This window comes from Aegilops tauschii, chromosome 2 (genome assembly GCF_002575655.3).
Source record: "Aegilops tauschii subsp. strangulata cultivar AL8/78 chromosome 2, Aet v6.0, whole genome shotgun sequence".
Classification (NCBI taxonomy): domain Eukaryota; kingdom Viridiplantae; phylum Streptophyta; class Magnoliopsida; order Poales; family Poaceae; genus Aegilops; species Aegilops tauschii.
In genome coordinates this window covers 577,044,680-577,116,554 of record NC_053036.3, presented here as the reverse complement: position 1 = coordinate 577,116,554, position 71,875 = coordinate 577,044,680, and the positions used below count along the sequence as shown (strand labels likewise).

The window sequence follows — 71,875 nt, the reverse complement described above, 5'->3', positions numbered from 1 at the left end:
CCTTGGTCCCGGTTGGTGGCACCAACCGGGACTAATGCCTACCTTTAGTCCCGGTTGGTGCCACGAACCGGGACTAAAGGCTTTGCTATATAAGTTCACACTTAGGAAATTTTCAGAGTTACCTAGCAGTTGCCGCCCCGACGACGCCGACGCCGCCAGGCTGCCCCGACGCCGCCCGCCTGCCCCGACGCCGCCCGCCGCCCCGACGCCGCCAGGCTGCCCCGACGCCGCCCGCCGCCCCCGCCGTCGCCGTCGCCGTCGCCCGTGCCCGTCGTCGCCGTCGCTGTTGCCCGCGCCCTCGCCGTCAGCCGCGCCCCTGCCCCGACGCGCGCCGCCCCGGCCCGTCCCCGTCGTCGCCCTGCCCCGCCCTTCGCCGCCGACGCCTCTGCCCTGCCCTGACCACGCCGCCATCGCCTCTGCCCCTGCCCCGAAGCGCCGCCGTCGCCTTGGTCAGGGCCGGCACTGCCCCCTAATTCCTCCATTTTTTCTGCACATTTATATGCTTAATTATATGTATATGTATGAGTATATGTATGTGTGTATATCTGTTTATATGTCCTTTTTTTAGATTTGTTTTTGCATTTTCTCTGTGTATATGTATGTATATATGTTCTCTGTGTATATATATGTTCATGTATATATGCAAAAGATAGATTTTTAGAAAAGTTAGGATTTTTTTCTGTTCATAGATTTTTTTGGTGATATTAATTATTGTAGAATATGCAAATGTTTGTATATTCATATGAACAATGCATTAGGCAAAACCTTTACTTTTTTCGAAATTTTCTATTTGAACATTTTTTTATGAATGAGAGGAAAAAGGAAAATAAGAAGAGGAAGAAAGGAGAAGAAGAGGAGAGGAAGAAGAGGAGAAATAAATAAGAAGAGGAAAAAAGAAGAAAAAGAAGAGGAGAAGAAGAAAGGAATAGAAGAGAAGAAGAAAAAATAGAAAAAATTCTATTTTTTCTTCTTCTCTCCTCTATTCCTTTCTTCTTCTCCTCTTTTTTTTCTTCTTTTTTTCTTCGATCTTCTCCTCTATCCCTTTTCTTCTTCTCTTCTTTTTGTTTCTTCTTCGTTTTCTTATGTTTTATCGGGTCTGTCGTCGTCGATATACCCCTCTCCCGATAACTTCAACACGAGGGGGGGTCGATATACCCCCTCCCCGATAATATTATTTTCCCATGTACGTTCATTGTCGTTGTCGATATAACCCCCTACCGATAACTTCAACACGTGGGGGGGGGGTCGATATACCCCCTCCCCGATAACATTATTTTCCCATGTATGTATGTCGTCGTTGTCGATATATATAACTCCCTCCCAGATAACTTCGACATGATGGACGGTCGATATTTATACCCCCTCTCGACCGTGATAACTTATACCACGGGAGCACCCCCCGGCCCTCTCGCTCGACCAAAACTCTCGATCACACCCAAACCGTAGAAAAAAACGATGTCGGTCTCCTACCCCCTCCCGCCGCGCCCCTACCCTTGAAGCGTTGCTGAGGCCACCCCAAACCCGGAATAAGCTAGGTCTACGTTTGCACTAACCACCTGCTGTCATGTTTGTGTAATAATTGCCATGTTGTAATATTTGCAGAAACAATGGAGCACGGACGAGACGAGCAAGCAGAAGAGGTGTTGGGGGACATAATCTTAGCCGGAGGTGATATCTTGTCATATCTTAACGACAATGATGGTCTGGAAGAACAGGGTGAAGAAGCAGGCTACGGTGATCGAAGAGTGGAGGAGGAAAGACATGATTATGATGGCTCCGGTGACCCAATGCTGGTGCAAGAAGGAGCCCGTGGTGATGGCTCCGGTGACCGAACAGAGTCCGGCCAGGTAAATATATTAGTTAAGCCTTTGCTGACTAGCTAATTGATGCATTCATTGTTTTGGTATGTACACATATTAATTAACACTCGTCTTTCTTCTTTTTTCTAGCCCTCCGGATCGAGCACAACTTCGGTAAAGAGACGAGGCCCGAAGAGAAAGTTGCTCTCAGATGAAAGGTTTGAGATCACAGCAATCGCGCGCGACGGCCAACCGATTGAACCCATCCGGACAAATGATGCATTTGCTGCTCAGTGCGGGGTTCTAGTTAGGGACAAGATCCCGATCAGCATCCACCAATGGTATAAGCCTAAGAAGGAAGACCCTGAGGTGTATTATGTCAATGATATGCAGAAAGATGATCTTTGGACTGAGCTGAAGGCAAATTTCACCCTACCGCCAGAGGAGGATCCGGAGAAGCCAGTTAAAGAGCAATTAATCAAGTCTCATGCTCTTAAGAAGATGGCAGACCTATTCAGGAGGTGGAAGAATGAGCTGAAAACGTTTGTCGACAAAGAAGAGACACCCGAATTCATCGGCCGGTATGAGAAGATCAGAGATCACTGGCCCGCATTTGTGGCCCACAAGACATCGGAAAAGAGTAAGAAGATGTCAGCGACAAACAAGAAGATTGCTGCGAAGAAGAAGCTTCACCATCGCACGGGGTCAGGTGGCTACCTCAAAGCCCGGCCTAAGTGGGCCAAGGCTGAGAATGATCTGCTTGAAAAAGGGATCGAACCACAGACAATGAACTGGACAGACCGTTGCCGGACTTGGTTCTTCGGGGCTGGCGGAACCTTGGACCCTGTATCAGGGAGGTGCGTTTGGACGAACGAGCTTTTGAGAATACCAGTCAAGAAGATTCAGCAATATATCGATGCAGCGCAGGAAGGAACGTTCGTTCCAGACAGAGAGAACGACGAGCTCGCAATGGCCCTCGGGAATCCTGAGCACCCTGGACGGACACGAGGCACGCCAGGCTCCGTTCCGTGGAAGGCTGGTTTTCCGGACGCAGGCGGTTACAAAAGCCAGGAGAGGAGGAAAAAAATGGAGCAGACCCAAATTCAGAAGCTGCACGAAAGGGTTCAAGCGCTAGAGGAACGAGACAGCAATCGACATGCCGAAACTACCCCCGAAGCTACCCTGCCATCTCAGCGGAGAAGCAGCGTGGCTTCCACCGAGCTGCTTCAGCTGGAGCATGTCTTGACGGCTCCTGCTAGCTACCCCGTGGATGCTATCACGGAGTTTCAACATTGCCACCTTATGGCGCAATGGCAGAACTTCAAAGTCAAGGCGGCTGTTGGCTCTGTTTTACCTCCCGAACCCGGCGCAACCTACCATTGCCAGCCGATTCCAGAAGGATATGCTAGGGTGATGGTGGATGAAATAACGGAGGGATTTGAGGACCTCCAGCTTGACCACCCTACCGGTGAAGGGGAGACTCAGCTGGGTTTAGCTCTGAAGACTCCGTGCCTATGGCGGAAGGAGCTCATCAACCTTCCGAACTGGACGGCTCCGGCGAGTAAGGGCAGTCCGCCTCCTCCTCCGCCTCCTCCTCCGGCGAGTGATCAGGGCACTCAGCCTCCTTCTCCGGCGCGTGGCGGCACTCCGCCTCCTCCTCCGCCTCCTCCTCCGGCGAGTGATCAGGGCACTGAGCCTCCTTCTCCGGCGCGTGGCGGCAGTCCGCCTCCTTCTCCGCCTGCGCCGGCGCGCCAGAGCAGCCAGCCTCCTCCTTCTCCGCCTCGTCAGCAAGGGCGGAAGAGACCCGCCGTCGCTGCGGCTACTCCGGCGCGTCGTAGTCATTCTCCTCCGCCTCGTAAGCAAGGAAAGAAGATAGCCGCAGCCGCTCCGTCTGCTCTGCCGGCGTCTAGCAGTACAGCTGCCAGAGGCGGGAGGCAATACAGATTCGATCCTTCTCTGAAGACTCCAGAGAAGTTACCATACGAGAGGACCGAGGAGGAAACCAGGAAGATCGTGCGAGCCGAAGTAACAAACTTCTTTGAAGGGGTGAAAGCAAAGAAACATCCACCTCCGGAGGAGAAGGTAGATCCGGTGAAAGCAAAGCGCACTCTGGCTGCCCTGACAAAACCACCAAAGTCTCCGCCGAGAGGCAACTATGAGCGCATTCTTGCAAAGACATATGCCGAAGAGGAGCGGTCGGGAAGTACTGTCAGTGATCAAAGGTTAAATGAACGACGAGCTGGGAAAAATTGCCCAGCTCGGCGAACAAGCGAACCAATCGTGCCCCCCGCTCAAGGTGTCAAAAGACATCGTCGCTAATGATCCGAGGATGGTGCCCGGTTATAGCAATCTTGGAGATTACCTGCCCGACGATGTACATTATGAAATCATGGAGGTGGACGAACACAAATATCATTACGGGAAGCCTCTCGTCAAAGATGAAAGATCTCTAACAACGATGATGCGAAGATTACATGATTGGTACATGAAAACCTGCAGAGAGTCTGATGGGACGAGTACTTTGACGCTGAGAGTTAAACCGGACCATGACCTCTTTGGAATTGAACTGCTGAATGTTCCATTTGAGGATTTCTTCCAGTTTTACAATCAAAAGGCCCTCGATAAAACAACGATCACTTGCTACTGTCTGTAAGTAGTACTACTTCTGTCATTAAGTCTCTCTATATAGGTCAACTCTTTCATTGCATGTATTTATAATTATCCTCACTATATTATGCAGATTGAAGATCGCCGAATTGAAGAAAAGACAAATCGGTGATATTGGGTTCATTAACACAAATCTCATAGATGCATATACGGTTGAAAAACATCCCAAAGAAGCCGAGGCCAACTTGCTACAATCGTTGGTATTAAATCAAAACAAAGATATAATACTCTTTCCTTACAACTTCAAGTGAGTGTTACTATCTTGTGCATATTCGGTTTCCCTTATTAGTCTAGGTTATGGTAATGTAATTGATGACTTATGCATGCATGCGCAGCTTCCACTATATTCTCCTAGAGATTAAGCTTGAGCAGGGAGTACTAACCGTCTTAGACTCGAGACGAAAAGATCCCCAGGACTATGCGAACATGACTCAAATGCTCGAGAAGTAAGTTAAATCGATCATTATCCACCATATCAGCAACTTTGTTCATTTTCTGATATCAAGTAATTGTTTTCTTTGTCTGGCAGGGTTTGGAGAAAATTCACCACAAAAGCTCCGGGACTGCCGAAGAAGCTGCAATTTAAACACCCGAAAGTAAGTACTATAGTAGCATGTTTCGCGCATCTCCTAGTGATTCAAGCGCTAGTTTCATCAATACCATTTAGCATGCTTGCTTATCAGTTTGATTGACCTCTATTTCTTGTAAAGTGGTTGTGGCAGGAACCCGGGAATAATTACTGTGGATACTACGTTTGCGAGTCCATCCGCTACACGACCTGTGAGCGAGGCTACACTGAAGAACAATATGAAGTGCGTAAGCAATAATATTCACAATTTTATTTTATTACCATCATTTGTGTTGAGTTTCATTTATTCATATATATATGTATTGACCCCCTTCTTCAAATTAGATGTTTCGGAAGCGGGATGAACTCCTAGCACCAGATCGTATGCGAGGAATTCAAGAGGAATTGGCGGCATTCTTCCTTGACCACGTGATCGCTGAAAACGGAAAATACTATGTGGACCCTGTGTTCTTATAATTTAATTAGGAGATTGTATTGTAAGAGATAATTATTGTATATATGTAGCCGGTAGTGTTGGATAGATATACGAGAACTTGTTGTTCGACCAATCTCTCGGAGAAGGAGAGGTGGTCGATATCACTTCTCTCTGTATGCATATGTTCATGACGATCTTCTGTTTCCTTCATTTGATTACTAGCTAGCGTGTCTAGTCCTCTCCATACGTATATAGTACGTAGCGTCGACCAAGCACGGAGATAAGAGAGGACACTTCTCTCTATTAATTAGCTAGCTAACACAATATATGAAACACCTAAATTAACCCCCCAACCCCCCCCCCCTTTCAAAAAAAAACAAAAACCCCAGCCCCTGAAATGCTGACGCGTGGATGCCTATTGGTCCCGGTTGGTGACACCAACCGGGACAAAAGGCCCTGCCTATTGGTCCCGGTTGGTGGCACCAACCGGGACCAAAGGCCCCCCTGCCTGGGCTAGCAGCAGCGGCCACGTGGAGGACCTTCTGTCCCGGTTCGTGTAAGAACCGGGACTAAAGGGTTAGGGCTTTAGTAACGACCCTTTAGTCCCGGTTCAAAAACCGGGACAAAAGGCCCTTACAAACCGGGGTAAAAGCCCCTTTTCCTACTAGTGATCGCCGCCGCCGCCACCTGATCCGCTGCCTTCCACTCCCGCACGCGCCGGATCCACGCCGCGGCGGCGTCGCGGATCCTGGTCGCCCGCTCCACCCACCCCAAGCCCCGGTCGCCATGAGTATCCCCAGCGGAACTGGTGAGATCAGTCTCACCATCTCCGGAAGGTTTCGAGGATGTGGAGGGGCAGTCGAGGAGGGGAAGGGGGTGCGGCCGCGGTCGACGCTCGCGGACCTCGCCGGCGCAGAGTCATGCCGCGCGGCTGGAGCGGCTAGATCTGCGGTGCTGTTGGCAGGACTGGGTGTTGGCAATGGCGAGCGAGAGGCGTGGAGTCGCCGTGGTTGCGAGAGGCGTGAGAGCGAGAGGCGTGAGAGCGAGTGCCGTGTCCTTCCTGAAGGCACATCCTTGGAGCTTGCGGTTCGTCGTGCATGGCTTCTTAACTTCGTTGTGACTCGCTCACGGTGGAGGGCTCCGGAGACGTCAAGCGGCTTCCTTCCGTTAGTTTGCTTGGAGTTTTTTTTTTTGGGTCGTGAAGCTTTCGCAATCGTCCTTGTATCTTGCCTTAGGTGTGTGTGGTCTATCGAATTGTTGGATGTGTTGTATCGGTTGGTCCGATAATGGTTGCTTTATGTATAAAGCGGGAAAAACCCTTTTTTGAATAGATGCGACCGAAGATAAAACAAGGGAGTTGTCCGCATAATCACCACGTGCGCGCATGCTTGTGCTACTCTGCAACTGTACATGGGTACGGGCCTCCAAAACTGCCGTTTCTCTCGAAAAAAAAAATGCCGTCCCGCCGGCACGTCGAGCAAAACGCGGGCGTACGTGCGGCCGCGAACCGCCGTGGACGCTCCAACCGTCACGTCGCAACTCCTAGAACCGCCGCGGACGCTCCAACCGTCACGTCCCAACTCCTAGAACCGCCGCCCCTTCGCGCCGCATATACACCCCTCCGCGCACTGCGACGCACACTGCACTTACCCACGACACCACCATCCCGTCGGCGACTGCCGGCGACGCACGCACGCACGCACGTCTTCCTCCACCACTCCGGCGATCCGAGTTGCCATGGAGGGCGAGGGCTCCTGGCGCTTCCTCTACGACTCCGACAGCGATGACGAGCTCCTCCGCTTCGCCCGAGGGGACACGGCCGTGCCCGCTGAGCGCCAGCAGCAGCAACAGGTTCTGGCGGCTCACCACGACGGCCAGCCGGCCTATCCGGTTGCCACCGCGGCCGCGGACGCACAGCCCGTCGTCTCTGGTCAGCAAATGATGGCCGGCTTGCCATCGGCGTCGGCAATGCAACTCGATCACCATCAGGCGCCTCCCATGGTCCACGTGCAGCAGCCTCAACCGGCGCCGGCGATGGCATTCCAGCCCCGGCAGCCGCCTTCCATGATACACTCTCGGTACCCTCAACCAGCGCCGGCGATGCCACTCGAGCATCAACAGATGCCTGGCGAATCGCCGGCAACGGTGCTATTCCATGACCAGCACATGATGGGCGAGTCGTCGTCGGCGATGCCACTCCATCACCAGCAGATGCTAGTTCACTCGCCGGCCACGATGCAACCCCAACACCAGCAGATGCAAGGCCTAAGCGAGCCGTCGCTGGAGGTGATGTCGACACTCGAATACCAGCGGATAATGGCCGATTTGGGTCTCACTGACCTCTACGTAGAAGACGAAGAAGTACACCTCCCTGGCGATGGTGGCGCCGCCAGCATCCCGGACCCGGAGCCTCTGGTGTTGGAGTCTGGCCTCCACAACGACCAAATACCGAAGCCATCACAGAAAGGTGGCGAGGGCCAGTTCTTCGCCGCCGCGCCGCAGCCAGGCGACTATTTGGGTCCCAGTGGCGCCGCCAGCATCCTGGACCCGGAGCCGGCGGTGACGGCTCCGGTGGTGGCACCAGCGCAGCCAGAGCAAGGATCGTGCGAACACTGCTATGTCGTCAGAGAGGTCAGGAACCACAGCGGTAAGCAACTATATATAAGCATACATTAAAACTATATGCACTCGATCGATCGCCATGCATGATCGTCCTTGAGGAGTTTGTTCCTGTGATTTTTCTGCAGCATTAGGGCCGGTGACCTTGTCGGTGCACCGCGCGACGGACGGAACATACACGCACATTATCTTGGAACTCAAAGGCACGGCCGCCCAAGGTCCAAATTCCGGCACCCAACGAATTTACAGGTGGTAAGTGACTGGGGTACTTTTTTATGCGTGAGATATAGTATAATGTTGTGTGCGTCCCATATAATTTCCATGTATTGAAATGTTTGAACATCTACTGCCTCCTAATTTTCACTACATTTTCGTTCTGTTTCTTCTCTTTGATTCAGCCTGCGTGACCTCACGCCCGAGTCGGCGCCTGAGTATGTCGAGTCCTGCATCCACAAGATGAGGAACAAAGCCGGTCCGCTGGAGGACGTCATCGGCGGCGGCGCCGCCGCCGCTAGCTCTACCATGATCCGCGCTCGTCCGGGGGACCCGGGCTCGCCCTGGGCGCCAGAGAGGGGCATGCGGCGGCGTACATTCTCTGCCACCTCCGTGAATCTTCAGTAATTTCATTCATCTTCGTACATACAATTGCGTTAGTGACACTACACTACATTTCCTGCAGCTGCACCGCCTACGCCGCCCACCGAGCAAGAGGAAAAGGAGACGCGGAGGTACCTTCGTGAGGCCGCAGCCATGGCCGTGAGGGAGCTGGGATCGCTGGCCTCCGAGGTCAGGAGCGTCCGCAACCAAAGAGCTCCAGACAGTAATAGTCGCAAAGTTCTATTTAGCAGGGTAATTAAGTTAATTTGTCATTTGGGACTGCAGTTTCATGTGTCACTTGGGACTACAACTTCATTTGTCATTTGGGATTTGGTGCAGCTAAGGGAACTCAACCATAAGATCAAGAGATTCGAGAAGGACTCAGCCAAGCGTGTGGGGAGTGAACTGTCCAAGATCAGGAGGGAGGTGGATGGCTTTGTGATGGAGAAAAGACAACTGTACGATATGCTTAAGGAGCTGATGCAGAGGGTGACCAAGAACTGCCACCGTCCCCCTCCCTGCGGAAATGACGATCAGGCCGGTGGCAGCGGCGCCGCTGGTGCTGCCGTGTCGTAAGATGATAGTATCTGCGATAATCGTAGGAACACTTTCTACTTCTATGTATCCATGGTGTGTTCTATTTACATTTATGTAATGAACATGTATGTCGTTGTTGTGGACGTAATAATAAACATATGTGTATTCACGGTGTGCTATTTATTTATGTAATGGTCGTAGTAGCAATTTTTACTTGTATGTAATAAACATGCTTTATCAATTAACAATATGATAAACATATGTTGTGGTTGTAGTCTTTAACACACAAGTTGAAGTATCCTTGTAGAGTCGAACTGTTGTTGTCATATAGGCTATGCATTGACGTTGAAGATGTTCGATTCAACTCGTCTATTAGTTTTTTTTTTGAAATGGTCACCAGAGTGAAAACGCTCCCCACCTGAATATATTTCAACGGGGTGTTGCAACGTCCATATACATCGTCATAGCCTTGAGAGGAGAGATGATCAAGCCGCAACCCCGACGTGATAGCCGAGCTAAGAGGTTCTTAATCTATGCGACAAGGAGATGAGCTCATCAATTATTGAGCACAGTGTCAAAGTTAGTCGATTCTACCCTGCTGAACACCATTTAATTGTGTGCCCAAATATTGAAGAGTGTTGTAATTAAGTAGGGTGAATACATTGATTGTGAGAGGCATGTGGGAGGTGTTGTTGATGACCACATGTCGTTGGTCGGGTTTGACCTTGGTACGATTCCAATACCTTGTCAGACATGCCGTGCAACATGGCATGTAAAGAACAGGTGTTAACGATCTTTAGAGGGTGGAAGCATCATGGGGAAAATTGGTCTTGTTTAGTAGTCTTGTGGTGTAGGTTGCCCGAGTGTTTAACCGATCAAGGTGCACCATCCTGTTGGGAATCGTAGCATAATTTTAAAATTTTCCTACGCTCACCAAGATGCATCTATGGAGTCTACTAGCAACGAGGGAAGGGAGTGCATCTACATACCGTTGTAGATCGCGAGCGGAAGCATTCCAATGAACGTGGATGACGGAGTCGTACTCGCCGTGATCCAAATCACCGATGACCGAGTGCCGAACGTACGGCACCTCCGCGTTCAACACACGTACGGTGCAGCGACGTCTCCTCCTTTCTTGATCCAGCAAGGGGGGAGGAGAGGTTGATGGAGATCCAACAGCACGACGGCGTGGTGGTGGATGTAGCGGCTCTCCGGCAGGGCTTCGCCGAGCTTCTGCGAGAGAGAGAGAGGTGTTGCAGGGGAGGAGGGAGGCGCCAAAGGCTGTAGTGTGCTGCCCTCCCTCCCCCCCCTTTATATAGGCCCCCAAGGGGGGTGTGCAGCCCTTGGAGATGGGATCTCCAAGGGGGGGGGGGGGGGGGGGGGGGCGGCGGCCAAGGGGGGGAAGGGGTTGCCTTGCCCCCCAAGGCAAGGGGGAACTCCCCCCCCCCCTAGGGTTCCCAACCCTAGGCGCATGGGGGGGAGGCCCAAGGTGGCGCCCCAGCCCATTAGGGGCTGGTTCCCCTCCACTTTCAGCCCACGGGGCCCTCCGGGACAGGTGGCCCCACCCGGTGGACCCCCGGGACCCTTCCGGTGGTCCCGGTACAATACCGATAACCCCCGAAACTTTCCCGGTGGCCAAAACTGGACTTCCTATATATAATTCTTCACCTCCGGACCATTCCGGAACCTCTCGTGACGTCCGGGATCTCATCCGGGACTCCGAACAACTTTCGGGTTTCCGCATACATATATCTCTACAACCCTAGCGTCACCGGACCTTAAGTGTGTAGACCCTACGGGTTCGGGAGACATGCAGACATGACCGAGACGCCTCTCCGGTCAATAACCAACAGCGGGATCTGGATACTCATGTTGGCTCCCACATGTTCCACGATGATATCATCGGGTGAACCACGGTGTCGAGGATTCAATCAATCCGTATGCAATTCCCTTTGTCAATCGGTATGTTACTTACCCGAGATTCGATCGTCGGTATCCCAATACCTTGTTCAATCTCGTTACCGGCAAGTCTCTTTACTCGTACCGCAATGCATGATCCCGTGACTAACGCCTTAGTCACATTGAGCTCATTATGATGATGCATTACCGAGTGGGCCCAGAGATACCTCTCCGTTTACACGGAGTGACAAATCCCAGTCTCGATCCGTGCCAACCCAACAGACACTTCCGGAGATACCCGTAATGCACCTTTATAGTCACCCAGTTACGTTGTGACGTTTGGCACACCCAAAGCACTCCTACGGTATCCGGGAGTTGCACGATCTCATGGTCTAAGGAAAAGATACTTGACATTGGAAAAGCTCTAGCAAACGAAACTACACGATCTTTTATGCTATGCTTAAGTTGGGTCTTGTCCATCACATCATTCTCCTAATGATGTGATCCCGTTATCAGTGACATCCTATGTCCATAGTCAGGAAACCATGACTATCTGTTGATCAACGAGCTAGTCAACTAGAGGCTTACTAGGGACAGGTTGTGGTCTATGTATTCACACATGTATTACGATTTCCAAACAATACAATTATAGCATGAATAAGAGACTATTATCATGAACACAGAAATATAATAATAACCATTTATTATTGCCTCTAGGGCATATTTCCAACAGTCTCCCACTTGCACTAGAGTCAATAATCTAGTTACATTGTGATGAATCGAACACCCATTGCGTCCTGGTGTTGATCATGTTTTGCCCTAGGGAGAGGTTTAGTCAACGGATCTGCTACATTCAGGTCCGTGTGTACTTTACAAATATCTATGTCTCCATTTTGAACACTTTCACGAATGGAGTTGAAGCGACGCTTGATATGCCTGGTCTTCCTGTGAAACCTGGGCTCCTTCGCAAGGGCAATAGCTCCAGTGTTGTCACAGAAGAGAGTCATTGGGCCCGACGCATTGGGAATCACCCCTAGGTCGGTAATGAACTCCTTCATCCAGACTGCTTCCTGTGCTGCCTCCGAGGCTGCCATGTATTCCGCTTCACATGTAGATCCCGCCACGACGCTTTGCTTGCAACTGCACCAGCTTACTGCTCCTCTATTCAAAATATACACGTATCTGGTCTGTGACTTCGAGTCATCCGGATCTGTGTCGAAGCTAGCGTCGACGTAACCCTTTACGACGAGCTCTTCGTCACCTCCATAAACGAGAAACATATCCTTAGTCCTCTTCAGGTACTTCAGGATATTCTTGACCGCTGTCCAGTGTTCCTTGCCGGGATTACTTTGGTACCTTCCTACCAAACTTACGGCAAGGTTTACATCAGGTCTGGTACACAGCATGGCATACATAATAGACCCTATGGCCGAGGCATAGGGGATGACACTCATCTCTTCTATATCTTCTGCCGTGGTCGGGCATTGAGCCGTGCTCAATTGCACACCTTGCAATACAGGCAAGAACCCCTTCTTGGACTGATCCATACTGAACTTCTTCAATATCTTGTCAAGGTATGTACTCTGTGAAAGACCAATGAGGCGTCTTGATCTATCTCTATAGATCTTGATGCCTAATATGTAAGCAGCTTCTCCAAGGTCCTTCATTGAAAAACACTTATTCAAATAGGCCTTTATACTTTCCAAGAATTCTATATCATTTCCCATCAATAATATGTCATCCACATATAATATGAGAAATGCTACAGAGCTCCCACTCACTTTCTTGTAAACACAGGCTTCTCCATAAGTCTGTGTAAACCCAAACGCTTTGATCATCTCATCAAAGCGAATGTTCCAACTCCGAGATGCTTGCACCAGCCCATAGATTGAGCGCTGGAGCTTGCATACTTTGTTAGCATTCTTAGGATCGACAAAACCTTCCGGCTGCATCATATACAACTCTTCCTTAAGGAAGCCGTTAAGGAATGCCGTTTTGACGTCCATATGCCATATCTCATAATCATAGTATGCGGCAATTGCTAACATGATTCGGACGGACTTCAGCTTCGCTACGGGTGAGAAAGTCTCATCGTAGTCAACCCCTTGAACTTGTCGATAACCCTTAGCGACAAGTCGAGCTTTGTAGATGGTCACATTACCATCTGCGTCCGTCTTCTTCTTAAAGATCCATTTGTTTTCTATGGCTCGCCGCTCATCGGGCAAGTCAGTCAAAGTCCATACTTTGTTTTCATACATGGATTCTATCTCGGATTTCATGGCTTCTAGCCATTTGTCGGAATCCGGGCCCGCCATCGCTTCTTCATAGTTCGAAGGTTCACCGTTGTCTAACAACATGATTTCCAGGACAGGGTTGCCGTACCACTCTGGTGCGGAACGTGTCCTTGTGGACCTACGAAGTTCAGTAACTTGATCTGAAGCTTCATGATCATCATCATTAACTTCCTCCCCAGTCGGTGTAGGCACCACAGGAACATTTTCCCGCGCTGCGCTACTTTCCGGTTCGGAAGGGGTGACTATCATCTCATCAAGTTCCACTTTCCTCCCACTCAATTCTTTCGAGAGAAACTCCTTCTCTAGAAAGGACCCGTTCTTGGCAACGAAGATCTTGCCTTCGGATCTGAGGTAGAAGGTATACCCAATAGTTTCCTTAGGGTATCCTATGAAGACGCATTTTTCCGATTTGGGTTCGAGCTTTTCAGGTTGAAGTTTCTTGACATAAGCATCGCATCCCCAAACTTTTAGAAACGACAGCTTAGGTTTCTTCCCAAACCATAATTCATACGGTGTCGTCTCAACGGATTTAGACGGTGCCCTATTTAAAGTGAATGCGGCAGTCTCTAAAGCATAACCCCAAAATGAGAGCGGCAAATCGGTAAGAGACATCATAGATCGCACCATATCTAATAGAGTGCGATTACGACGTTCGGACACACCATTTCTCTGAGGTGTTCCAGGCGGCGTGAGTTGTGAAACTATTCCACATTTCCTTAAGTGTGTACCAAATTCGTGACTTAAATATTCTCCACCACGATCTGATCGTAAGAATTTTATTTTCCTGTCACGTTGATTCTCGACTTCACTCTGAAATTCCTTGAACTTTTTAAAGGTTTCAGACTTGTGTTTCATTAGGTAGACATACCCATATCTACTTAAATCATCAGTGAGAGTGAGAACATAACGATATCCTCCGCGAGCCTCAACACTCATTGGACCGCACACATCGGTATGTATGATTTCCAATAAGTTGGTTGCTCGCTCCATTGTTCCGGAGAACGGAGTCTTGGTCATCTTACCCATGAGGCATGGTTCGCACGTGTCAAATGATTCGTAATCAAGAGACTCCAAAAGTCCATCTGCATGGAGCTTCTTCATGCGCTTGACACCAATGTGACCAAGGCGGCAGTGCCACAAGTATGTGGGACTATCGTTATCAACTTTACATCTTTTGGTATTCACACTATGAACATGTGTAGCATCACGTTCGAGATTCATCAAAAATAAACCATTGACCAGCGGGGCATGACCATAAAACATATCTCTCAAATAAATAGAACAACCATTATTCTCAGATTTAAATGAGTAGCCATCTCGAATTAAACGAGATCCAGATACAATGTTCATGCTCAAAGCTGGCACTAAATAACAATTATTGAGGTTTATAACTAATCCCGTGGGTAGATGCAGAGGTAGCGTGCCGACGGCGATCACATCGACCTTGGAACCATTCCCGACGCGCATCGTCACCTCGTCTTTTGCCAGTCTCCGTTTATTCCGTAGTTCCTGATTTGAGTTACAAATATGAGCAACCGCACCGGTATCAAATACCCAGGAGCTACTACGAGTACTGGTAAGGTACACATCAATTACTTGTATATCACATATACCTTGGGTGTTGCCGGCCTTCTTCTTGTCCGCTAAATATTTGGGGCAGTTCCGCTTCCAGTGACCACTTCCCTTGCAATAAAAGCACTCAGTCTCGGGCTTGGGTCCATTCTTTGACTTCTTCCCGGTAACTGGCTTACCGGGCGCGGCAACTCCCTTGCCGTCCTTCTTGAAGTTCTTCTTACCCTTGCCCTTCTTGAACTTAGTGGTTTTATTCACCATCAACACTTGATGTTCTTTTCTGATCTCCCCTTCCGCTGATTTTAGCATTGAATATACCTCGGGAATGGTCTTTTCCATCCCCTGCATATTGTAGTTCATCACAAAGCTCTTGTAGCTTGGTGGAAGCGACTGGAGGATTCTGTCAATGACCGCGTCATCCGGGAGATTAACTCCCAGCTGAGACAAGCGGTTGTGCAACCCAGACATTCTGAGTATGTGCTCACTAACAGAACTGTTCTCCTCCATTTTACAGCTGAAGAACTTGTCGGAGACATCATATCTCTCGACCCGGGCATGAGCTTGAAAAACCAGTTTCAGCTCCTCGAACATCTCATATGCTCCATGTTTCTCAAAACGCTTTTGGAGACCCGGTTCTAAGCTGTAAAGCATGCCGCACTGAACGAGGGAGTAATCATCAGCACGCTGCTGCCAAGCGTTCATAACGTCTTGGTTCTCAGGGATTGGTGCTTCACCTAGCGGTGCTTCTAAGACATAATCTTTCTTGGCAACTATGAGGATGAGCCTCAGGTTCCGGACCCAGTCCGTATAGTTGCTGCCATCATCTTTCAGCTTGGTTTTCTCTAGGAACGCGTTGAAATTGAGGACAACGTGGGCCATTTGATTTACAATACATAATGTAAAGATTTTAGACTAAGTTCATGATAATTAAGTTCATATAATCAAATTATTTAATGAACTCCCACTCAGACAGACATCCCTCTAGTCATCTAAGTGAAACATGATCCGAGCTCAACTAGGCCGTGTCCGATCATCACGTGAGACGGACTAGTCAAGATCGGTGAACATCTCCATGTTGATCGTATCTTCTATACGACTCATGCTCGACCTTTCGGTCCTCCGTGTTCCGAAGCCATGTCTGTACATGCTAGGCTCGTCAAGTCAACCTAAGTGTATTGCGTGTGTTCCGAGGCCATGTCTGTACATGCTAGGCTCGTCAACACCCGTTGTATGCGAACGTAAGAATCTATCACACCCGATCATCACGTGGTGCTTCGAAACGACGAACCTTCGCAACGGTGCACAGTTAGGGTGAACACTTTCTTGAAATTATTATAAGGGATCATCCTATTTTCTACCGTCGTTCTAAGCAAATAAGATGCAAAAACATGATAAACATCACATGCAATCAAATAGTGACATGATATGGCCAATATCATCATGCTCCTTTGATCTCCATCTTCGGGGCACCATGATCATCTTCGTCACCGGCATGACACCATGATCTCCATCATCATGATCTCCATCATTGTGTCTTCATGAAGTTGTCACGCCAACGATTACTTCTACTTCTATGGCTAACCGTTTAGCAACAAAGTAAAGTAAATTACATGGCGTTATTCAATGACACGCAGGTCATGCAAAATAATAAAGACAACTCCTATGGCTCCTGCCGGTTGTCATACTCATCGACATGCAAGTCGTGATTCCTATTACAAGAATATGATCAATCTCATACATCACATATATCATTCATCACATCTTCTGGCCATATCATATCACATATATCACTTGCTGCAAAAACAAGTTAGACGTCCTCTAATTGTTGTTGCAAGTTTTTACGTGGTTTGTAGGTTTCTAGCAAGAACGATTTCTTACCTACGTATGACCACAACGTGATTTGCCAATTTCTATTTACCCTTCATAAGGACCCTTTTCATCGAATCCGTTCCGACTAAAGTAGGAGAGACAGACACCCGCTAGCCACCTTATGCAACTAGTGCATGTCAGTCGGTGGAACCTGTCTCACGTAAGCGTACGTGTAAGGTCGGTCCGGGCCGCTTCATCCTACAATGCCGCCGAAACAAGAAACGACTAGTAGCGGCAAGAAGAATTGGCAACATCAACGCCCACAACTTCTTTGTGTTCTACTCGTGCATAGTAACTACGCATAGGCCTGGCTCATGATGCCACTGTTGGGAATCGTAGCATAATTTTAAAATTTTCCTACGCTCACCAAGATGCATCTATGGAGTCTATTAGCAACGAGGGAAGGGAGTGCATCTACATACCGTTGTAGATCGCGAGCGGAAGCATTCCAATGAACGTGGATGACGGAGTCGTACTCGCCGTGATCCAAATCACCGATGACCGAGTGCCGAACGTACGGCACCTCCGCGTTCAACACACGTACGGTGCAGCGACGTCTCCTCCTTTCTTGATCCAGCAAGGGGAGAGGAGAGGTTGATGGAGATCCAACAGCACGACGGCGTGGTGGTGGATGTAGCGGCTCTCCGGCACATCCAACCAAAGACCTTGGGTTTGTTGGGTACCCGTGACTCCCAGATTGCAAGCAGCCCCGCGTCAGGTATGTCGGAAGAGAGAGAGAGCCGCATATGCCCATCTTGTTGTGACAACTTCCCCATTGAGTAGTTTTAAGGAATTCAACACCTCTGTAAGTGACACAACCCGCAACAACGAATTCAAACTAGCCAACCACGAGAAGCGGCTGGCAAGATGATTACGAAGCCTCAATTCCACACTTGCTTGCACTACATTGATGACCAATGCATTTGTTGTACTATGGTGGGAGTATAGAGAAGGAAATACTACTGCAAGTAGCTCTGGTTTGAGCCATCTGTCTTGATAGAAGAAAATGGCCTCACCGTTCCCAACAGAGCATAGGGAGATTTCTCTCGGGCTGTGAATGTGTTTGTAGATGGTTTTTGCTAGGAAAGAGCTATTCTGGCCTAGCCCAATGTGTAGGGGAGACTGGTGTAGTATCCAATATCTCTATGGTAGGTTTGTAGTATGAAGGAACTTATAAGAAAATTGCAACACGAGGCAAAAGTTTTGTGCTTGTATGTTTCTAACACCGAGACCACTAACAGCTCTTGGGGGTACACACAGATTTTGGTAATACTAGCAAAAAAGCCCGTGAATTGCAACGGGATAATAAAATCATGGTCTTCAAATCAAGTTCCAAATATTCACACTCCATGTGTGTGATTCTAACATGCTCACAATGGATCGATGTTGGATTTGTTCCTTGATGCGTGTATATTTTTTTAGTACATCCTTGATGCATGTACGAGAAGGAAAGAAAGGTCAGCCTCACGATGGATGAAAAACTGAAGTGCCCTATGACGTACGAATAATTCGGAGGAATGCTCGTTTTTTTTTCTTCACTTTTACGGGTGACAAGGTGAGTAATTTACTTTAACTTTAGTGGCAGTTTCGATGAGAGATGAAGAATTCAAAAATAATAATTAATGAAGAGTTTTTGCACTTATGGGGGTGGGGTGGGTAATTTCAAGGCGAAAAAACAGAGAAACAATTAACAAAGAGTTTTTTTTCACTTACGAGTGACATGGTGGATAATTTACTTCAACTTTATGGGCAGCTTAGGATTAGGATAGGTGGAGGGAACAAAAATCGGAGAAACGCAATGTCCTTTAGTATTAGGGGTATAGATATCCCAAATGACAACGCCCACACGTGTGGCATGTTTGCACTCCGCCCACACACGTTGATCCACGTTGATTCTGTTTTGTACGAATCCTAAAGGAATCTGTTGGAATTTCAGTGTCACGTAGGCATAGCATGTGGGTGACCTGCCTAGTCCGCCCGTGTGTGGGTGAACTGCTCTTCGCCCACACGACACTCGCATGTTGTTAGATGCAACTGCAGTTGCGCGTATGTGGCAACCAAGTAAACACACATTGCAACTATGATCAGAGGCGGTTCTAGGCCCCAGACAGCCATGGCCTTGGCATGGGGCGTGGTGGATTTTCTCTTTGTTAACTGTAGCATAATGTAGCCAAAATGTCACTGTAGCTTACTGTAGCTACACTGCTTGCCTGGGACCTAGGCCGAACCTACCTCTGCCACTGACTATGATTAACCATACATGACAACTATGGTTGGACCAGACGTGGCAACTGCAGTTGCGCGTACGTGGCAAACAGGTAAACACACATGACAACTATGATTAACCATACATGGGTTGCCTCCTGCTTACGCCACACACGGTGTGTGGGCGAATGTTTAATATGGCACACGTGTGGTGAATATCGCGACCCATAGATATAGTTTGATTTGATTTGAGTATGTGTAGGGAAACACAAAGAAAAGTCTGATTTAGCTGAGGTTTTGATAAGATTCAATTTGATTTCATTTGGATATAGGTAGGGAAGGACAAGTAAATTTTTGATTTTGATTTTGGTATGATTTGATTTGATTTTTTCGACAAAGGGTGAATTTTATTAGCTCAAAATGAAGCATCAAGAGAATACAAATACAATGAGCATACACCCGGCCTCTGCATAGTTAGGATGCACATAGCCAACACCAACAGACACACACAAAAAAATCACACTGGCAATTATCAAAGTCAAAGCAAGGACCGAAGCTATGCCTTGGTGGAGTAAAGAAAAAGAAAAAGAAAACTCCAAAGCTATCAAGATTTGATTTGAGTATAGATAGGGAAAGACAAAGAAAATTTTGATTTACTTGAGGTTTTGATAAGATTTGATTTGATTTGACTATGGCTAGAGAAGACAAGGGAAGTTTTGATTTAGTTAAAATTTTGATTTGGTTAAGTTTTTTCTTTGGTTAAGTTAATTAATGCAGGACATGTTTGGAAAGAGCGACGACCACATATGAACGTAGAAACATCAAATCAACCATCACGATCATAGGCTCGCTTCTTATAAAAAACATGTTTCTTTCCAGGTTGCAGGCCCGTTGGCGCCTCCGCGTTTTATACTGTTTCCCGTCACATGGCCGCACCACCATCTTCCTTGCCTTGGTGGCTTGGTCCGCTTCCTGCCATTAGACACCCCTCCACCAGTAAGCCTACCACTCTCCCAGCGCTGTGCAACGCATTGACCGCTTGACCCACTATCCCCCCGCTCTCCGTCAGTCCCTGTCCCTCGCTCGTTGCCCCTGCGCCTGCAGCTCCTTCCACTGTTGCCGCGCGCGTGCCGTCCGGCCCCGAGGTAACTTTCCCGTGCTCCGTGGCTTTCATGTGAGTGAGTGGTGACTGCGCACCATCTTAATTTGACTGTGCCGTGAGCTAGATTAGGCGTTTTGTCACATGCTTGGTGACGGCAGTGAGTTCCATTCGAATGGAATGGAACAGAGGATCTGGATCGTAGCGATTCCGGGGCTGGCTGTTCTTTTGGAAAGTTCAGTTCAGAATCAGATGGCCTGAATGTTAGTCTCAGAGATTTGCACATCTCATTTTCTCATTACTTTTGTGTTTGTTTTTACTGTTTATACAACAACAACTACTAATAGTATGTATATGCTCTATCCAGTAGTGTCTTGAGAAGAAAGTGACGGCACCTTCTTCAGTAGCCCAGGAACATTGGCAGTAAATTGTGTTCATCAGCTGCATTCCTCAGTAATTAATTACTGCGGCGTGCAACAATCGCTGGCATCGTTTGAGTAATGCTTATATCACAATCTTGCCAGGTAACGACAGTACAAAATGGAGAATCCTGGGAAGGACCACGAAGATGCGCTCAAGGATGTTGAATTCAGGGAGCAACCCGGTCGTGTGGATCTCAACCGGCTATTGGAAATAGCAAACACTGAGAAAGGCACTTTTCAAATGCAGTCCTTTGTGAAGCAATGGGAATACAAGAGGGCCAACACTGCCCGGCTCCTGAAGGAAGAGCTCGGTCGTCTTTCCCAGCAGCGAAAAGAGATTGAGCAAAAGAAGCAGCAAATGCTAGAGGAGGGCGAACGTCACAATGCCCTGAAGTGTTCGAGCCAAGAGAGTAGTGACCTTTCTCATGACCAGGAGCTTGAAGATGATGCAGAGTATGACACTGTTTCCTACTGGAAACGGCGAGCGCTGCGGTCGGAGAAAGCGCACGAGGCAGACCTGCAAAGGGAGCGTTCCTTGGAGGAGAAGCTGGAGGAGTATATGAAGAAATTTCAGCCAGAAACACCGACCGAGGAATTCTCTGCGATGTTAAAACGGGCAGATTATTTCTTGCACCTGATTCTACAAAGTGCTCCCATTGTAATTGCTCATCAGGTCTGCTTTAGTGCTTTATATGTTTTTTCACACAGTTTACCCTATATTGTACATTTAGGTTGCATTCCAGAGAATCAGCGAAGCCAAATAAGGGGGCTGGTACATGAAATTTGATGATATTTAACAATTTCTTCTCCTTTTCAGGATGCTGAGTTGCGATACCGCTACATATTTAATCACTTTCCGACACTTGCAGATGAGATGAATGCTTTTGCCACTGATTTTTCCGCTCCCCATTGTGCACTGCTCTCTAATCTTAAACTTCAAGTTGTGATTTTTGGCTGGATCACAATTTGTTTTCAGGATGTTATTGGTAAAACAGATCATGAGATATTGTCAGAAGAGGGTATAGACGAGATGAATAAGGTCAAGAGAGAGGTTATGGCCAAGGGTATACCTACTAAGAGAGAGTTTGTATTTGATACTCCATTGTTTGGACCAAAGACTTTCGTCGTATACATTGAACCGGTCTTCACCAAGTCCGGGGAAACAATTGGTGTGAATTATGTTGCAATGGACATCACAGATCAGGTAATTTGTTAAATTTAATAATCTCGTACCTCCAAAATCTAGCGAATGATAAGACATTATTACGGTCCCATTTTTATTCTGAGATTGATTTTGTGCTTCTTTGTCTCTCCTGGTCCTGGTGCATAATTCTACACCTTTTTTCTTTAGTTAAAATAGTGTCGGCATCCTTGTCACTCTCATGAATAAAAAAACATCGTTATCCTTGTTAGTTCTCCATGATTTCAGCTTTGGTAGTGCGCGTGAAAACCATTGTGCAGTGATATTATAAACTATTATTTGAGTTTGAGAGTATTCTCCACATGAGCCATGATATCATTTTCATTTGAAATTAATGCCCCAACTTATCGTATTTCATATACTGCATCTGCATGTTGTTCTGCATTGAAATTACATCTTATTCTACGCTTCCAAACTGCATCTACTTCGATGCGCTTTAGGTCAAAACAAGAGAGAAAATGACAGATATAAGGGTGAGAGAAGCTGTTCAAAAAGCCAAGGAAACAGAGCATAGCAAATCACTTAATATTACAGGTTTGCATGGTGTACATTTTACTCTAGTATTGATTTATTGCATTTTGGTTCAGAATGGTATACTGAGTACTTCCACTTATCTAAAAAAATGCAGAAGAAACAACACAGGCACAACAAATGCTAGCCACAATGTCACATGAGATCAGATCTCCCCTTTCAGGAGTCCTTAGCATTGCCAAAATTCTCGCAACTACCAAACTGGATCAAGAACAACATCAGTTGCTTGAGGCTATGTTATCCTCTGGAAATGCTGTGTTACAGTCGATCAATGACATCCTTGGTCTCTCCAAAGTAGAGTCAGGTATTTAAACCATACGATATTTAAGTGAAATCATTGTTCCGTCGATTAGTTACATTGTTGGATTTTCTAGACACCTGCGACTGGCCTAGTGCATAACTAACTTGACAAGTGGTTGATAATTAGTACTGATTCAGTTCTTTTAATGCAACACTGGTTGATGATTAGTAATAATGTTGACTAATTTTAATATGGGTGTAGCAAATAAGTCAAGAATGAGGTTTTCCAAGTGGAGATGAGTTTTAAGATTCGTTAAAAAAATATGTCAAAAGTCGGTCATGCATTAGTACTTGTTTCTCTAATTGTTAGTGCATTATTAGTAATATGTGTCAAACATTCTTGATATCTGAAGTAGATTTTTTTGCTACCTTCATTATTTTAGGAATTATGAAACTACAGCCTGCAATATTTAGACCAAGGGAAGTAGTTAAACATGTACTCCAAAATGCATCGTCATTTATGAAGAAGGAATTGACCCTTGAAGGGTGCATAGGTGATGATGTTCCATCAGAGGTACTGACAATTATCCATATTGTGTTGCATGCTTTTTGTTTGTATTGATCAGGTCTATATAATGTATTTGCAACTTGAATCCAATTGCCTTAAGAAATTATATAAGTTGTTAGGAGAGATTTTTGGCAGTCCAGGGATTCAGCTGACTTACAAATGATATAGTTACCTAAGTTTTTCAATGTCTGTATAGGTCATAGCTGATGCGCAAAAGATTCAGGAAATTCTGACAAACTTGATCAGGTGAGCTTCCGTTTCATTTGTTCCTAAGGCATACTGGCCTTCTTATAAGAGGTTTAATAAAGATAATGAACAGATATGCTTGGATAGATATAGTACGAAACATGTGTTTGATGATATTTAACATTTAAAACAGTTTCAGCAATGCAGTGAAGTTTACACATGAAGGGAAGGTTGGGATAAACCTTAATATTGTAGATAAGCAGCAACTGGAATGCAAAATAGAACATACAAGACCTCATTCTGCAAGCCCAGTTAACACTGCAACAGAATATTATGCTGCCTGGCCAAGCCATAGTGATAAAGATGCCTCGCGTTGCTCAAACCGTGAAGATGCTCATCAGAATGGCATTCCATCAAATGAAAATTGTACGGAGGAAACTGTTTTTTTTTTTTTGACTGGGGACGGAGGAAACTGTTTGGCTCCGCTTCGATGTTTATGACACTGGAATGGGGATACCAGGTTTTTTCTGATACTTTTGATATACATCTGCATGATCATAGTTTGCATGTTTCACTTGACAGGCAAAAATTTATAGTTTCTGGAATATGTTTCTGATTCATTTTTGCTGGTTCTTTCGGCTTATGATCATCTGCAGAGAAGTCATTACAGTTTCCGTTCAAGAGGTATATGGATGCCAATGGTGACCATACAACAAAATATGGCGGGACAGGGCTCGGCCTTGCTGTCTGCAAGCAGTTGGTATGTATTTGTTCCAGTTTGAATCCTTGGGCCTCAAGATAACATTAAGATATTAAGGTATTTTTGCCTTTGTATGTGTAAAAAAGTGTAACAGTTATTTGATTTTCACAATGATTCAGGTGGACTTGATGGGCGGTACTCTCACTGTGCTTAGTAAGGAGAATGAAGGGTCAACATTTTCAGTCATGCTGCCTTGCACAATTCCTGCAAGAGAAGCCCAGTGATGCTCCTGACAATGGGCAAAACTCCTGTACCAGAACTTTCAGGAGAACTACATTCAGTCTAACTGCTTCTGAAAACGGGCAAAGATGTTTCAGGGCTGAGGCATGGTTAGTATAGGCTAAAGAATGTGGTTTACAGTTTCCTTCTTTCGTTAGATCAGCCAGGGTGTTGATTTGTTGCTTCATACCAGAGATTAGTATATGTACGTAATCAAGATTCAGGAAAGCATACAAATAAATTGCAGTTCCAAGATTTGTAGAAAAATAATAAGGAGAAGGATGCCCAAACCTACAGATTTGTCATTAACACTTAGCACTACAGGTTGCCATTGGGTCATTCTGTCATGTAATGTGTATATACAAAAATGCAAATTTTAAAGGCTTACACAGAAGAGATATAACTGCGACATACAGATGTAAGATTTCTGAACCAGAGTAAAACAGTACCGCGTATCAGTCCATGATAAGGTGTCATCTTATTCTACTTCTAAGAAGACTTGTCGCGCCAAATGCGGGACACCTCGTCCAATACCTCCTTCAAAATCAGCGGGCAGCTAGCTACCAGATGCTTGAATCCGTCGGTTAACATGACAGGGCCAAGCATGTCCGGCGAGGCCATGAATCTGATGCAGGCTCCTCGCAGCTGCGAGCAGTGGTGTTGCTCTGCTAAAGCCAGGGTGGTTGATACTGTTTCCACATCAATTGCTTCGCTCAGCTTCCTTTCACACAGCAGCCTTAGCCTGTCGACGCCGTACCGATCCGCGGCGACGAGCATGTGCTGCATAGCCGCAGCCTTTCCGTCTTTGCAGTTATCAGGCAGGGTGTCTGTGTAGATGAAGTGAAGAAGCGCCTCAAATATCATAGGCTCCATGTCATCTATCTTGATGCACTCTGTGGCATTTTCTCTCAGCGGGCCAAAGAGCTCTGCTCTGAAGACAGGGGAGCGGAATGCCAAAACACACCTGTGAGCATGGAACAACTGGCCGCACACGGTAAACGTGACATCCGCGCCTTCTCCATCATGCAGCATGTTCCCGAAATCCTGGTGCAGATTCGACGGCGGAACCACGATCGAATTGGTCTCGACGTCTTGGGTGCGGGACTCTTTGGTGACGGTGAGCAGGCACCTGATGGTGAGGCAGTCGTTCTCGAGGAACGGCGAGCCCTGGATCTTGGACTTCTCGATGAACTTGATGAAGCCCCAATTGTCACTCGCCGGAGAGAATGTGTGCTTCATGTAGGAGTTGGTTACCTGGGACAGGCGGCCGTCGTTCTCCATGAGGTTGAGGGTGAACCTGGCCCTGACGTCCTTGTCGCGGCTGCAGTAGTAGAGGAAGGCGGAGGCGTTGCCGAGGCAGTTGGCGGTGGAGCCGTCCGGGTAGAACCTGACGGCCCAGTCGAGGCCGCCGACGGTGAAGGTGCTGGAGCTGACGAAGCGGCCGACGCCCATGCCGTCGAGCAGCGAGTAGCCCGTGACCCGGAAGTCGTGGACGGCGGTGACCGAGTCCGTCACGCTCATCGACGACGTCTTGGGCAGGCAGTGGCCCGGCGCCAAGGCGGGGAATTCGCGGTGATCACCCATGGAAGGAGGAAGGGGAGTCGGCGGGCCGATGATCAGGGGAGGGGTTTCTGGAGCCGGGCGTCACTGAGGGCATTGCAGGCCCGCGCGGATCGGTCCCGATTGCCTCAGCGGCGCGCCCCGGCCGCGGATCGGCGGGCGTCCGGGGAGACGACCATGGGGGGACCAGTCGGGGGAGGATCCGTGGAGGTCGGGGCGGAAGTGAATCCCTCCCCCGCCTGACGGGAAGGTGCGCCTCAGATCGCCCCCTGCGCGCGCCGGAGCCGGGGGGAATCGAGGTCGCGGCGGCCGGCGGTGGTGGAGACGGCGGAGCAGAGGAAAACCCCGGAAACTGAAGGGAAATTGCCTGCCCCAGTCCAAACCCCTGCCACTTCGGTTTTATTCCGCCCGTACCCTTTTAAAGCCCGGGAGCCCTAATGGGCCGAGGGCCCGCGCAGCCTTAGCGACGAGGGAACGAGTGCGCTGCTCGCGCAGCGCAGGCGTCGTGGAGGCTCGTGATTTGTTTTCGCTCTCTGCGGATGGGTTGCGGTTGGAAGAGCGGGGGACTTGTTCTTCTCGAGGGGATTGCTCGGGGGTTTTTATAGCGTGGATGAGGCTGCGGCAGGGGGCCTCACGTGCCTATCTCGTGGGATAATGCATCGTCTAGAGTATCTTTCTATAGGAGGGTACCCATTAATGGTGTTCCTAGATAGAAACACAATTAATGCATCCTATACAATTCTAATGGCGTGCGTCTTTAGGGAGATAGCTCCCGATTAATGCATGCACGATTAATTGTTTTTTTAGATAGGATATGTCTTTCCTTGCAGAAAAAGATAGGATGAGATAGGATGTCTTCAGTGACGTCTATATTAGTCCGAGGGCTCACATTAATTGTTTTCTAGAACAAAATATAAAATATATTATCGGCCAAAAGAATTGGGTTTATTTTTAGGAAGTTCTGGATTTTCTTGATAATTTTTGGGAAGTTTTGGATTTGATGTTAATAAGGGCCATATCTTTTTGAAAGGTAATAAGGGCCATATCTATGGTACGGTAAGACTAGTCACAGTGAGGAGTAACTTAGAGTAGTAAGAGCATCTCCAGCCGCGCCCCAACAGGCCCCCCAGGCCACTTTTTCGGTGCCGGCGCCAAAAAACGCTCCAATCGCGCCACCAGGACGCCGAAAAGCGCCGGTTCGGCCCTTTTTTCCGCCAGGCGGTCACAGGCCGAACCCGGCGCACTGGGGGGGGGGGGGGGATCGGGGGCTCCGGCGCAAGGGAAAAGCGCGGCTGGCCCACACCGTCAGGTGAAAAGTCAAGATTTTCTTCCCCGACTCGCCTCCCACCCCCCGCGCCCTCGGCCGCCACTAGCTATATCCCGGCGCCGCCCGCCGCCCTTCACCGCTAGATAGCCATTCCCCGCCGGAAAAATAGTAGAGGTTCGCCGCGGCAGCCCCTCCACCAGCAGCTGGGCGTTTCCGGCCGCGGAGGGGCAGTTTAGCGGTGGGTACACGGCCACCGGGCGCAAGGTGTTCGGCGATTTGCCTGCCTCGGCGATGGACTCGGATGACGAGGAAGCGCTCGCCGCACTGCTGGAGGAGGAAGCCGAGGCCGACGTCCTCAGGCCGAAGAAGAGCATCTCATGGTGCTCGCCGCCCTCGCCCAGCTGCTGGCGAGCAATGGAAAGCTGCGGCGAGGTGGCTCGGCGCCGGGGCCGGTGAAAGCAAAGAACCGACATCATCTCGAAGGCTACTGCATGCTCTACCCGACTACTTCGCCGATGCTCCACTTCACGGCGACAAAACATTTCGGCGCCGTTATCGGATGAGCCAAAAGCTCTTCCTCAGGATTGTGAATTCCATCCGGGAGTTCGACAACTACTTCAAGTGCAAGATGGATTGCACCAGCAAACTTGGATTCACATCGATCCAGAAGTTCACGACATCGATGAAGATGCTTGCATACGGAGCTCCCGGTGATTCACTCGACGACTATGGGCGCATGGCCGAGTCCACCAGCATAGAGTGTTTCTACAAGTTCTGTCGGACAGTGGTGGCATTGTTTGGACCATAATACTTGAGAACACCCAATGCGGAAGACACTGCTCGAATCCTAGCATAGAATGCAGCAAGAGGATTTCCTGGGATGCTTGGAAGCATCGACTGCATGCATTGAAAATGGAAGAATTGCCCATTTGCTTGGCAGGGGATGTACAAAGGCGCCAAAGGCGGTTGCACTGTGGTACTTGAGGCAGTGGCCACACAGAATCTCTGGATTTGGCACTCCTTCTTTGGTATGCCAGGAACTCACAATGACATCAACGTGCTGCAGTGCTCTCCTGTCTTTGCCAAGCTTGTTGAAGGTCATTCTCCTCCGGTGAACTTCGAGATCAATGGGCGGCACTACAACAAGGGGTACTATCTAGCTGATGGCATCTATTCAAGATGGTCGACATTTGTGAAGACCATCTCAGACCCTGTGCCAGGAGGCAAGAACGCCTGGTTTGCGAAGATTCAGGAGGCTTGCAGGAAGGATGTCGAGCGGGCATTTGGTGTGCTCCAATCTCGATTTGCTGTTGTCCGGTACCCTGCTCAGACCTGGTCGAAAGATCAAATGTGGGAGATCATGACTTGCTGTGTCATCTTGCACAACATGATCATCGAAAGCGAGCAAGAAGACCCAGTGTTTGACACTGGACCATACTACAGGCAAGGCCCTCTAGCCGAAGTTGATCACCAGCTACCGACAACCTGGACTGCCTACCTCAGTATGCGTCAGGAGATCCGAGACCCACAGGTGCCTCATCAGCTGCAGCATGATCTGGTGGAGCACCTATGGAGGCTCAAGGGCGACGCCGGGCGTGACGTGTGATGAAATATGAGTTTTTATTTGTTGAACTATATAATTTGTATTGAACTATTTGTTGTTGTACTATTTTGTTGAACTATTTGATTTTTCTGTGATGAACTATGTGATAAAAAAATATTTATGTTAATAATTCAACGCCGAGCCACGGCGAACCACGCCGAATATGAGCCTATTCTCGCCCATATGGGCCCTTTATTCGCCGAAAGTGGGCCGAAAAGTGGGCCAATTTCGGCGCCTGGGGGCGACGACTGGGCGCAAAACCGCCCCCAGCGCCGATTGTATCACCGGCTCGCCCCCAGGGGGCGATTTATATGCGTCCTGGGGGGCCAACGTCTGGAGATGCTCTAACATGCATATGTTACTAGTCTATATTACTACCTCCATAGTGGGTAGTAACATATGTGTTGTGTCATGCATTACTTCATGTATTACGTTGTACTCATCTTTTCTTGATATGTGTGATGTTACAGTAACTAGCTATGTTATCACATGCCTCTCTTTCTTCATTAATTACATGCCACATCATCTATTTTGCCTAGATAAGTGTGATGTTATCACCTATGTTACTCCCACTGTGGGTAGTCTAACTCTATCAACACCGTTTAGACCATCCATCACACATATCTAGGCAAGTAATTAATGAGAAAAAAGAGGCATGTGGTAACATAGTATGTTACTCATACTATGAGTACGTAACATCACATGTACCAAGACAAGATAAGTCTACAACCTAATAAATGAAGTGTTGCATGCCACCATACATATGTTACGTACTCCCCACTATAATGATAGTAACATAGTGTTACTAGTCTAAATTACTCCCCACTATGAGTAGTCTTCGAAAGTTGCGGCCATGGGGCCTAGGTGCCCATCTCATGCATTGTATCATACTCTTGTATCCAAGAGACATCCTATTTAATGTGCTTTTAAGATAAATTATGAAATAACTTGCATTTGATGTCAATAGAGCAATCTCTAAAACTAGTACAGTAACTCTCTGTTTTCTCATTAAATAGGATGCCACATCAGAATTTTACTTAGAGGACATCATTTTTTTCTTCAATAGGGCACACGCGTGGAGGTTCATGGTTTTTTCTCTCTCTTGGCATGCCAAAATTACATTGCAAGAGCGGCGACTTGTTCTCAAGCGATTGTTGGGATGGGGGCATCGAATCCTCTAGGAAGCTGCATCCGCGGGCCGTGAAGTCTATCATGTAGGTTAATGCATCATATCTCGAGTTCTATCTAGAAACACAATTAATGCATACAACACGATTTCAATGACGTGTATCTTAGTCAGATAACTATCATGCATACACATTTAGTTTATTGTCTAGATAGGATGTCTTTTGCAAAAAAGTTATCTTGACGTGTATCCACTAGTGCAGAATCCTGCTATGAAGACACACCTATCACACACCCTTGGTGACGATGCAATACACTGGGGGTGGCTTTTCGGAGGGGAGCCTAACAACAGGCTTGCCACGGGGCACATACGATCCAAATGGAGCCCGATGACAGGAGGGAGCCCGGAGGCCCGGATAGGGTTTTTCCTCACTTGATGATTTTCGCTCAAAGTCCTCGGAGGATGGGATGCTCTCAATGACAAGTGTCAGTTTCTCGCGGAGCAGCCAACCAGCTAGTGGTTGTAGGGGGCGGCTATTTATAGCCTAGGGAGCAGCCTGACATGATAAGACATAAATGCCCTTCAATGATACGACCGTTAGGTGGGTAGATATTTTAGGACAGCTGGTGCGTAGCACAACAACGGTCGGAAATTTGAGCTCTCAAATTCCTCAGGGCTATCATGTTCCTCACTTGTAGGCAATCCGCACTGGCGAATTCCTAACTCCTTAGTCAGAACAAATTCCTCAGAGACCAGAAGAACTTCGTCTCTGTCACTTAAGAAATTGACTGAACTGTATGAGATTTCCAATGGCTTCACTTGAAGGGATTGGTAGGTGTAGGATTTTGAGTTGAGCATCACATGGAAATTTTTCCTTAGTTTTTCCTCGACCCCCTTTAACAGTACGGTGTTTCCTATGACTCAAGAAAGAGAAAATGAAACTACAAAAACAAAAGTCTTCACGCTTCATGTTCCTCGCATGAATATCAAGTCTTCATGGTCACACCAATTTCTTCACTTTCAAAGTCTTAAGAAAGTCTTCATAAATCCAAAGTCTTCAGTTGAAGACATTCATTTTTAGGGGTCGACTTTCTCTATAAATATCAAACTCGTCATAGACTTATGGACCTGTGTACACTCACAAACGTATTAGTCCCTTAACCTATAAGTCTTCAATACACCAAAATCACTAAGGGGCACTAGATGCAATTACAATCTCCCCCTTTTTGGTGATTGTTGACAATATAGGTTAAATTTTCAACGGGGGTAAACATATGAAGTGTAAATACTGATATTGAGGAATTTGATTGCAAGATATAGAAAAAACTCCCCCTGAAGATATGCATAGTGAGGAATTTGCTTTTGAGGCAATGCACATTTGAAGAGTAGAATCATGGAGATCTCCCCCTATATCTTGTAATTCATACACGCATTTAACAGATGATATGAAGAATTTGAAATGCATGATGAAATATGGTGACTGATGTAATTCAACATGCGTGCATTATCATACATGAGGAAATAGCATGCAGAAGAACATAGCAAAAAGTATCAGACCACCATCGGACTTAAGTTTACAACTCGATCCAATAAATCTTCAGAAGAACGAGAGTTGTAACTTAGCAAAAAAACGCCCATATAAATAGACCCGCTTGAAGACTAACTCAAATTTCTCCCCCTTTGTCATCGAATGACCAAAAGGGACGAAAAGTGAGGACTAATGCCCCTGAAGAATATCATCATGAGGTCGATGGAGGAGCGCCAGCGTTGTTGGGGTCGGTTGTTGAAGTAGGGCCTGCCGCAGTGTCATCCAAATCTTCATTTTCATCAGTCTCGCACGATGAAGAATAAGAGCTGCCCACCAAGTGAGGAACTTTGACTTTCTTGAATTTCTTCGAAGGTGGCTGAGACCAGTCGAAGTCCTATTTGAAGCCCATCTTGTTGAGGTCATCTTCACCGTAGAGATGAGATAGAACATCCCAGGTGCGATCAAATACTTCATGGAGATAGTAATGGTTCTTCTTCACTGAATTCTGAGTGATGGTCATGTTCTGAAGAATGGAACCAAACTGACCACTACAAAAAAAAGACACTTCCGTGATGATACGTGTTTGTCACAGTAGGTCACGTTTTCTGTCATGCATGTACATCCATGACAATTTTATGACGGAATCAAGATAGTCATACATGTGCTGTCGTAGAAGTGTTCCATGACATTACCAAAATTATCATCACGAAAGTGTCCACTTCTATGACAATAAATCGCGTGTCATAGAAGTGCTTTCGTCAAGGGTGACCGACACGTGGCATCCACCGTAACGGGTCGCCGTTAAGCTATCGGGTCCGGTTTTGGATCCGATAACCCGTTAACAGCCCGGACCAATGGGGATTTTCCATGTGTAAAATTCTCATTGACCGGAGGAAACACGTGTTGGCTCAACGTTGGGACAGATGTCATCCATTCATTGGACAGGAGGCACCTATGATACGTGGACATGTGGCACGGCCCAACAGAGGCCCATTCCGGTGAAAAGGCCGGCCATTTGACTTGGTCAAAAGGTAACGGGCCGGCCCACGGAAAGCCTGTTAACGGCCTGTTCGTATATAGCCCATTTACGGCCCGCTAACTCACGACCCGTTACGGCCTATCGGAATTAAGCCCAGTAGCTTCATCTGGGCCGTCCAATATGATTCCAGCACATTGTAACTTCCGGCCCATGTATGGCCCATGATGTCTTTTGGCCCATACGAGGCCATTTGTAACTCTTGGCCCATTAACGGCCCGTGGTGAATCTGGCCCGCAATGAACAGTGTACCCCTTTATACCCATTAACGACCCATTATTCCATTGGGCCATTTCCAACCTGTGTTATCTTTCGGCCTTCTCAGGGACCATTTATTCTTGGGCTCATTTCCAGCATTCGGTTACTTACAGCCCGTTATTGGCCTTTTCTGATTGTGGGCCAAATTCAGGCCGCGGTTACAATCGGCCCGTTTGCAGCCTGTTAATCCGTTGGGCCGTTTTCATACCGTCATCAAATACGGCCGATTAACGACGGCCCGTTATTGTTGGCACATGAACGGACGATTCCAAATCTAGCCCGTTTACGACCCATAATGCGGTCTGTTATTGGCCCATGTTTGTCCTATCGATCATACGGCACATAGAAGGCCCATTGATGCTATGGCCCATAGAAGGCCCATTGTTTCTATGGCCCTTAGAAGGCCCATTGTTTCTACAGCCCGTACGAGGCCCATGGTAGCTATAGTAAATATGTAGCCCATGGTTATTGTGGCCTAGTCTTAAAAAATAGGTTATTGCGGCCACTAGCAAATCGCGGAAAAAGAACTGCACTGACTACAGGCAAACAAATAAACAAGACAACAAGGAAATAAATAAGCAAGCAACTTATGCTAGGCTATCACGGCTATTACACATATTACATCCACTGGGCATGAAAGTTCGCCACTAGTGCAAATATAGGGAACAAAGCAGCATATCATATACACTGGTTATCAAAGTTGGCGACCAGTGCAAATAAACGCCGCAGCAAAACAAGTCCAGAATTGAAACCACTTCAGAAGATCTCAAGAAACAATATCCTGGGTACCCATAATGCTGGCAAGATGCTTAGCAAGCTTATTAACTTTCTCTTGTTTGGCGCTTAAATCCTCCAGCACTTGCTGTTGCACCAGGAAGTATGCATATGAATTCTGAAGGGACTTCGTCAGTCCTTCGGCTTCCTGTCACATAACATCTGATCGATGTCTTTCAACTTGAAGTTGAGACTCAAGAAGCCGAACTGAGTCAGGCAGCGAGTTCGAAGAGCTGGTGCCAGCAGTAGTAGCCAGTAACTCGAACACTACATCAAGACAGGACTTCGGGGTTGTCTCAGTGTCTTCAATATAGTTTTTATCAGCTTTCTTGGAGACCAACAGGGATGTCTCACTATCTTGAACCTTATCTGCATTACTTCCTTTACCATTGCATAACGGGGTACTCTTCTCCAATATTTTATCCGCGTTCTAAAAGAGAAACAAACAAACACATCACAGGTTTACAATGTAGTATATGAAACTCATTTTGGCAAACCAGTTCAGTAGTAAGGTGGACATGATAACAGCATGAAACAAACATATATCTATGTAGTATGGTCACTGTATGGTCTATATCATTCTAGTTACGTTGCCAAATCAAGATAGATACAGTTCGAATCATATCTATTTAAGACAAAGCAGCATAGACAGAATATAAGTGTGGGAAACTACACAGCAATAACAACACTTGTAATGTGCATGGCATGAGAACATAACTGTTTATTCAATTGAAACTGAAATCAACATAGAGCAAGTTACAACAGCAAACACATTAAAGAAACAGGTTTAAAACATACCTGTTGCGCCATTGGAGTTTCAATTGCATCCTTCAAATTTGAAATTAGTTGGTATGAGTAAATACAGTGATGCAAGAGCAAAGTAGTATGAACCATAGCTACGGAACCTGACCTCAGAACAATTCTTCTTCTGCTTTAAGCGTTGACTTGGGGTTCGGAGTGGTGGTCCTCGTGCTTTGGGCACTGCAGTTACCTTACTAACTGCTCGTGTTCGGGTGCTGTGTGGTGGAGACGGTGCTGTGTCAACTGGAACTGGGTTACTATCTGCTGGGGTTGGGGTTAGAAGGGGTGTAGCTCGTTCTCTGTCCAACTAGGTAGGGGTACAATCTGCGTGAGACTAGGTTATGTGTGGTGGGGCTGGTTCTTGGGAAAGTACAACCATGGTTCTATCTGCATTGACAGGTAGCACGATCTTTTCTGAAGACCGTGTTTTTACTCCCATAGATACTGCCATCACCCCCTCCAATTGAAATGGCTGATATACAAGAAACGCAATTGAATGTATAGACATTGTAAGATAGACATGTGCAATGGATAGTAGGGAAGAAAACATGGCATGAAATAATTCACATTTATGTTGTCTAACCAAACAGAATAGCAGGACATAATTTCACATATATGATGGCTAATTAAACAGGATAGCATGACACAATTTCACATGTATGATGGCTAACTAAACAAGATAGAATGACATCTTAAAAATATGATGACTATGTAAACAGGACGACATGATATAACTATATGATGTGTCTATTAAAGTGGTTGGCATGCCATAAATCACAAACATGCCGTCGATGGAAACATGATGGCATGATATAATTCACGGATAGAATGACATAATTCAAAATATGATGACTATGTAAACAGGATGAGATGATATAACTATATTATGTCTTTAGAAAATGGGTTGGCATGCCATAATTCAGATACATGCTGTCTATGTAAACATCTTGGCATGATATAATTCAAATATATGATTTATATACTAAGCAAGTGAGCAGAGGGCAATCGCATATATGATGTGTCAACTAAGGAGATGGCATTCAATATTGTGTATATGATGTAAAAACTAAGCATTGCAACACAACATATGCATTGTATGAGTAATATAACCCTGCCAAGTTTGAGCATACACCTCAGGGGGATAATAGAACTGGTCATCTGCCTCTGAATCCTCCTCCGAAGAGCTATCTGCAACCAGCAAGATATCTGCTTCAGCAGGTAGCATTGTCTGCTCTGAAGACCTTGTTTTAACTCCAGATTTCTCCATCACCAATTCAAATGGCTGATGCACAGGAAGAGCAGTTGAATATACAAACATTGTCGACAAATGCAACGAGAAATACAAAAAAAGGACAGAATGATATAATTCAAATATATGATGCTTGGCTAAATAGCATGGCATTGCATAATTCACATATAAAATGTCTTGCAATAAGATAGCATTGCATAATTCACATATATAATGTCTTGCAACAAGATGGCATCGCATAATTCAAATATATGGTAATTAGACACTAAACAGGTGGCATTCACACAAATCATGTCTAAACTAAGCAAATGGCATAGCAATGCAAGATACCATACACACGATATGAGCAACATAACCCTGCCAAGTTAGAGCATGCACCTCGGGGGGGGGGATAGGACTGGTCATCTGTCTCTGAATCCTCCTCTGAGGAGCTATCCGTAACCAGCAAGACATGCGCTTCGTCAGATAGCATTGTCTGCTCTGAAGACCTTGTTTCCACTTCAGATTTTTCCATGACCGTGCCGAATGGCTGATGCACAGGAAGAGTAATTGAATGTACCAAATTTTTTGAAAAATTTAACACGTAATAAAAAAATGATGGCATGATATAATTCACATATAAGATGACTGGCTAACCAGGGTGGCATTGCAAAATTCACATATATGATGCCTGGCTAAACAAGATGGTATTGCATGATTCACATATACGATAAAGAAACTAAACAGATGACATTGACACAAAGCATGTCTAAACTAAGCAGATGACATATTTGATGTATACAGTAAGCAATGCAAGGCACCATATGCATGATATTACCAACATCAGCATGCCAAGTTAGAGCGAAGACCTCAGGGGGTAAATAGGAGTGGTCTTCTCCTTTTGAATCCCCCTCAGAACAGTTATCTTCCTCTTGATTACGATCCAAAATGGGTGGAGGGGGGCTGCCTTTGCGCCTGATGACCCACAAGTATAGGGGATCTATCGTAGTCCTTTCGATAAGTAAGAGTGTTGAACCCAACGAGGAGCAGAAGGAAATGACAAGCGGTTTTCAGTAAGGTATTCTCTGCAAGCAATGAAATTATCGGTAACAGATAGTTTTGTGATAAGGTAATTTGTAACGGGTAACAAGTAACAAAAGGAAACAAGGTGCAGCAAGGTGTCCCAATCCTTTTTGTAGCAAAGGACAAGCCTGGACAAACTCTTATATAAAGGATAATGCTCCCGAGGACACATGGGAATTATCGTCAAGCTAGTTTTCATCACGCTCATATGATTCGCGTTCGTTACTTTGATAATTTGATATGTGGGTGGACCGGTGCTTGGGTATTGCCCTTCCTTGGACAAGCATGCCACTTATTATTAACCCCTATTACAAGCATCCGCAACTACAAAAGAAGTATTAAGGTAAACCTAACCACAGCATGAAACATATGGATCCAAATCAGCCCCTTACGAAGCAACTCATAAACTAGGGTTTAAGCTTCCGTCACTCTAGCAACCCATCATCTACTTATTACTTTCCAATGCCTTCCCCTAGGCTCAAATAATGGTGAAGTGTCATGTAGTCGACGTTCACATAACACCACTAGAGGAAAGACAACATACATCTCATCAAAATATCGAACGAATACCAAACTCACATGACTACTTATAGCAAGACTTCTCCCATGTCCTCAGGAACAAACGTAACTACTCACAAATCATATTCATGTTCATAATCAGAGGGGTATTAATATGCATAAAGGATCTGAACATATGATCTTCCACCAAATAAACCAACTAGGATCAACTACAAGGAGTAATCAACACTACTAGCAACCCACAGGTACCAATATGAGGTTTTGAGACAAAGATTGGATACAAGAGATGAACTAGGGTTTGAGATGAGATGGTGCTGGTGAAGATGTTGATGGAGATTGACCCCCTCCCGCTGAGAGGATCGATGGTGATGACGATGGTGATGATTTCCCCCTCCCGGAGGGATGTTTCCCCGGAAGAACAGCTCCGTCGGAGCCCTAGATTGGTCCCGCCTCGAGACGGCGGCGCTTCGTCCCGAAAGCTTCCTTCTTATTTTTTCTAGGACGAAAGACTTCATATAGCAGAAGATGGGCATCGGAGGCCTGCCAGGGGGCCCACAAGACAGGGGGCGTGCCCAGGGGGGTAGGGCGCGACCCCCACCCTCGTGGCCAGGGTGTGGGCCCACTCTAGTTGATTCTTTCGCAAGTATTTTTTATATATTCCAAAACATTCCTCTGTGAAGTTTTAGGACTTTTGGAGTTGTGCAGAATAGGTCTCTACTATTTACTCCTTTTCCAGCCTAGAATTCCAGCTGCCGGCATTCTCCTCTTCATGTAAACCTTGTAAAATAAGAGAGAATAGGCATAAGTATTATGACATAATGTGTAATAACAACCCATAATGTAATAAATATCGATATAAAAGCATGATGCAAAATGGACATATCAACTCCCCCAAGCTTAGACATTGCTTGTCCTCAAGCGGAAACCGATAACGAAAAATATGTCCACATGTTTAGAGATAGAGGTGTCGATAAAATAAAATACGGACATGAGGGCATCATGATCATTCTTAAAACAGCAATATATATATATATATATATATATATATATTGTCATATGATTTCTTATGCTAAAGTAACAATCTATTCACAATGTCAGGTATGAATCAGAAACTTCATTGAAAACTAACAAACTATGATCTCGATCATTGAAGTAATTGCAATTTATCATAACATAGGAAAGAGTCAATATAAGAGCTTTTCAGCAAGTCCACATACTCTACTATCATTTAGTCTTTCACAATTGGTGACACTCACGCAATACTTATGGGTATGGAGTTTTAATCGAACACAGAGAAAGATAGGGGCTTATAGTGTTACCTCCCAACCTTTTACCTCAAGGGTAATGTCAACAATAATAGTTTATGATAACTTACATCCAATTGGATATATATATATCAGGATCCTTCCAACACAATGTGCTAGCCAAAGGATAAAATGTAAGAAGGGAAAGGTTAAGATCACCATGACTCTTGCATAAGGTATAAGACAAGAATAAAAGATAGGCCCTTCGCAGAGGGAAGCAGAGGTTGTCATGTGCTTTTATGGTTGGATGCACAAAATATTAATGCGAAAGAACGTCACTTTATATTGCCACTTGTGATATGGACCTTTATTATGCAGTCCGTCGCTTTTATTTCTTCCACATCACAAGATCGTATAAAGCTTATTTTCTCCACACTAATAAATCATACATATTTCGAGAACAATTTTTATTGCATGCAACAATGACAACTTACTTGAAGGATCTTACTCAATCCATAGGTAGGTATGGTGGAGTCTCATGGCAAAACTGGGTTTAAGGATATTTGGAAGCACAAGTAGTATCTCTACTTGGTGCAAAGAAAATTTGGCTAGCATGAGGGGGAAAAGCAAGCTCAACATGTTGGATGATCCATGACAATATACTTTATTTTGGATATAAGAAAACATAACCCATTACGTTGTCTTCCTTGTCCAACATCAACCTTTTAGCATGTCATATTTTAATGAGTGCTCACAATCATAGAAGATGTCCAAGATAGTGTATTTATATGTGGGAACCTCTCTTTCTTTATTACTTCCTATTAATTGCAACGATGACCAAAACTATGTTTGTCAACTGTCAACAACTTTTATCATCATACTCTTTATATGTGAAGTCATTACTCTCCATAAGATCAATATGATCTCTTTATTTCTTTTCATTCTTTCTTTTATCTTTTATTTTTATTCCCTCAAGATCATAGCAAGATAATCAAGCCTTTGACTCAAAACTAATCTTTATTATACATAGCTCATGGACTCGATTACATAGAAGGATCATAAAGCAAGACGCAAAACAAGATCATACTAAAACTTTATTCTACTAAATCAAGATATTACCAAAAGGATCGAACTAAGAAAAACAGTAAAGATAGGAGTGTGATGGTGATACGATACCGGGGCACCTCCCCCAAGCTTGGCAGTTGCCAAGGGGAGTGCCCATGTGACGCCCGGGTAGTTAAGCTACAATAAACCTTTGTTAATGATGCCACATCACGATGGTTACTGTTGCTAATCTCGTGTTTGTTCGAGACCGATTCAAATTTAAATTCAAAATCAAGTCAAACGGTAAATTTTTCAAACGTTAAAACTAAAATGTCCAAAATGGGACAAATAAATCCTAAGTCATAATGGTGGAGGAACCACATTTTTGTAAAAAGATTAAAAGCACTAAAATGATTTAAACAGTAGCAAAACAACTATTTGAACGCCTTTGGTATTTTATAAAATACTAAACTATTTTATATCAGGGTAAAACTTTTTATAGTAGTGTATTGTTCTGAAACATTATTTTAGGGGCTATAGATATATTTTACTAAATTAAAATTAATGTGTAACTAAAATAAAACAGAAAAGAAAAGAACCCCCGCTCCCCATGGGCCTCGGCCCATCCCACCCAACTAGCTCGCCGGCCTAGCCGGCGCTCCACTCCCTTATCCCCTGGTGCCGAAACCCTAACCCCCCTAACCGCACCACTTCCCCCACTCCCTCGTTCTCTCCTCCCCCTTCCCGATCCAATCTGGATCGGGGAAACGATCCCCTCGCTCCTCTTCCCCCGATCGGATCTAGGTCGGGGCAGCGGGACCCGGACGCCATCGCCCCTCTCCTTCGCCCCCTCGATCCACATCAGGACCCCGCGCCGCCCCTCGCTCGCCGTCGTCCTCACCCTCCTCCCCTGTGACGCCCGGATAATTAAACTACAGCGAACCTCTGTTAATGATGCCACGTCACCTTGGTTACTGTCGTTAATCTCCCGATGATTCAATCCCGTTCGAATTCAAAATTCAAAATCAAGTCAAACGGCAAAAGTTTTCAAACATTAAAACTAAAATGTTCTATTTGTGACAAATAATCCCTAGCTAATAATGGTGGAGAAACGACACTTATAAAATATTTAAATACTATTAGATGAATAAAACAGTAGCGAAAACTATTATTTAAATACTTTTAAATTCAAAAAATTACAAAACTAATTTAGTTTGGGTAGCAAGTTAGTGTGGCTGTGGTATATTTGGTAACATCAAATTAGGTGCCATTTTGGTATTTCGCTAAAACAAAAATAAAAGGAAACTAAAAGAAAATAGAAAAGAAAAAATAAATAAATAAATAAAACAACACACACACACACACAAGGCAGAGAACCCCCTTGGCCCAACTGGGCCTCGGCCCAGCCGCCCCCACCTGTGCCCTAACCCTAGCTCGTGGCTCGCCTCCTCCCGCACGACCCCCCCCCACTTTCCCCTGATCCACATCTCTCCCCTCGTTCCCCTCCACCTTGCGCCGCACACACGCACACGCACGCATCGTGCCTGGGAGAGGATCTCCCCGCGCCCGATCCCCTCGCCAACCACAACGCCTCCACCGTGTCTCCCTCTGCTTCTCCTGCTGCAGAGCACCGCCGCCACCGCGAGCCCTCCTCCACCGTCATGTCTCCTCCGCCCCGTCCGCCGTCTTCCTTCCTCGAACACCGCCCCTAGGAATGGAGTGCCGCGCCCGCGCAGCCCACCAACGTCGTCGTCTCCCCCGCTCCGTCAAGGCCGCCAACCATCGACACCGAAGGCCGCCTAACCCCACGGCCTCCTCATCACGGATCCACTTCCTCCACACCTCGGCTTCGCCCTCGCGCCTGCCGGCCTGTGCGGCCACCGGACCTCACCAGCAGGGTCTCGCCGGCCTCCCCGAGCGCTTCCCCGACACGCCTTGAGCTCGCCCCTGTGCTCCATGTGAGCAACCACTATGATTCCCCTTCCCCCTGATTTCCCCTCTTCACAAACGCCGTAGTGCCGCGCACGCCTTCCCCGTGCTCATGCCGACTGCGCCCGACGCACGAGCGAGCCCTGCCCATCACCCTTGCTCGCCTAGTCTCGACCAAGCGCACGCCCACGCGCGCTCGCTCGCCGGCGCGCGACCACGTCGTCGCTCGGCCGTCGACGTTGCCATAGTTCGTGGCCATCCCTGACACACCGACACCGTAGATAGATGCACCGCGCCGTCCGCATCGTGTGGAGCCTCACGGCCGTCAAGTTAGTCACCGGAGACGTCGCTGGCGTTCCTCCGTTGCGCTCTGTGGCCGCCGGCGTTTGAACCACCAGGTGTGGCACCGACGCGTGGGCCCATGCTGCGTATTAGTTTGGGCCTAAACTTGTTTAGTGCTAAATCATAACCTTAAGCACTCACTGACCTCTGGGCCTGCTAGTTAACAAATTTAACTAAAACTATTAAAAACCCCTGTTAAAATGTGTACCTATGACACATGGGTCCAACTGGCCCCATTGACCAGTCAAACCGCTGACTGTGATAACCCAGTCAATGACATGCGGGTCCCACAAACACTGTTCACTATTTGACCAAGTCAACAGTCAATGCTGAGTCAGCAGTTGATCAGGCCCACTGTCAGCCTCACTACGACATCCCTGGGTACACTTCTCTATGTATCCATGGAAATTAAGTATATATTATTTTCCGAATTAAATTAAATCTAGAAATCAGAAAATCATTTAAAACTTTGAAAATTAATATAAAATAATCCGTAACTCGGATAAAAATACTTTGTACATGAAAGTTGCTCAGAACAACGAGACGAATCCGAATACGCAGCCCGTTCGTCCGCCACACATTCCTAGCATAGCAAACACGCAACTTTCTTCCTCCGGTTCATTTATCCGAAAACGCAGAACACCGGGGATACTTTCCCGGATGTTTCCCCCCTTCGTCGGTATCACCTCCTACCGCGTTAGGGCACACCTAGCACCGCGCATTGTCTTGTCATGCACCGTCATGCTTATGTTTGCATTATATTTATTGTTTCTTCCCCCTCTTCTCTCGTTAGACACCGAGACCGACGCCGCTGCTACCCAGTACGACTACGGTGTTGACAACCCCTCCTTCTCGGCTGAGCTTCCAGGCAAGCCCCCCCTTGATCACCAGATATCGCCTATTCTTCTCTATACTGCTTGCATTAGAGTAGTGTAGCATGTTACTGCTTTTGGTTAATCCTATTCTGCTGCATAGCCTGTCATTGTTACTACAGTTGTTACCCTTACCTGCTATCCTACTGCTTAGTATAGGATGCTAGTGTTCCATCAGTGGCCCTACACTCTTGTCCGTCTGCCATGCTATACTACTGGGCCGTGATCACTTCGGGAGGTGATCACGGCCATACGCTACATACTTTATACTGTTACATTACTTATGATACTGTTCGGAGATGGGGGCTGAAGGGGCAGGTGGCTCCATCCCGGTAGAGGTGGGCCTGGGTTCCCGACGGCCCCCGACTGTTTCTTTGTGGCGGAGCGACAGGGCAGGTTGAGACCACCTAGGAGAGGGGTGGGCCTGGCCCTGGTCGGCGTTCGCGGATACTTAACACGCTTAACGAGATCTTGGTATTTGATCTGAGTCTGGCCATTTGGTCTATACGCACTAACCAACTACGCGGGAACAGTTATGGGCACTCGACATCGTGGTATCAGCCGAAGCCTTCGTGACGTCAGCGACTGAGCGGCGCGCGCCGGATTGGACTGGAACGCCTACTAGGCTAGGTCTGCTTCCGGCCGCGTTCGCAACGTGCAGGTGTGCAATGGACGATGGGCCCAGACCCCTGCGCCATAGGATTTAGACCGGCGTGCTGACCTCTCTGTTGTGCCTAGGTGGGGCTGCGACGTGTTGATCTTTCGAGGCCGGGCATGACCCAGGAAAGTGTGTCCGGCCAAATGGGATCAAGCGTGTTGGGTTATGTGGTGCACCCCTGCAGGGAAGTTTATCTATTCGAATAGCCGTGTCCCTCGGTAAAAGGACGACCCAAAGTTGTACCTTGACCTTATGACAACTAGAACTGCATACTTAATAAAACACACCCTTCCAAGTGCCAGATATAACCCGGTGATCGCTCTCTAACAGGGCCACGAGGAGGGGATCACCGGGTAGGATTATACTATACGATGCTACTTGGTGAACTTACCATCTACTCTCTTCTACATGCTGCAAGATGGAGGCTGCCAGAACCGTAGTCTTCGACGGGATTAGCTATCCCCCTCTTATTCTGGCATTCTGCAGTTCAGTGCACCGATATGGCCCTTTACACATATACCCATGCATATGTAGTGTAGCTCCTTGCTTGCGAGTACTTTGGATGAGTACTCACGGTTGCTTTTCTCCCTCTTTTCCCGTTTTCCCTTCTACCTGGTTGTCGCAACCAGATGCTGGAGCCCAGGAGCCAGACGCCACCGTCGACGACGACTCCAACTACACCGGAGGTGCCTACTACTACGTGCAAGCCGCTGACGATGACCAGGAGTAGTTAGGAGGATCCCAGGCAGGAGCCTGCGCCTCTTTCGATCTGTATCCCAGTTTGTGCTAGCCATTTTATGGAAACTTGTTTAACTTATGTCTGTACTCAGATATTGTTGCTTCCGCTGACTCGTCTATTATCGAGCACTTGTATTCGAGCCCTCGAGGCCGCTGGCTTGTATTATGATGCTTGTATGACTTTTATTTTTATTTTTAGAGTTGTGTTGTGATATCTTCCCGTGAGTTCCTGATCTTGATCGTACATGTTGCTTGTATGATTAGTGTACGATTGAATCGGGGGCGTCACAAGTTGGTATCAGAGCCAACTGCCTGTAGGAATCCCCCTTTCCAACTCCTTGGCCGAAGTCGAGTCTAGTCATTGAAAAACTTTTACTAACATGGTTGTGCGGCTTACGACCCCACGTCGCCATTGGGTGGTAGTAGGATCTTTTATTCCTCGACCTTTACTCTGGGACTTTGAACTCTCTTCTATTCGGGTTAAATGATTTTGCTAAAAATCTAACTTTAGGTTCTCGAAAATACTTCCTCCCGGAGAGCCCCTTCAGGCCAGATGATTGCCTGCTGCACCAGAAGATTCTGAAGACACTCTCTGATGCTTTCCCGAGACCCTTGTGCCCTTCGCCGTTGCGATCCCTACCACCGATAAAGCTTTATGGATGACTACATACTTTTGTCGTTCATACCTTCCTCCCTAGTTGCCCTTGTTATTACAAGGTGCCCTCAAATACTCCCCGATGTTCCAAGCATCCTTTATGCTTACTACCCCGCAGTTCCTTGCCGCATGAATACCCCTATGAATAATTCTTCACCCTTATCGAGGAACTGTTCATTACTAATTGATCATATGATCCACAAGGTACATTGATATACTATCCGGTCTTCCGGTAATTCTCTGCCAGCTGTTGCTGTGCAAATACTTGTCTGCTTGCATTATGGTTGCGTTCCATATGTCTAGCAATATTCATTAGTATCCCTTGTCATCGTCTTTTTCAGCCTTTGATTTGATATGTGGTGAATGCTCGCAATCCTCAGTCGAAATCCTAGAATTCATCCTTCCGGATCAGACGTCATTTTAAACATGAACTGGTTCTCGACCAACCGAATTGCCGTCGGTTGTACCTTTAAGTCTACTCAACTTATCCATCCTTAATCAGAGCGTCTGCTTCTGATTCTTCGTTTTGGAAACCATAAATTCTTTATATTTAAGCATCAGACTAATCAGGTGATTCTTGAATCTGATGCCTCTGCATTCTTTCTTCCTCTGAGTGAGTACCGATACTCACATTAGCTCCGTTGCGGATCGCCCAATCCATTGTTGGATTGTTATCCGACAGTGTCAGTCATATTCAATCACCTTGTGAGTTATTCCCCTGATACATAGTGCCTTTAGTAAAATTGTATCCTCTGCTTGGCCAACCATGCTTTGCTTTCGAGCTTGTGTATTTACTTTTGAAACTTGTGGTATATGTTTCTAAGATGCCCCGATGGGTTGAACCTACGCCTTCCCTAATCCGCGTGAACCCGAAAGATTTCACGGGTCATACTTATCTGGTATTGCATCAGGTAAAAAATTTCAACAACTAATGTCATTTTCGAATACGAGAGGTGAATGAAAGGTTATGCTTTGAACAAGTGGGAGTCGAGCTTGAACCCTGTGTTCATGCCCATGGACACGATGTATACCTTATCATGGAAGCTTCTCCTAAAATAATTATCCCCTTGTTATAAGTTCATCTTGTATCTGTGTACGTGGTTCCGACCATGTTTCTCCTTGATTCCATTTCTCGTGCTAGTTTGAGCACTTGTCTTCTACAGAGCAATACCCTAGTCCAACCTCTACTTTGATCTGTCGTCGAGTATTACCCCCCTGGTATCTCGAGATTATCATGGAACTGCATAACTTCTTATGAGTTCTTCATCAAGTGCTACATTCTCATTGATTCCAATTTTTCACGAGCTCTGAGTTATTAAACACTCAAAGACACCGATAACTGTCTCGAGTCCGCATCGCGATTAAGCAACTCTTGGTAACCTTCATTACTTACGAGTTTGAACTCAATCACGTCATTCCTAGCCTGTTTGGCTATATCCTTGTCATGCCGATTTTAACTGTGCTACCTGGTCCTTCTTCCCAGAGCACAATTTTTTGACGATGAGCTAAGATTACGTCGATCTTTCCTCATCATATCATTTCGCTTTGGACAGCAAGCTTGCTTTTGAGTTTGTGTCGTACCCTTGGTTCCATTAACCTTTCACTTCATCATTCCTTTGACTTGATGTCATCGCCGATCTATTACATCTTCGTGGAGCCTCTCGACAAAATTTGTCCTGATCATCATCAACATCTTGACTCCTTCCTGGATATCAATTGAATTCATGATGAGAAATACCATCCTTGCCCTCGATGAATTTTATTATCATCGACCACTTTATTGCCTTCCCACCAACACAGCTTGTTCGTGTTTGGTGTTATACCTTGAGTTCCCTGCCATCCAGCAATTGTTCTTCTTTACTCGGAACATTACCATCTCTTATGTCATCAATGTTGTGAGAATTACACCACCTCTTAAGAATTTGTGATACAGTGATGCTTCTCACCATCACCATTCTTTTCTTGGTCCCCGTGTTGAGTGAACTCTGTTGTGCAAATTTAATATCTCTAGCAACTCTATTGCTTCAGAGTTATTGGACAATAATTCCAATTTAGTGTGTTGGTTGCTCAATCGCCATTCCGACGTTGGGCGTGCAACCCAACCCATATTTCGAGTGCACCTTTCAACCCATGTTTAATTGTGTATGTTTTTCCTCCAGCATACATCATTAAGTCATTTGATCTGGCTAATGTTATCTCCTTGTTCACATAGTTGTGGAAATCCATCCTTTTTGGAAATGTTAATGGATTGTCGCTGAGTCAATCAGTCACCTCCTCACCACTCCTTGATTTACTGATGAATTCTTTTTTTTCGGAACTCGCTTCCATAGTTCATTTCCTGAGAACTTTACAATGTCATCTCGTCCATTTGTGTTGCACCTTCTTCTCAGGCATCCTGAGTCTGAGGTATTTTAGCATCAATCAAATCCGAATCTCGGTCAGGTATGATGGTTGGAACATATTTTTAAGAGTTATAACATTGGTCTTTATATGAACCGGTAAGGTGATGTCATGCCTAGAACACCTGGCCGGAGGACCTATTGTTATAGTTTCCTTTTTAACAAGGATAGGCATTCTTCCATGAGGAAATTGTAAGACTTATTCTATAAGTTGTTCCTGATGGGTCCTTTGTGTATCCAAAATCTGACCCTTACTTGATGACCATGTCAATGCTATATTGAAGCATGTCTGTGGTACTCCGATCATCAATAAGTACATTTGAAGCACAATGCTAAATTTTCTTTATCAATTATTCAAACACCGTTGTTTGGGTAATGTCATGAAATACCTCTCCCCTTACCTAAATGGTTTTCTACTTTCTGTCCTGTCATGGATATCATGCTCTGCTTGTCCTTGGGAAGGATATACCCCTGAAATATGAGTTTAAACACATTTTCCTTTCCATTGTACTGTTTAATCTGATAACCATATTTTCCTTTCCATTGTTTTGTTTAACCTTTCTTGTAATCTGACTTAACTAAGCAGTGATAATTCCCTACTTAGGTAAGCACCCTGTTGTACCACTCTGTCAGTAAAACCCTGTTACTATTGTTGATGACATTCCGGTAACCACCGTTGGATGAGAACTTTGCCAATTGGTCCGCCTCATTTCAACGAGCAGGAAAATGGTTCTCTTCGTCCCTCGCCCTTGGTACCAACGTTGTTGCCAATATAACTGACAGGCTATCCACTGGCCTGCCTTACTATCATAACCTTGCAAGATGTCACCACTCTTTCTACTTTTAACCCACATGGTGGGCCCATAACCCACAGTTCCACAGGATCGAAACCTGACTCTCCTGTACACCCTATTGTCAAAGTTATTCCTCATGCGTGGCCTCGTATGTAATTCATGAGCCACCTTCAAGTCTGATATCAGACACAATACTTATTCCCGTTGCTTTGAACCCCTTTCACGCCCTGTAACAGGCATCGAACGATTGCCTACCCGCTCGAAACTTCCCAGGATACCTCCTTACTTTGCTCTCGATATTTTCGTAAGTTTCAATTCGAGAGTTACTTTCCGCCACCTTCCCCGATGTTAGCTACCAGATAGTCAACCTTGCAGAGGTCCGTTCTCCTGGAATATACCCACCCTTTATTCTTTCATAAGTACGATGTAGTTCCCGAAGAAAGGATTCGACTTTGTCATGATGACTTGAAGCAGAGAAATGAAGACCTCAAGTAATGGATCGACCTCTTCGAGAAGAGCAACTAAGACCGAGAACACTCGCTAGAATTTCGTAACCAGAACCTTCCCACCTGACGCCTCTTAAATCTCGGGATGAGATTTCTTGTAGTTGAGGAGAATTGTGACGCCCGGATAATTAAACTACAGCGAACCTCTGTTAATGATGCCACTTCACCTCAGTTACTGTCGTTAATCTCCCGATGATTCAATCCCGTTCGAATTCAAAATTCAAAATCAAGTCAAACGGCAAAAGTTTTCAAACATTAAAACTAAAATGTTCTATTTGTGACAAATAATCCCTAGCTAATAATGGTGGAGAAACGACACTTTTAAAAAATATTTAAATACTATTAGATGAATAAAACAGTAGCGAAAACTATTATCTAAATACTTTTAAATTCAAAAAATTACAAAACTAATTTAGTTTGGGTAGCAAGTTAGTGTGGCTGTGGTATATTTGGTAACATCAAATTAGGTGCCATTTTGGTATTTCGCTAAAACAAAAATAAAAGGAAACTAAAAGAAAATAGAAAAGAAAACTAAATAAATAAATAAAAAAACACACACACACAAGGCAGAGAACCCCCTTGGCCCAACTGGGCCTCGGCCCAGCCGCCCCCACCTGTGCCCTAACCCTAGCTCGTGGCTCGCCTCCTCCCGCACGACCCCCCCCCACTTTCCCCTGATCCACATCTCTCCCCTCGTCCCCCTCCACCTTGCGCCGCACGCACGCACACGCACGCATCGTGCCTGGGAGAGGATCTTCCCGCGCCCGATCCCCTCGCCAACCACAACGCCTCCACCATGTCTCCCTCTGCTTCTCCTGCTGCAGAGCACCGCCGCCACCGCGAGCCCCCCTCCACCGTCATGTCTCCTCCGCCACGTCCGCCGTCTTCCTTCCTCGAGCACCGCCCCTAGGAACGGAGTGCCGCGCCCGCGCGGCCCACCAACGTCGCCGTCTCCCCTGCTCCGTCGAGGCCGCCAACCATCGACCCCGAAGGCCGCCTAACCCCACGGCCTCCTCATCACGGATCCACTTCCTCCGCACCTCTGTTTCGCCCTCACGCCTGTCGGCCCGTCCGGCCAGCGGACCTCATCAGCAGGGTCTCGCCAGCCTCCCCGAGCGCTGCCCCGACACGCCCTGAGCTCGCCCCTGCGCTCCATGTGAGCAACCACTATGATTCCCCTTCCCCCTGATTTCCCCTCTTCTCAAACGCCGTAGTGCCGCGCACGCCTTCCCCGTGCTCATGCCGACTGCGCCCGACGCACGAGCGAGCCCTGCCCATCGCCCCTGCTCGCCTAGTCTCGACCAAGCGTGCGCCCACGCGCGCTCGCTCGCCCGCGCGCGACCACGTCGTCGCTCGGCCGTCGACGTTGCCATAGTTCGTGGCCATCCCCGACCACACCGACACCATAGATAGATGCACCGCGCCGTCCGCATCGTGTGGAGCCTCACGGCCGTCAAGTTAGTCACCGGAGACGTCGCTGGCGTTCCTCCGTTGCGCTCTGTGGCCGCCGGCGTTCGAACCACCAGGTGTGGCAACAACGCGTGGGCCCATGCTGCGTATTAGTTTGGGCCTAAACTTGTTTAGTGCTAAATCATAACCTTAAGCACTCACTGACCTCTAGGCCTGCTAGTTAACAAATTTAACTAAAACTATTAAAAACCCCTGTTAAAATGTGTACCTATGACACATGGGTCCCACTGGCCACATTGACCAGTCAAACCGCTGACTGTGATAACCCAGTCAATGACATGCGGGTCCCACAAACACTGTTCACTATTTGACCAAGTCAACAGTCAATGCTGAGTCAGCAGTTGATCAGGCCCACTCTCAGCCTCACTAGGACATCCCTGGGTACACTTCTCTATGTATCCATGGCAATTAAGTATATATTATTTTTCGAATTAAATTAAATCCAGAAATTAGAAAATCATTTAAAACTTTGAAAATTAATATAAAATAATCCGCAACTCGGATGAAAATACTTTGTACATGAAAGTTGCTCAGAACGAAGAGACGAATCCGAATTCGCAGCCCGTTCGTCCGCCACACATTCCTAGCATAGCAAACACACAACTTTCTTCCTCCGGTTCATCTATCCGAAAACGCGGAACACCGGGGATACTTTCCCGGATGTTTCCCCCCTTCGTCGGTATCACCTCCTACCGCGTTAGGGCACACCTAGCACCGCACATTGTCTTGTCATGCACCATCATGCTTATGTTTGCATTATATTTATTGTTTCTTCCCCCTCTTCTCTTGTTACACACCAAGACCGACGCCGCCGCTACCCAGTACGACAACGGTGTTGACAACCCCTCCTTCTCGGCTGAGCTTCCAGGCAAGCCCCCCCTTGATCACCAGATATCGCCTATTCTTCTCTATACTGCTTGCATTAGAGTAGTGTAGCATGTTACTGCTTTCGGTTAATCCTATTCTGCTGCATAGCCTGTCATTGTTACTACAGTTGTTACCCTTACCTGCTATCCTACTGCTTAGTATAGGATGCTAGTGTTCCATCAGTGGCCCTACACTCTTGTCCGTCTGCCATGCTATACTACTGGGCTGTGATCACTTCGGGAGGTGATCACGGCCATACGCTACATACTTTATGCTGTTACATTACTTATGATACTGTTCGGAGATGGGGGCTGAAGGGGCAGGTGGCTCCATCCCGGTAGAGGTGGGCCTGGGTTCCCGACGGCCCCCGACTGTTTCTTTGTGGCGGAGCGACAGGGCAGGTTGAGACCACCTAGGAGAGGGGTGGGCCTGGCCCTGGTCGGCGTTCGCGGATACTTAACACGCTTAACGAGATCTTGGTATTTGATCCGAGTCTGGCCATTTGGTCTATACGCACTAACCAACTACGCGGGAACAGTTATGGGCACTCGACATCGTGGTATCAGCCAAGCTTTCGTGACGTCAGCGACTGAGCGGTGCGCGCCGGATTGGACTGGAACGCCTGCTAGGCTAGGTCTGCTTCCGGCCGCGTTCGCAACATGCAGGTGTGCAATGGGCGATGGGCCCAGACCCCTGCGCCATAGGATTTAGACCGGCGTGCTGACCTCTCTGTTGTGCCTAGGTGGGGCTGCGACGTGTTGATCTTTCGAGGCCGGGCATGACCCAGGAAAGTGTGTCCGGCCAAATGGGATCAAGCGTGTTGGGTTATGTGGTGCACCCCTGCAGGGAAGTTTATCTATTCGAATAGCCGTGTCCCTCGGTAAAAGGACGACCCAGAGTTGTACCTTGACCTTATGACAACTAGAACTGCATACTTAATAAAACACACCCTTCCAAGTGCCAGATATAACCCGGTGATCGCTCTCTAACAGGGCCACGAGGAGGGGATCGCCGGGTAGGATTATTCTATACGATGCTACTTGGTGAACTTACCATCTACTCTCTTCTACATGCTTCAAGATGGAGGCTGCCAGAAGCGTAGTCTTCGACGGGATTAGCTATCCCCCTCTTATTCTGGCATTCTGCAGTTCAGTGCACCGATATGGCGCTTTACACATATACCCATGCATATGTAGTGTAGCTCCTTGCTTGCGAGTACTTTGTTTGAGTACTCACGGTTGCTTTTCTCCCTCTTTTCCCGTTTTCCCTTCTACCTGGTTGTCGCAACCAGATGCTGGAGCCCAGGAGCCAGACGCCACCGTCGACGACGACTCCTACTACACCGGAGGTGCCTACTACTACGTGCAGGCCGCTGACGATGACCAGGAGTAGTTAGGAGGATCCCAGGCAGGCGGCCTGCGCCTCTTTCGATCTGTATCCCAGTTTGTGCTAGCCATCTTATGGCAACTTGTTTAACTTATGTCTGTACTCAGATATTGTTGCTTTCGCTGACTCGTCTATGATCGAGCACTTGTATTCGAGCCCTCGAGGCCCCTGGCTTGTATTATGATGCTTGTATGACTTTTTTTTTTATTTTTAGAGTTGTGTTGTGATATCTTCCCGTGAGTTCCTGATCTTGATCGTACACGTTGCGTGTATGATTAGTGTACGATTGAATCGGGGGCGTCACATCCCCGTTCCTAGACCGGAAAGGGCCCCCCGACGTCGCCATCCGCCGCACCGTCGCCGGAAACGCATCTCCGGCCCCTCCATCGAGCATACCGTTGCACAACTACAGGGCCGGTGAGGACCTCCCCGTCCGACCCCATCTTCCCTCCCTACGGTCACCGCACTCGCGCTCAACCACGTGGCAACCGCCCGCAGCTCGTCGCGCCGCTCGAAACGGCGCCCGCGGCCCCCTACCGACCGCACCCTGTGCGTGCACCCGCGGCCCTCCTCGCCTTGCTCCTGCGCCCGTCGGCGCGCACCTTCCCCGCTGCTGCTTTAGCTACCGCCGGTGCCCCCCTTTTGCCGCTGCTACCAACTGCTCGAGCCCGCCTCCGCCAGCCGACCCCGCCCTGACCTCGCTCGCCTCTGCTCTGCCGCATCCCGTCCCCCCGCCGGGCCTCTCCCCTTTGCGCCGCTCCCTTGCTGCTACTGCTCCGGCAGTCGCAGCCACACCCGCCGGCACCCCACTGCGCCGCGGATGGCCTGGGCGTGTGCCCTGCCGGGCTGGTGCCCGACGCCCAGCATCGCCCATAACCGCAGCGCCCCGCGCCCGCTTCCCCTGTGCCCGTTAAGGCCCTCGGCCACTGACATGTGGGGCCCAACCCCTAGAACATTAAAAAAGATAGAAAAAAGAATTAAAAATAATAATAAATACAAGTATTAATTAATTAATTAATTAATTAAATTAATTAACATAATTAACTGTGTTTAATTAACCTAATCAATTAATTAAACTTAATTAATCCTGCTTAATTAAAACCTAATTAACATGTTAGTGTATGACAGGTGGGTCCCACTGGACCCACAGTCCAACTTTGACTCTGGTCAGCTAGGTTTGACCTGCTGGCGTCATGGTGATGTCATGCTAACATCACCTTGCACTGTTCTGGATAATGTTCGATTTAGATAATAGAATAAATTTCAAAAATGCATAAAACTTTGATAAATCATAGAAAATAAACCGTAACTCGGATGAAAATACTTTGTATATGAAAGTTGCTCAGAACGACGAGACGAATCCGGATACACAGCCCGTTCGTCCACCACACATACCTAACATATAGAACTTGCAACTTTCCCCCTCCGGTTCATCTGTCCGAAAAAGCGAAACACCGGGAATACTTTCCCGGATGTTTCCCCCTTCGCCGGTGTCACCTACTACCGCGTTTGGGCACACCTAGCATCACGCTTTGTCATGTCATGCATCGTTATGCATCTGTTTGCGTTGTATTCATTGTTTCTTCCCCCTCTTCTCTCCGGTAGACTACGAGACCGACGCCGCTGCTGGTGCCCCGACCGACTACAATGTTGACGACCCCTCCTTCTTGCCAGAGCAATCAGGCAAGCCCCCCCCCTTGATCACCAGATATCGCCTATTCCTTCTCTCTACTGCTTGCATTAGAGTAGTGTAGCATGTTACTGCTTTCGGTTAATCCTATTCTGCTGCATAGCCTGTCATTGTTGCTATAATTGTTAATACCTTTACCTGCTATCCTAATGCTTAGAATAGGATGCTAGTGTTCCATCAGTGGCCCTACACTCTTGTCCGTCTGCCATGCTATACTATCGGGCCGTGATCACTAGGGAGGTGATCACGGGTATATACTATATACTTTATAAACATGACACATGTGGTGACTAAAGTCGGGTCAGCTCGTTGAGTACCCGCAAGTGATTCTGATGAGGGGGCTGAAAGGACAGGTGGCTCCATCCCGGTAGAGGTGGGCCTGGGTTCCTGACGGCCCCCGACTGTTACTTTGTGGCGGAGCGACAGGGCAGGTTGAGACCACCTAGGAGATAGGTGGGCCTGGCCCTGGTCGGCGTCCGCGGATACTTAAAAATAACACGCTTAACGAGTTCTTGGTATTTGATCTGAGTCTGGCCATTTGGTCTATACGCACTAACCAACTACGTGGGAAAGTTATGGGCACTCGACGTCGTGGTATCAGCCGAAGCTTTGTGACGTCTGCAACTGAGCGGCGCGCGCCGGATTGGAACATAAGCCTGCTCTTGTATTAAGGGGGCTAGTTCTCCTTCCGACCGCGTACGCAACATGCAGGTGTGCAATGGGCGATGGGCCCAGACCCCTGCGCCATAGGATTTAGACCGGCGTGCTGACCTCTCTGTTGTGCTAGGTAGGGCTGCGACGTGTTGATCTTCCGCGGCCGGGCATGACCCAGAAAAGATTGTCCAGCCAAATGGGATCGAGCGTGTTGGGTTATGTGGTGCACCCTTGCAGGGAAGTTTATCTATTCGAATAGCCATGATCTTCGGTAACAGGATGACTTGGAGTTGTACCTTGACCTTATGACAACTCGAACCAGATACTTCATAAAATACACCCTTCCAAGTGCCAGATATAACCCGGTGATCGCTCTCACACAAGGCGACGAGGGGAGGATCGCCGGGTAGGTTTATGCTATGCGATGATACTTGGTGAACTTACCATCTACTGTCTTCTACGTGCTGCAAGATGGAGGTGGCCAGAAGCATAGTCTTCGACATGACTAGCTATGCCCCTCTTATTCTGGCATTCTGCAGTTCGGTCCACCGATATTGCCCCTTTACACATATACCCATGCATATGTAGTGTGGATCCTTGCTTGCGAGTACTTTGGATGAGTACTCATGGTTGCTTTCTCCCTCTTTTCCACCTTTCCTTTTTACCTGGTTGTCGCAACCAGATGCTGGAGGCAAGGAGCCAGACACCACCGTCGATGACGACTCCTACTACACCGGAGGTGCCTACTACTACGTGCAGGCCGCTGACGACGACCAGGAGTAGTTTAGGAGGATCCCAGGAAGGAGGCATGCGCCTCTTTCGATCTGTATCCCAGTTTGTGCTAGCCTTCTTAAGGCAAACTTGTTTAACTTATGTCTGTACTCAGATATTGTTGCTTCCGCTGACTCGTCTATGATCAAGCACTTGTATTCGAGCCCTCGAGGCCCCTGACTTGTATTATGATGCTTGTATGACTTATTTATGTTTTGGAGTTGTGTTGTGATATCTTCCCGTGAGTCCCTGATCTTAGTCGTACATGTTTGCGTGCATGATTAGTGTACGATTGAATTGGGGGTGTCACAAGTTGGTATCAGAGCCAACTGCCTGTAGCAATCCCCCTTCCACACTTCTTGGCCGAAGTCGAGTCTAGACATTACAAAACTTTTACTAACATGGCTGTGTGTCTTACAGGCACACGTCGCCATTGGGTGGTATTAGGATCTTTTATTCCTCGTCTATACTCTGGGATTCTAATCTCTCTTCTATTCGGGTTAAATGATTTTCTAAAAATCTAACTTTAGGTTCTCGAAAACACTTTCTCCCGGAGAGCCCCTTCAGTCCAGATGATCGCCGGCTGCACCAGAAGATTTCGAAGTTACTCTCCGATACTCTTATGAGACTTTGTGCCCGTTACTTTTACAATTCCCTACCACCGAAATATCCCTATGGATAAATACATACACTTGTCGTTCTTACTTTTATTCCCAGTTGATCTTGTTATTACAAGATACCCTGAAATCCTCTCTATTGTTCCGAGAATATTTTGTGCCTACCGCCTTGCAGTTCTTTGCCACATGAATACCCCTACAGATAATTTCCTCGCCCTTATCGAGTATCCGCTCATCCCCAGTTGATTCATGTATTTCCAAAAAAAGTCTTCGAAATACCATTCGATCTTCCAAGAATCCTCAGCCGCCTACTACTCTTGAAATTCTTGCTTGCATGCATTATGGTTAATCCCATAAGTCTCCCTATTGACATCCTTTGTCATTATCATTTTGAGTCCGTTGATTCAATATGTTGCGGTTGCTCGCAATCCTCAATCAGATCCTATGATTCATCCTTCTGGCTCAAACGTTATTTTGAACTGGAGCTGGTTCTCAACCAATCAAATTGCCGTCGATTGTACTCCTAAGGCTATTCAACTTATCCATCCCTAATCAGAGCATTGCTTCTGATCCCTTGTCTTGGAATTCATAATTCCTTTGCATTTGAGCTTTGAGTTAGTCAGTTGTTTCTATAATCCGATGCACTTGCATTCCTTCTTCCTTTGATAGAGTACCGATACTCACATCAGCTCCGTCGTAGACCACCAGACCTCGTGTTGGATTATTATCCGGCAGTGTCCTCCATATTCAAATAACCTTGTGAGCCTTTCCATGGATATATAAAGCCTTTGGTAAATTGTATCCTCTGCTTTCTCAACCATGCTCTGTTTTCGAGCTGGTGGTATTTACTATTGAAGCTTGTGGTATATGTTTCCACGATACCCTAACGGGTTGAACCTATGCCTTCCTTAATATGTGTGAACTCGAAAGTTTTCACGAGTCATACTCTTCTGGTATTTTGCCAGATAAAATTTCAACACTACAACTTCTTCGAAAGTGAGAAGTGGATGAAAGGTTATGCATTGGAGAAGTGGGAGTTGACCTTGAACTTTGTGTTCATGCCCATGGAAACGATGTAGATCGTATCATTAAAGCTTCTCTTCAAATAAATATTTCCTTGGTATAAGTTTATCTTATATCTGGGATCTGGCATTTTGCAATCGTGGTTCCAACCATGTTCTCTTTTAAATACCATTTCTCATGCAAGTTTAAGCACTTGTCTTCTGCAGAACAATACCCAGTCCAACCTCTATTTTGAACTACCGTCGAGTATTACCCCCTGGTATCTCGAGATTATCACAGAACTGCATAACCTCTTATGAGTTCTTCATCGAGTACTACATCCTCACTGATTCCAATTTTTCACGGGCTCTGAGTTTTTAAACACTCAAAGGCACCGATAACTGAACCGAGTCCGCATTACGGTTCAACAACCCTTACTAATATTCTTTACTTACGAGTTTGTACCCGATCATGTCATTCCTAGCCTGATCGGCTATATCATTATTGTGCTAAATCTTAACTGTGCTACCCGGTCCTTCTTCCCGGAACACAATTTTTGACGCTGAGCTAAGCTCGCGTTGATTTCCTTGTCTTATCATTCCACCTCGAACAACAAGCTTGGTTTCGAGTTTGTGTCGTACCCATGGTTCCAATAACCTCTTGCTTCATCATTCTTTTGACTTGATGTCGTCGATGAGCGATTATATCTTCATGAAACCTCTCGACAAATGTGTCATGATCATCATCATCATTCCGAGCTCCTCAAGGATATCAATTGAATTCATGATGAGAAATACCATCCTTGCCCTCAATGATTTGTGTTATCAACGACCACTCGACTGCCTTCCGTTCAACACAAACTTGTTCGTGTTTTGTGTTATACCTTGAGATCCTTGCTATCCAGCATTTGTTCTTCTTTACCTTGGAGTATTACCATCTTTTATGTCAAGAATGTCATGAGAATTTCACCACCTCTTAAGAATTCTTGATGCAGGTGATACCTTTTGCCATATCCGTTCATTCCTTGGTCCCCGTGTTATTTCTAACCGGAAAACCGACAATCAAACAATGATGTGCGACTTCAAAACTTCTAGCAACCCTATTGCTTTGAAGTTAATGGTCGATATTTCATTCTTAGATCATTGGTTATCGGATCACCATTCTAACATTGATCATGCTACCTAAGCCCATATTTCGGGTGCATCTTTCAACCAATGTATAACTGTGTATGTTTTCCTCCAGCATACCTCATTATATCATTTGATCTGACAAATGTTATCTCCTTGTTCACATAAGTGTGGAAATCCATCTTTTGAAAATCTCAATGAATTGTCGCTGAGTCAATCAGCCACCTCCTCACCTCTCCTTGGTTTAATGATGAACTCGTGTGTCGGAACTCGCTCCATAGTTCATTTCCCGAGAATCTTACATTGTCATCTCATCAATTATGTTGCACCTTTTCTTCCTAGGTATCCTACCACCAATCAGAACTGAATCTCGGTCTGATATGATGGTTGGAACATATTTCCAAGAGATATAACACTGGTCTTTATGTGACCCGGTAAGGTGATGTCGTGCCTAGCACACCTGGCCGGAGGCCCTATTGTTATAGATTCCTTTTCAGCAAGGTTATCCATTCTTCCATGAGGAAATTGTAAGACTTATTCTATAAGTTGTTTCCGATGGATCCTTTGTATCCAAAGACTGACCTTTGCTTGAAGACCATGCCAATGCTACCTCGAAGCATGTCTGCGGTACTCTGATTTTCAATAAGAGCATTTGAAGAACAATGCTAAATTTTCTTTGTCCATTATCCAAATACCGATGTTTGGGTTATGTCATGAAATTCCTCTCCCCTTACCTAAACGGTTATCTACTTTCTATCCTGTCATGGATATCATGCTCTGCTTGTCCTTGGGAAGGATATATCCCTAAAACATGTGTTTAAACACATTTACCTTTCCATTGTTCTGTTTAATCTGATGGTCACCTTTTCCTTTTCATTGATTTGTTTAACCTTTCTGGTGATCTATATGATCTAAGCAGTAATTTTCTCCTGCTTATGTAAACACCTTGGTGTACAACCGTGTCAGTAAGACCCTGTTGCATTTGTTGATGACATTCCGGTAACCACCGATGGACGAGAACCTTGCCTACTCGTCCGCCTCGTTCAAATGAGTAGGAAAACGGTTCTCTTCATCCCTCGCCCTTTGTACCGATGTTGTTGCCGACATAACCGACAGACTATCCTCTGACATGCCTTTGTTACATGATCGTGGAAGATGTCACCGACCTTCCTACTTTTAACCACATGGTGGGCCCATAACCCACAGTTCCACAGGATCGAAACCTGACTCTCCTGTACACCTTGTTGACAAAGTTATCCCTTACTCTTGGTTTCGTAGGTAATTCGCGAGCCACCATCCGAGAGATCATAAATTTTGGTATCAGACACAACACTTATTCCCGTTGCTTTGAACCCCTTTCACACCCTGTTTCAGGCATCGATCGATTGCCTGCCCGCTTGAAACTTCCCATAATATCTACTCACTTTGCTCTTGATAATGTCTTAAGTTTCAATTCAAGGGTTACTTCTGCCACCTTCCCCGATGTTATCTACTAGGTAAGCAAACATTGTAGCGGTCCGTTTTTCTGTAATGCCCCCTAATCCTTTCGTCAGTACGATGGAGTTCCCGAAGAAAGGACGACAACTTCATGATGATGCATTGGAATAAAGAATTGAAGACATCAACGAAAGGATTAACTTCTTCGAGAAGATCCGTTAGAATATCGTAACCAGAACATTCCCCCTTACTCCCCTCTTAAATCTCGGGACGAGATTTCTTGTAGTGGAGGAGAATTGTGACGCCCGGGTAGTTAAGCTACAGTAAACCTCTGTTAATGATGCCACGTCACGATGGTTACTGTTGCTAATCTCGTGTTAGTTCGAGACCGATTCAAATTTAAATTCAAAATCAAGTCAAACGGTAAATTTTTCAAACGTTCAAACTAAAATGTCCAAAATGGGACAAATAAATCCTAAGTCATAATGGTGGAGGAACCACATTTTTGTAAAAAGATTAAAAGCACTAAAATGATTTAAACAGTAGCAAAACAACTATTTGAACGCCTTTGGTATTTTATAAAATACTAAACAATTTTATATCAGGGTAAAACTTTTTATAGTAGTGTATTGTTCTGAAACATTATTTTAGGGGCTATAGATATATTTTACTAAATTAAAATTAATGTGTAACTGAAATAAAACAAAAAAGAAAAGAACCCCCGCTCCCCATGGGCCTCGGCCCATCCCACCCAACCAGCCCGCCGGCCCAGCCGGCGCCCCACTCCCTTATCCCCTGGTGCCGAAACCCTAACCCCCCTAACCGCACCACTTCCCCCACTCCTTTGTTCTCTCCTCCCCCTTCCCGATCCAATCTGGATCGGGGAAACGATCCCCTCGCTCCTCTTCCCCCCCGAACAGATCTAGGTCGGGGCAGCGGGCCCCGGACGCCATCGCCTCTCTCCTTCGCCCCTTCGATCCACATCAGGACCCCCGCCTCCTCGACGCATCACCGGCGCCGCCCCGCCCGTCGCTCGCCGTCGTCCTCACCCTCCTCTCCGTTCCTGGACCAGAAAGGGCCCCCGACATCGCCATCCGCCGCACCGTCGCCGAAAACGCATCTCCGGCCCTCCATCGAGCATACCGTTGCACAACTACAGGGCCGGTGAGGGCCTCCCCGTCCGACCCCATCTTCCCTCCCTACGGTCACCGCGCTCGCGCTCAACCACGCGGAAACCGCCCGCAGCTCGTCGCGTTGCTCGAAACGGCGCCCGCGGCCTCCTGCCGACCGCACCCTGTGCGTGCACCCGCGGCCCTCCTCGCCTCGCTCCTACGCCCGTCGGCGCGCACCTCCCCCGCTGCTGCTTTAGCTGCCGCCGGCGCCCCCCTTTTGCCGCTGCTACCAACTGCTCGAGCCCGCCTCCGCCATTCGACCCCGCCCTGACCTCGCTCGCCTCTGCTCTGCCGCATGCCGTTCCCCCCCGTCGGGCCTCTCCCCTTCGCGCCGCTCCCTTGCTGCTACTGCTCCGGCAGCCGCAGCCACACCCGCCGGCACCCCACTGCGCCGCGGATGGCCTGGGCGAGTGCCCTACCGGGCTGGTGCCCGACGCCCAGCATCGCCCGTAACTGCAGCGCTCAGCGCCCGCTTCCCCTATGCCCGTTAAGGCCCTAGGCCACAGACATGTGGGGCCCAACCTGTAGAACATTAAAAAAAGATAAAAAAAGAATTAAAAATAATAATAAATACAAGTATTAATTAATTAATTAACTAAATTAATTAACATAATTAACTGTGTTTAATTAACCTAATCAATTAATTAAACTTAATTAATCCGACTTAATTAAAACCTAATTAACATGTTAGTCTATGACAGGTGGGTCCCACTGGACCCACAGTCCAACTTTGACTCTGGTCAGCTGGGTTTGACCTGCTGACGTCATGGTGATGTCATGCTGACATCACCTTGCACTGTTATGGATAATGTTCGATTTAGATAATAGAATAAATTTCAAAAATGCATAAAACTTTGATAAATCATAGAGAATAAACCGTAACTCGGATGAAAATACTTTGTACATGAAAGTTGCTCAGAACGACGAGACGAACCCGGATACACAGCCCGTTCGTCCACCACACATCTCTAACATATCGAACTCGCAACTTTCCCCCTCCGGTTCATCTGTCCGAAAACGTGAAACACCGGGAATACTTTCCCGGATGTTTCCCCCCTTCGCCGGTATCACCTACTACCGCGTTTGGGCACACCTAGCATCACGCTTTGTCATGTCATGCATCGTTATGCATCTGTTTGCATTGTATTCATTGTTTCTTCCCCCTCTTCTCTCCGGTAGACTACGAGACCGACGCCGCTGCTGGTGCCCCGACCGACTACGCTGTTGACGACCCCTCCTTCTTGCCAGAGCAATCAGGCAAGCCCCCCCTTGATAACCAGATATCGCCTATTCCTTCTCTCTACTGCTTGCATTAGAGTAGTGTAGCATGTTACTGCTTTCGGTTAATCCTATTCTGCTGCATAGCCTGTCATTGTTGCTATAATTGTTGATACCTTTACCTGCTATCCTAATGCTTAGAATAGGATGCTAGTGTTCCATCAGTGGCCCTACACTCTTGTCCGTCTGCCATGCTATACTATCGGGCCGTGATCACTAGGGAGGTGATCACGGGTATATACTATATACTTTATAAACATGACACATGTGGTGACTAAAGTCGGGTCAGCTCGTTGAGTACCCGCAAGTGATTCTGATGAGGGGGCTGAAAAGACAGGTGGCTCCATCCCGGTAGAGGTGGGCTTGGGTTCCTGACGGCCCCCGACCATTACTTTGTGGCGGAGCGACAGGGCAGGTTGAGACCACCTAGGAGAGAGGTGGGCCTGGCCCTGGTCGGCGTCCGCAGATACTTAAAAATAACACGCTTAACGAGTTCTTGGTATTTGATTTGAGTCCGGCCATTTTTTCTATATGCACTAACCAACTACGTGGGAAAGTTATGGGCACTCGACGTCGTGGTATCAGCCGAAGCCTTCGTGACGTCAGCGACTGAGCGGCGCGCGCCGGATTGGAACGTAAGCCTGCTCTTGTATTAAGGGGGCTAGTTCTGCTTCCGGCCGCGTACGCAACGTGCAGGTGTGCAATGGGCGATGGGCCCAGACCCCTGCGCCATAGGATTTAGACCGGCGTGCTGACCTCTCTGTTGTGCATAGGTAGGGCTGCGACGTGTTGATCTTCCATGGCCGGGCATGACCCAGAAAAGTGTGTCCGGCCAAATGGGATCGAGCGTGTTGGGTTATGTGGTGCACCCCTGCAGGGAAGTTTATCTATTCGAATAGCCGTGATCTTCGGTAAAAGGACAACTTGGAGTTGTACCTTCACCTTATGACAACTAGAACCAGATACTTAATAAAATACACCCTTCCAAGTGCCAGATATAACCCGGTGATCGCTCTCACACAGGGCGACGAGGGGAGGATCGCCGGGTAGGTTTATGCTATGCGATGATACTTGGTGAACTTACCATCTACTCTCTTCTACATGCTGCAAGATGGAGGTGGCCAGAAGTGTAGTCTTCGATAGGACTAGCTATCCCCCTCTTATTCTGGCATTCTGCAGTTTAGTCCACCGATATTGCCCCTTTACACATATACCCATGCATATGTAGTGTAGATCCTTGCTTGCGAGTACTTTGGATGAGTACTCACGGTTGCTTTCTCCCTCTTTTCCCCCTTTCCTTTTTACCTGGTTGTCGCAACCAGATGCTGGAGCCCAGGAGCCAGACGCCACCGTCGACGACGACTCCTACTACACCGGAGGTGCCTACTACTACATGGAGGACGCTGACGATGACCAGGAGTAGTTTTGGAGGATCCCAGGCAGGAGGCATGCGCCTCTTTCGATCTGTATCCCAGTTTGTGCTAGCTTTCTTAAGGCAAACTTGTTTAACTTATGTCTGTACTCAGATATTGTTGCTTCCGCTGACTTGTCTATGATCGAGCACTTGTATTCGAGCCCTCGAGGCCCCTGGCTTGTATTATGATTCTTGTATGACTTATTTATGTTTTAGAGTTGTGTTGTGATATCTTCCCGTGATTCCCTGATCTTAATCGTACATGTTTGCGTGCATGATTAGTGTACGATTGAATTGGGGGCATCACAGCCCATACCCATGTGATTATGTCTCTTTCTTAGGAGGTGGTGATGTGATATTCTTGGCGATGATGCTCCTTAGGATACGATTCTCCTCCTCGAGCTTATTGACTTGCTGCTTGAGGTCCATTATTTCCTTACGGAGCTTACCCGTGACAGCTAAAGCTCCTTTCACCCAAGGATGTTGCATAGCTGCGGGAGAACAAGTAACACTCTTTTTCATATTTTCATAAGAAAGAAATCTAACATTGGAAGGGATGACCGAGTTTGGAATAGCTGAGCTATGTAGTTCCCCCATCGTGAATCCGGCTCGGAAACGAGAAGTAACTTCTTGATCCTCTTCCATGGCGTCTATCCTTTTCAGGTTGGCCTCCATCTCTTCCTCCGTTGATGGCCCAAAGTGGTCAGCATCACTGTTTGCTCCTGGTCCAGGTGTCGGATGAGACACCTGACTCTCCCCGACTGACTCTTGAGAAGACATCTTGCTCTAATCTGCGGTAGAAACAACTCAAAACAAAAACAAAGGATATTTGCGTGGTACGATTGTCAAAACCTTCGGGAGATTATATAATGAATTTTTACCGACCTAAAGAAGTATTGTGCAAGAAAACGGAGTCCGAAGAGCACACGAGGTGCCCACGAGGCAGGGGGCGCGCCCTCCACCCTCGTGTCCCTTTCGGACTACTTCCTATTTTCCTATTTTTTTAAATATTCCAAAAAGGAGAAAAATTGCTATTAGAACTGTTTTGGAGTCGGTTTACTTACCGTACAACATACCTATTCCTTTTCGGAGTCTGAAACATTCTGGAAAGTGTCCCTTATGTACTCCTCTGGGGTTACGGTTGAAGGAAATATGCCGTAGAGGCAATAATAAAGTTGTTATTTATATTTCCTTATATCATGATAAATGTTTGTTATTCATGCTAGAATTGTATTAACCAGAAACTTAGTACATGTGTGAATACGTAGATAGACAGAGTGTCACTAGTTTGCCTCTACTTGACTAGCTCGTTGGATCAAAGATGGTTATGTTTCCTAGCCATAGACACGAGTTGTCATTTGATTAACAGGATCACATCATTAGAGAATGATGTGATTGACTTGACCCATTTCGTTAGCTTAGCACTTGATCGTTTAGTATGTTGCTATTGCTTTCTTCATGACTTATACATGTTCCTATGACTATGAGATTATGCGACTCCTGAATACCGGAGGAACACTTTGTGTGCTACCAAACGTCACAATGTAACTGGGTGATTATAAAGGTGCTCTACAGGTGTCTCCAATGGTACTTGTTGAGCTGGCATAGATCAAGATTAGGATTTGTCACTCCGATTGTCGGAGAGGTATCTCTGGGCCCTCTCGGTAATGCACATCACTATAAGCGTTGCAAGCAATGCAACTAATAAGTTGGTTGTGGGATGATGCATTACGGAACGAGTAAAGAGACTTGTCGGTAATGAGACTGAACTAGGTATTGAGATATCGACGATCGAATCTCCGGCAAGTAACATACGGTTGACAAAGGGATCAACGTATGTTGTTATGCGGTTTGACCGATAAAGATCTTCGTAGAATATGTGGGAGCCAATATGAACATCCAGGTTCCGCTATTGGTTATTGACCGGAGATCACTACTAGGAAAATGCTTATAGATAGAAGTTTACCTGTAGCGTTTGTTTATGACCCAACGCTACTAGTAGTTAGTAGTAGCGCCGGCTATAAAGAGCGCTATTGGTATCAGTTAGCAGCAGCGCTTGTTACCAAGCCCCACGCTACTGCTAAGTGTAACACACCACACCCCCTGGTCAAAAAATAGTAGCAACGCCTGTCGTCCAACCAGCACTACTGCTAGTTTTGGATCTATAGTGCGTGTTTATCTAAACGCGCTACTGCTAATTTTTCTATGTATAACATTTTACCAGTAGCGTGTGTTTCTGGCCCGCGCTATAAGTAGTGCAACACTAGCCGTAGATATTTTGCAAGCTGCCATAGCAGTAGCGCGTATAGGCGACCCGCGCTACTGCTATGCCCGCTAACCACCTACCAGCTTCCCCCTTCTTCCTCCCCTCTCTTCTTCCCCCTTCCTTTATCCCCCTTTCCTTGCACCTTGCTTGTTCCTTTCAATGCTCCCCCTCCACCACCCCTCCATTAAAGGCCCCCTCCCCCCTCTTCTTTGCCCCTCCACCACCCCTCCATTAGAGCCCCCTCCCTCCCCCTCTTCTTTGCCCTCCACCACCCCCCTTTTCTTTGTTCCCTCCACCACCACCCCCTCCATTAATGCCCTCCCTCCCCCTCTTCTTTTCCCTCCGCCCTTCCATTAATGCCTTCCCTCTTCTCTCCCTCTCCTCTCCCACTATCTCCCTAGCTCTCTCTCTCCCTAGCTAGCTAGCTAGTTAGAGCTATATATCTTGAGCTACTAGGTAATTGAGAAGAAAGGTGCTTGATATCCCTCTCGACACATAGGTGAGCAAAAAAAAGGTGTTTGTGTGGATAGGACCGAAACTATATATATATGGGTGATATGAGAATATATATACCGAATTGTGTGTGGCATAATTTGAGTTGCCTACATTGTGTATTTGATGAAATAATGTGGGTGACATGAGTTGCCTATGTTTTGCCGAAATGTCGATTCAATTCCGTTTCGGCGAATTTTGGGCAAACTCAATATGTCCTATGTTTAGGGAAGGTCATGCCGAATTTTTGTATGAATTTGATCCATGCATGCATATATACGTGGTTATAATATTTGCTTCGCGCACAGGTGATCATGAAGGTCAATGGAAGGATGGTGGAAAGATACTGGCAATCCGCTGTGGACGACATGTATGAAAAAAGACTGAAGTATGTTTTATGTCCGTGTCGAAAATGCAAAGGAATAGTCAGGCTCGACCCCTTTGAGGGTGGCACATTCAAGGCGCACCTTCTCATGCATGGTTTCATGCATGGCCATACTCGGTGGATAAGTGAAGATGATGATGATGAGGATGTCGACGGGGCAGTAAATAACGACATGGGGCCACCAGACGAAGAGATGACCGATTATGTGCCCGAAGAGGAAGACGGCTTCGGAAATGTCGATGGCGAAGAGGCAGTTCAAGGCGGAGAAGACGCGGACACGCCGCCGTCTTCGTCGGTACTAAGTTCAGCCATGCGGGACCCACATGTTCGAGACCTGCTTCGCAAGAAGACGACTAGCGACAGAGCTGCTTCTAGAGAGGAGGCCAAACTGGCGCAACTGGAGGTAGACTCGATGACTCCTTTGTATGATGGTTGCAATCCCGAGGTGACCCGCTTGAGTTTGACACTAGAACTTCTAAAGACGAAGGCAAAAAACAAATGGACAGATACATGCTTGGATGAGCTTCTGAAGTATCTAGAGAAGGTTCTTCCCGCGGGAAGCCTGTGTCCTACTAGTGTCGAGGAGGCAAAGAAAATCGTGTGCCCTCTTGATCTGCCACACATTAGATATCACACATGCATCAATGATTGCATCATATATCGGAACGAGCACGTGCAAAAAACCATCTGTCCAAAGTGCAATGCTTCACGATATAAAAAGGCCGGAAAGAAAGCTCCACAGAAAGTTGTATGGTACTTTCCGATCACTCCGCGTCTATAGCGGTATTTCATAGATCCTAAGGAAGCAAAGCTTATGCGCTGGCACGCGGAGAGGGTGAAGCCAGATGACGGAGATGAGCCGAAGCTGAGACACCTCACAGATGCTAGCCAGTGGGGAGCATTAAATGCTGAATTTGATCTTTTTGCAAATGATCCAAGGAACATCGTGCTTGGTGCTAGTAGTGATGGCATGAATCTATTTGGCAACCATATCACCAATCATAGCACATGGCCCGTGTTTGTATGGATGTACAACCCCCCCTAGTTGTGCATGAAGGAAAAATACATACACATGGCTATGCTTATTCAAGGGCCGAGACAACCGGGAAATGATATAAATTTGTATCTCGGGTTACTGAAAGAGGAGCTACATACCTTATGGACAACGCCGGCCAAGACATGGGATGCAAGCAAAGGAGAGTATTTCTACATGAGATCCGCGCTGATCACGACGGTGCAGGACTATCTTGGTTACGGCTATCTCTCCGGCCAGGTGTGCCACGGATATTGCGGATGCACGAGGTGCATGGATGATACAACTTCTCTGCAGCTATCGAAAGATGGCGGTTCTTCGAAAATCGTTTACATGGGGCATCGAAGATGGCTCGAGAAGGATGACCCGTGGAGAAAGCATGGAGATCTATTCAATGGTAAGGCTGAGCATCGAGGTCCTCCATGTAAGCGTAGCGGTGCAGAAATATATAAGTTATTGAAGAACTGGGAAGAGTGCCCCTCGCCGGGAAAGACGAAGAAAAAGGCGCCGGAGCCCCTGCTGAAGGTATGGAAGACGGGATCTGTTTTCTGGGACTTGGAACACTGGCCCATAATCGACACGCCTCATAGCCTTGATCAAATGCATATAAAAAAATATCCTTGAGAGTTAGCTTGGAACATTGATGAACATGCCGGAGAGGACCAAGGATGGGCCGAAGGCAAGAAAAGACTTGGCATTTTTGAAAATCAGGGAAGATCTCCAAATGCCCGGTAAAAGGTCGTCAGAGGAGACCGAGATGGAGATGGAGATGGAAGATAGGGGCAAAAAAGTAAACAAGAAGGAAGAACAATATTGCCCCCCTTTTGCTTCACCTTAGATCCGAAGGAGGTCGATCAATTGTTCAAGTGCCTTGCCGGAATCAAAGTTAGTTCCGGATACTGTGGGAAGATAAGCAGATATCTAGACACTAAGAAAAAAAAGGTTCAGTTGGATGAAGTCTCACGTCTGTCATGTGATGATGACGCACTTACTCCCAGTTCACTTAGAGGGATTATGGACACACATGTGCGTGAGACACTTACTGACCTATGCCACTTTTTGATGCTACCTCTCGAAAGTCGATCAGTGTGAAGCAACTCCATAGGCTACAGGAAGAGATCATTGTCATACTGGATGAGCTAGAGATGTACTTCCCGCCCGCGTTCTTTGCTGTCATGGTGCATCTATGTGTCCACATCGTGGACGACATCATCGACCTAGGGCCGACATTCCTGCACAACATGATGCCGTTCGAGAGGATGAATGGCGTCATCAAAGGATTCGTTCGTAACATGTCCCATCCAGATGGAAGCATAGCCCAGGGATATCTGACCAAAGAGTGCATCTCTTTCTGTGAGAGTTATCTAGTAGGCACCGAAGACCCTGTTGTTGGTTTGCCCGTCAACAAGCACTGTGGAAGGCTCGAAGGCGAAGGTCACACCAACGGTCATAGGGATGTGAATGTGTTATGCTCGGGCCGACAATACGACATTGACAGGGCAAACTTAGTAGTGCTACAACACCTAGATGTGCTAGAAGATTTCGTGACACTGCACAAGAGACCATCACAAAGAAGTACCGTGACCGTGGGGTGCACACGACGGACGCTGAAGTTATTAGAGAGCACAACTCCACTTTCTTGCGTTGGTTCAAAGAGCGAGTTCTGGCTAATCCCCTGGAAGAGGGTTGTCCGAATGGTACGCTCATATACGCCTTAGCACATGGCCCCTCGACCAACCTCATGACTTATCAAGCATTCAATATCAATGGATACACGTTCTACACGGAGGAGAAAGATATAAACAGTGATGACCAAAACACAGGGGTGACGATGGAAGCCATGACCGGGAATGTAATTAAAAGATATTACGGAAGGGTCGAAGAGATATGGGAGCTTAACTACTCTCGATTGCATAGCGCGACGATGTTCTGTGTCGGATGGGTTAAGAATGTACAGAGAGAAAACCGACATTTCACTACCATGTGTATACCCGACTCCGATAGCGGTACCGTCAACGCCATCGCCAAAAATGAGCCATGGGTACACGCTAAACACGTGACACAATGTTTTTTCATAACTGATCCGATCAATCCCAGCCGTGTTGTCGTGAGGAGAAGCAAAAGGAGCATCGCCGGAATGGATGGAGTCGCCAACGAGGAAGACTACGACCAGTACGGTGATCCGATGAGGGAAGATGATGCTGATGACGATGAAACAGACGTCAAAGGAAGAATGAAGACTACATTACCTACGAAAGATCGTAATCCCTGGAGAAGGAAAAGTCACGACCATGGGCTCAATTATTCGACAACGAACAAAAGAGGGAAGAAGATCAGTCTGAAGCGTCGTCGTCGCCCAAGCTAACAAACTAATCCACAAATTTTGTGTGTGTCTAGCTATTTTGTATACCGCCGATAGCGGTCAAATGATGTAATATATATTATACTAATTATTATCTGGAGGGTAACAGTGGTATTGCTCCAACGACAGACCAAATTAAACCTTAGCTAGCTAGAGCTATATATACCCCTGCTATACAAACTTTGTACAAATGCAAATGAAAGATAAGAAAAAGAAAAGTGCAAATGAAAGAAAAATAAAAAGAAAAAGAAAAAGGAACTAATAAGTTGTGGACAATGAAATGCAAGAAAAATAGAAAAAGAAAGGAAGGAAGTTAGTTGAATATGAAGAAGAAAAAGAAAAAGAAAAGTGCAAATGAAAGAAAAAGAAAAATAAAAATAAAAGAAAAGGTAAGCAGTTGCGCGTTTTGCTGCCCCGCGCTACAGCTAACTTAGCTATAGCGCGTTTTGCTGCCCCGCGCTATAGCTAAGTCGCCTAGATAGCCACACATCTCTTTCCTCTCTCTCACTCTCGCTCGATCTGATCCCCTTTCTCTATGACGTGCGCCACCGCCGATGCCGCACCCGCCACCGCCGACGCCGCACCCGCCCCCGCCGCCATCAACGCACGCCGCACCTGACCCCTCCCCCCATGCCTCCCCTCCCCCGTGCCATCAGCCGCTCGCCCCGCCCCCTCCTCCTGTGGCGCCCCCGGCCCATCCCCCCATTTCGCCGCTCCCCCATGCAGTCCCCACCACCGGCGCCATCCTCTCCGCCGGCAGGTCTCTCTCACTCCCTCTCTCTCTCTCTCCCTCTCTCTCTCCGACCAAATTTGGTCTCTGCAGATCGACAGTGCTCAGCGAGGAGGAGAAGGACGCCCTCAGCCCCGGCGAAGCCGACCACGACGCCGACGTCCTCAACCCCGACGCCACCCCCTCAGCCCTGGCGAGCCTGACCTTGACGCACGGTGTGCCACCCCCTTCCTCTCCTCTATCTCTATGCAAACTGCTCACTCATGCATACATGCTCTATTTCTTTCTTTCGCCTTGCAAAAAACAATGCTCATTCTTGATTACTAAGGCAGTAGATCCACTCTAGCTAGCTAGCATCATTGCAAGTTACTATCACTTGGAGTAAAAATTCAGAAAATGGAGTTACCCACTTGAAGTTACTGTAGTGACTCACTTGAAGTTACTGTCACTTGGAGTAAAAATTTAGAAAAGAATTTGCTGAGTATTTTTAGCCTCATTTATAAATCAGAAACTAAAACTGTTGAAACTTGGAACTAAAAATATGCGGTGATCAATTTTGCATTTTCCTGCCACTGAAGATTAGTGGAAACTGAATATTGTTTTTTGTATTAATCCACAAGTAGTTGTATTGGCAGCAAGTAGTTAGCAGAATGTATTGTTAGTGAAAATATGCGGTGATCAATTTAGCATTTTTGTTTTTTGTATTAGCCACAAGTAGTTGTTGTATTGGCAGCAATGCTTCATTCATTGATATGTTTTTGCTATATGCTATGGGCAGTAGCTTCACTTTTGCAGTTCTGTAGAAAATGCAAATTAGCCAGTGAAGCTTCACTTTGGGCAGTAAGCTTCACTTTTCAAGTTAAAAAAGAAGATTTTTAACTTTGGGTAGTAAGCTTCACTTTGGGCTGCATCTCCATGATTGTTAGTGAAATGCTACTTCAGCACATAGTGCTTATTGTCATTTGCAGGGAAATCGATTACAAGTGACCTATGTTTTGCCGGAAATGTTGATTCATTTCCATTCCGGCAAATTTCAGGCACTCTATATGTGCACTTCCTAGCAAAGGTCATGCCGAAATTTTCCGTGAATTTCAGCATGACTTGTGCTAGAAAGTTGGACATATCGAGTGCTCGAGATTTGTCGCGACAGGAATGAAATGACATTTCCGGGAAAACAAAGGTCACTTTTTTTCATTATTCACTTTATTATAGAAAGCTCGATAATTAAACGACTATGACATTGAACCCTAGGAAACATGACCGACACCGATGAGGCCAGAGGTTCTCAGTCCCAATTAGGTCGAGCACACGCCTACCTCGACTTTCTAGCGGATCAGGAGAGACAGCAAGCTGGGTGTCCGGACCCCCTTGTCATGACGGATGACGACGATGGTGGCGCCGGCGCCGACACTGATGACACCAACGACACCGGCACTGAGACTGGCGCTGATGATGTTCCTAACTACAACA

At 46.9% G+C, this 71,875-nt stretch overlaps 4 protein-coding genes across 4 annotated transcripts; 3 read left to right on the top strand and 1 right to left on the bottom strand.

Annotated features, from left to right (window-relative positions):
• The first annotated feature begins 7,207 nt into the window (after positions 1 to 7,207).
• On the top strand, positions 7,208 to 9,497 carry LOC109764858 (uncharacterized). Its single transcript, XM_020323641.2, has 6 exons — positions 7,208 to 7,360; positions 7,406 to 8,117; positions 8,218 to 8,341; positions 8,488 to 8,675; positions 8,769 to 8,938; positions 9,026 to 9,497. Exons 1-6 carry the CDS (start codon positions 7,208 to 7,210, stop codon positions 9,260 to 9,262), a joined length of 1,584 nt encoding a protein of 527 aa, XP_020179230.1. The 3' UTR covers positions 9,263 to 9,497.
• An 11,198-nt stretch (positions 9,498 to 20,695) lies between these two features.
• On the top strand, positions 20,696 to 22,384 carry LOC123497259 (probable histidine kinase 1). Its single transcript, XM_045233633.1, has 4 exons — positions 20,696 to 21,256; positions 21,401 to 21,787; positions 22,225 to 22,322; positions 22,372 to 22,384. The coding sequence occupies exons 1-4, from the start codon at positions 20,702 to 20,704 to the stop codon at positions 22,382 to 22,384; spliced, it is 1,053 nt and encodes a 350-aa protein (XP_045089568.1). The 5' UTR covers positions 20,696 to 20,701.
• On the top strand, positions 22,318 to 24,461 carry LOC109750928 (probable histidine kinase 1). Its single transcript, XM_045233317.1, has 7 exons — positions 22,318 to 22,619; positions 22,999 to 23,129; positions 23,320 to 23,369; positions 23,503 to 23,732; positions 23,767 to 23,829; positions 23,966 to 24,069; positions 24,189 to 24,461. The coding sequence occupies exons 1-7, from the start codon at positions 22,436 to 22,438 to the stop codon at positions 24,291 to 24,293; spliced, it is 867 nt and encodes a 288-aa protein (XP_045089252.1). The 5' UTR covers positions 22,318 to 22,435; the 3' UTR covers positions 24,294 to 24,461.
• A 107-nt stretch (positions 24,462 to 24,568) lies between these two features.
• On the bottom strand, positions 24,569 to 26,403 carry LOC109750927 (BTB/POZ and MATH domain-containing protein 2). Its single transcript, XM_020309850.4, has one exon. The coding sequence runs from the start codon at positions 25,870 to 25,872 to the stop codon at positions 24,778 to 24,780; it is 1,095 nt and encodes a 364-aa protein (XP_020165439.1). The 5' UTR covers positions 25,873 to 26,403; the 3' UTR covers positions 24,569 to 24,777.
• Positions 26,404 to 71,875: the final 45,472 nt, after the last annotated feature.

Bases quoted from the DNA above. Each gene is read 5' to 3' on its own strand.
- LOC123497259 (XM_045233633.1), top strand. From the start codon at position 20,702: ATGGAGAATCCTGGGAAGGACCACGAAGATGCGCTCAAGGATGTTGAA. The intron at 21,257-21,400 runs GTCTGCTTTAGT...TCTCCTTTTCAG, and splicing joins CCATTGTAATTGCTCATCAG to GATGCTGAGTTGCGATACCG. The intron at 21,788-22,224 runs GTAATTTGTTAA...GATGCGCTTTAG, and splicing joins CAATGGACATCACAGATCAG to GTCAAAACAAGAGAGAAAAT.
- LOC109750928 (XM_045233317.1), top strand. From the start codon at position 22,436: ATGCTAGCCACAATGTCACATGAGATCAGATCTCCCCTTTCAGGAGTC. The intron at 23,830-23,965 runs GTTTTTTCTGAT...GATCATCTGCAG, and splicing joins CACTGGAATGGGGATACCAG to AGAAGTCATTACAGTTTCCG. The intron at 24,070-24,188 runs GTATGTATTTGT...ACAATGATTCAG, and splicing joins TTGCTGTCTGCAAGCAGTTG to GTGGACTTGATGGGCGGTAC.
- LOC109764858 (XM_020323641.2), top strand. From the start codon at position 7,208: ATGGAGGGCGAGGGCTCCTGGCGCTTCCTCTACGACTCCGACAGCGAT. The intron at 8,342-8,487 runs GTAAGTGACTGG...TCTTTGATTCAG, and splicing joins ACCCAACGAATTTACAGGTG to CCTGCGTGACCTCACGCCCG. The intron at 8,939-9,025 runs GTAATTAAGTTA...GATTTGGTGCAG, and splicing joins GCAAAGTTCTATTTAGCAGG to CTAAGGGAACTCAACCATAA.
- LOC109750927 (XM_020309850.4), bottom strand. From the start codon at position 25,872: ATGGGTGATCACCGCGAATTCCCCGCCTTGGCGCCGGGCCACTGCCTG.